Source organism: Pinus tabuliformis, chromosome 3_2 (assembly GCF_031772625.1).
Source record: "Pinus tabuliformis cultivar Carrire ecotype Pingquan chromosome 3_2, CPIR1, whole genome shotgun sequence".
Lineage (NCBI taxonomy): Eukaryota > Viridiplantae > Streptophyta > Pinopsida > Pinales > Pinaceae > Pinus > Pinus tabuliformis.
Window position 1 is genome coordinate 455,492,951 of NC_142302.1, and position 72,089 is coordinate 455,565,039.

Genomic DNA, 72,089 nt, shown 5'->3' on the forward strand with positions numbered 1-72,089 from the left:
AAATACTTTCCATAACAAGACCAACGTGACTAGAACACAACTCAGTCACACTGGTCGGTGCGGGGAATAGTGCTAATGTCTGCACATTGGTGTGGGGGAGGCAAAGGCCATTAACGCCGGTCTTGTAAACTGGGAAAAAAAGAAGTTTCAAGGGAAATGGTGCAAAATGGAATTTATCTACTCATGAAGAGGGACACAATGGGAGTTTCTTCATGAAGGAAAAGCATGTGGGGTTCACTATAGAGGTCCTCCAGGATCAAGGAATGGGAATTACATGGACAGTGACAAAATGCTATGTAACAGATGCCCCCTAAATCGTGAAGGTCGATCTAGAGTGAGGGATGAAATGCTTTATAAATCAGTGCAGGGAACTGGCCTATCGTCGAAAAACTTGTGAGAAAGTACAGATACATATACATAAATTGAGATCTCTATCAAATGATACATGAATCATGGCATGGATGTAGCCATCCAGAGAATGATCATGTAGATGGATCTAGGTATGGGTGTAGCCATCTGTCAAAGAGGATCATAATGAAACGAAGGTATGGATGTAGCCATCCAGTAATGAGAAGGATCACATATGATAACTCATGGTCTGGTCATAGCCATCCATCTGAAAGAGACATGCATAGCATCATAACCATGTCACACCACTTCACAACCTAGACTTGTGTGATCTGAGTCCAGGGTGTTGCGCTCCAACACGACTCGAACAAAGTATATATCCTAGCATGCGAATAGATGTGTTGACATTGAACACGCTAGAAAGTCACTTGATTACCAGTCAATGATGTAAATTGTTAACAAGAACGAGAGAAACCACCAATAATGAAAATGTTCCTCAAGGGTTAACAAGTGGTGAAGTAAAATTATAAGTGCAGACATGAACGAATTCCTCTAGACCGATAATGGGTATAGCCACAACAGATACATTCTATGGAAGATTTCCTTAGGTTATAATCAATCAAGAGGTCCTACCTCTTGGTCACTTAACCTTCTTGATGGTGTCCTCACTTTCTCGTCCCAGCAATCTCTCGCTTCCTTCTTCAATCTCCTCAAACAAGTAAAAAACAACAACACACAAACATAATAATAGACAAATTGCAATTCAACCTACTTAACGAGTCAAGAAGAATTAAGACACGAATATGTAATATTATAAAACAAGTAGGAAACCAACTGATAGTTGCATATATTAATATCAAATAGAGGTTACAACCATTTGCCTTGACGTTGCAGTCCTCCTCTGACAAGACCGGGTTCCCACACACTTCTGTTAGCATTCCATGATGGCTTCAAGCAACAATAGTTTAAAGGCTCTTCCCTTTAGGCTTCACTCCAAACTAAACACACTTCTCCCTCACAAAACTAAATAGCTACAACTAGTAATAGCTTGCTTTTCTAATCCAAAATAGTATAATCACACTCAGCCAAAACTCTAACTGTGACTGCAACTTTCACACTAATTTGTGCTTGGGAAGAAGGGAGGTTTATATAGGAAATATGGATGGGAGATGGATCCTCTTCTCATGGGAGAAGGACTTATCCCTTGAGGTAGTTCCATCATTATAGGGGAAAGGAGCCCAAACTGTCATCCTCAACCCCATCTGCCCTAACCATTTACCAGACTTCTGTTATGGATCTTCTAGAGCTGGAAGCTTTAGCTCTAATTTAAAAAACTTTCCATAACAGGACCGGCATGACTGGAACACAGCTTAGTCACACCGGTCGGTGTGGGGAATAGTTCTAATCTCTATACATTGATGTGGGGGAGACAAAGGCCATTAGTGTCGGTCTTGTAAAATGGGCAAAACAGAAGTTTCAGGGGAAATGGAAAGGGAATTTATCTACTCATGAAGAGGGACACAATGGGAGTTTCTTCATGAAGGAAAAGCATGCGGGGTTCACTATAGAGGTCCTCAAGGATCAAGGAGCAGGGAGTATAGAGACAGTGACAAAATGCGGTGTAACAAATGACCCCTAAAGCATGAAGGCTGAGCTAGAGTGAGGGATGAAATGCTTTATAAATCAGTGCGGGGAACCGGTCTATCATCGGAAAACCTGCAAGCAAGTATAGATACATATACATAAAATGAGATCTTTGTCAAATGATACATGAATCATGGCATGGATGCAGCCATCCAGAGAATGATCATGTAGATGGATCCAAGTATGGGCGCAACCATCCATCAAAGAGGATCATAACGAGACTAAGGTATGGTCACAGCCATCCAATAATGAGAAGGATCACATATGATAACTCATGGTTTGGTCATAGCCAACCATCTGATAGAGACATGCATATCATCATAACCATGTCACATCACTTCGCAACCTGGACTTATGTGATCTAAGTCCAGGGTCTTGCGCTCCAACACGACCCGATCAATGTATAGATCCTAGCATGTGAATAGATGTGTTGACGTTGAACACACTAGAAAGTCGCTTGATTACCAGTCAATGATGTAAATTGTTAACAAGCGCGAGAGAAACCACCAATAATGGCAATGGTCCTCAAGGTACTATCAGCACAATTCACGAAATGTGAATACAAGAACTGAAGTCGAACACCCGTGAAATCATTTGATCAAAAGCCAATGATGTGAACTTGTCATCGAGTGTAAAGAACTTTCCATTGGGGCATGCAAGCTCTAAGGTACTCGAAGGGATTCTCTTGGTCAATTTCCTGGATAATGAGTTGAAGTCGATGGAAAGCGACCATGTCAAAGGGGGATCATCAACACGAGATGAGAGGATGAAAAATGACTTTGGATGATACAAAGAATTAGAGGTAAGTGTGACTACAGAAGGACAACTCTTGAACATATCGGTGACACAACTAGAAGTTTGGCAGCTTTTGGACCCATAGGATCAGTGGTCATGATGACATCGCAGAGATCAAATGGAAGGAAAAAATGAAATGCCCAAAACCGCAAAGGTTAATGATACAAAGGAGGATGTCCCAACCCGACACAAAGCAAAGAGTGTCATTTTCAAGAGTGAGCTGCCGACACGACTGATAGATTTCCAAATTTTCCCCCACCATTTTTGGCAAGTACCTTATTATTTTCTAATTGCAAGATTGAAGGGGATAGCATATGCTTGCACTGTAAGTTCTCCTTCAGACGAATCAGATCTAGTAAGTTTAACGAGCCCTAGGAAGGCAAAGCTCATGTTCGTCATGGTGACGAATCTGATGTTGTTTAATATTTTAACGAGTCCGACAAAGGTGTAACTGTTGGAAATAATACTGAGAGGGGGGGTGAATCAGTATTATCACATTAATAAAACTTTTTCATTTCCATAATCAGATTCATATATGCTACTTCCACAACTTCTTATGATTAAGTTAATTGATCTTCAATGAGTGCATTAGAACATTATCAACCATATTATCAGATAACAGATGCAGTAATAGAGAATAGATCATCACACATAAGGCACACACATGAACACCATGATATAAGGTGGAAACCCAATGCGGGAGAAAAACCACCTGCTCAGGTCATCTCAATCTTCTTCTTAATAAGAAAATACTTTTACAATATTTGTACTGGTGCAGTCTTATACCAGTACGGGAGCTACAACCCCCTTTGCTCTTGTACTAGCCGATCCATTTACTAGTACGCAGGCTGCTACCTGCTACAATGCTCCAAATATATCCCTTAGCTTTTGTACTAGCTTAGATACTAGTACATAGGCGTTGACCTACAATCTTCTCTCCTCCAGGTACCACGTTTCATCAATTTTCAGACTGGATACACTGAAGCACAACACATAATCTGAAAGGCCACTTTTCATCCAATTTTCATACTGGACCCAACAACAACATTGAAGCTCATAATCAAACAACCTTCTGAATCACCCAATCACCAGATCCATACATATACAATGATATTATGAGAGTTATCAACCAGATCTAGTACATAAAGATAAGTCATTAATCATGTTGTTATCTGAACTCAATACCAGTAACCAAACATCAGTTATGCACCCAAAACCCTGCAGAATAGTCAAAGGCAGTTAAAACAAATTTTAAGTAGGGATCGCAACTTCACTGGTATAGATCTGCGGATATCTGTACTACCTACGCACCTGCGCCTTCTGTGGTGCCGCGACCACCGCACCTACGCCTTCTGTGGCGCCTCCGCACTGCGCCTTCTGTGGCGTCTCTGCACTGCGCCTTCTGTGGCGCCTCCACACTACGCCTTCTGTGGCACCTCTGCACTACGCCTTCTGTGGCACCTCTGTGGTGTCTCCGCACTGCGCCTTCTGTGGCGCCTCTGCACTACGCCTTTTGTGGCGCCTCCGCACTGCGCCTTCTGTGGCGCCTCTGCACTGCGCCTTCTGTGGCGCCTCCGCACTGTGCCTTCTATGGCGCCTCCGCACTGCGCCTTCTGTGGCGTCTCCGCACTGCGCCTTCTGTGGCACCTCCGCACTGCGCCTTCTGTGGCGCCTCCGCACTGCGCCTTCTGTGGCGCCTCTGTGGCGTCTCCGCACTGCGCCTTCTGTGGCGCCTCCGCACTGCGCCTTCTATGGCGCCTCCGCACTTCCGTAGCTGCAGCGCTCGAGAGATCACCCTTCACAGATTCTCTTTCAACTTCACTTTCATAGATCAAACTTTCAAAAAAATAACCCAATATTTCAGATCTTAAGATATTCAATTTCAAGGATGATTTAGCCAAGTGATCTCATTTGCTTTATATAGGCAAGCTTCTTCCTAAAATCATGGATCAATACCATAGATAACCAATACAAGGGGCCCAAAAACATGGGGCTCAATAATACCAAGGACTAACCACCATGGACCAAAGGTAACTTCTCCAACATATACGCGCTTTTCCTCATAGGTTCAAATACCAAGGACTAACTACCATGGACCAAAGGTAAGTTCTCCAACATATACGCGCTTTTCCTCATAGGTTCAAATACCAAGGACTAACTACCATGGACCAAAGGTAAGTTCTCCAACATATACGCGCTTTTCCTTACATGAAAGTGTGTGAACTTTTTCTCTTCATGAAATAAACTTTTCTCTGCATAAAAGTGCGTGAACTTTTCTCTACATGAAATAAACTTTTCTCTGCATAAAAGTGCGTGAACTTTTCTCTACATGAAATAAACTTTTCTCTGCATATAAATGCGTGAACTTTTCTCTACACTATAATTTATTATCTGAGATGAGTGGGTTGCCATCAAGTACAACATATGTATCATAAAGCCATACCAGAATCATAATGCCAACAATCTCCCCCTTTGGACTTGATGGCAACCTCAAAATCTTCAGCTCATTCTCCCCCTTTGACATCAAGGGCAAAGGGTTATGCTCCCCCTAAGAGCATGCTCCCCCTGAATATGAACCAGATCTGTAAAGAAGAAACATAATCCACCAAACACCATAAATGACCATGAAAGAGATAGATTGCAGCAATAATCAGACCAGCATCCAAGATCTCCTTCTGTACGTCCTCCATAATGCCAACAATGCATTATAAGCTCCCCCTGAGTACCTGTTGAAATCTCTGAATGAGCTCCCCCTTTGTATATGTCATGGTGCACCAATCTGATCATGCTCTTTCTGAGAACAAGCTGAAATGTCTGCTCTGCTATATAGTGTTGTTCATGCTCAGGCTCCCCCTGACTGTAAGAAAGGTCTGCAAAAGGATGTTCTACATCACAAATGACCTTCCAAAAAGATTCAATACATACATCCATCACCCAACCAAGTGGGGATATATCAGAAAAATGAAAACCAAATACATTACATCTTCATCCCAGGCATAGTGGGGAAACCAACATAGGTCGTTACATGACCTGAAGAGATGACACTATTACATCATGAGTCTTGATATGACATCACCTAAATAAGATGAACATCAGCAACAACACTTTATGATCTGCTCCATAGTATCTGTCAACAGCAACTTGTATTAGTGCATGAATCATCAAGGTATGTCCGCATCAACAGAATTTCACATTCTATGTGAGAAACATCATAGCCATCCAGATCTACATGAATCAAGTATCATCAATTGGGAATATCTGCATTAATCAACATATGTATGAAACAATCCTATCATCATATAGATAAGAGCTCATTATCATCATGTCTCCAACAATGCAACTTTGAATAATCATCCCTGTATCCAGCCAACAATCCTCATCCATTTGTGCCAAGAATGAAAGGAATCATAACTGTAATATATGATCTTTATGCATATGACGACAGCAGCATATGAGTGACTCAACATCAAGAAGATTTGAATTCAAGCTAAGTGCTTCCCATGCAAGCATCATTAGAGAATCAACCATAAATTTGATCCAAGAACCATGTGAACAACTCATAACCATAGCAAGATGAATCATTTATCCATATAAGTATCATCACCAAGGACTATTAACCATAATGCCAATAATGCATTAAGTCCATATGCTCCCTCTAAACCTGTGCCATTTGTCTGATCATGCATATCAATAAGAAGTATCAAGACATCATCAATATCAAGTTAGAACCAAAACACTTCTAACCATCATATCCACACATCATTATTATTAACTAGAGCAAAACTGATCCTTCTCTTGAATCTGTCCCTACTGCCTTTCTTCAAACAATCATATACGCGATTGTGCAGTAACTAACTCGCGTATATATGCAGCTTTCCTTTATGGAGTTTGCATATGGGATTCAGGACACTGAAGTTTTGTACTTTCAGCTCCCTCTGATTCTGGTACGTCTGTACGTTGTGCAGTGCCGCCTTTTTCTGACTGTACTTCCTTTTTCCTCCATATCTTCAAGCGTGATGATGACATTTTCTCCTTTTGATATGGTGCCCACACTTTGTTCCTGCATTCCTTAGCTATATGTCCAAGCTTGTTACATGCGTAACATCTTACATGTTTCATATTCCTCCTGTAACAATCAGCAGCTTTGTGACCAAACATATTGCAAGCAAAGCAATATCCATAAAAGTACCTTGAATGTGATGATCTTTCTGCATAATGGTCTTGAACCCTTCTTCTTCTACATCTAGCTGCAACATGTCCAAGATTATGACATACATAACATTCAACATTATTCATAGGAGGAGTAAAGGATTTTCTTTGAGGAATCTCTTTTCTTGGTTGATGATGAGATTGATCTTTCATTTCTTCGTTGATCACTTTAGATTTCTCTTTAGAGTTCCTTGCCTCACCTTGTGAACTAGATTCACCTTCAACAGATTCATGGAAACCAAGACCAGTCTTTATAGCAGGAGACCTTTGACTACTAAGAATATCATCCAAGACTTTAGAACTATCTTGAAATCGTAAAAGCTTATCCTTTTCTTCTAGTTTACCTTTCAAGATATTTACCTCAACCTGAAGCTGTTCTTCCTTTTCAAGAGATTGCTTTTTAAAATCTTCTTCAGCTTTCCTTCCTTCTTCCATTTGTTCCCTTAGTTTGAGAATCTCCTTTTCTTGTTCTTCATTCAGATCCTGCTGCATTTGACGAACTCGGAACGCACATTCTAGTTGAGATTTTAAGTTGGTGACTTCGTTTTCTTGTTTTGCAATAGCTTGGAGTAGATCTGTATTCTGCTTCTTTGATTCTTCAAGATCTCCTTTTAGTGAGAGGATTGTAGCTTCAAGATTTTCATAGTAGCTGGATCTATCTTTGAGTTTCTTGATGGTTGTGCTTCTTTCGTTGACTTCTTTTCTTAATGATGTCACTTCATGCTGCAATTTTTGACATTGGTCTTCCTTGTCCTTGAGTAGCTTTCTTACCTTGTTTCCTTCTTCTAGTTGGGCCTTTAGTTTGGTAGCTTCTTCTTTGAAATCACATTCCCTTTTTTTCAATAGATCTTGTTGATCTCTAATTTTGTCTGTCAGCCTTTTAAATTCTGCCTCTATTTGATATCTTTCTTGTTCACCCATAAGAGCAAATTCAGTAGTTTCGCTATCACTTTCATCTCTTCCAAAAGGAAAGATAGCTGGAACATCAGAGGATAATATATTCATACCTGATAATGATTCTGAATCTGAAGAGCTTCTTATACCTAATCCCCAATCGATTCTCCCACTGTCATAGTTCTTCTGAGATGACTTCTTTTTCTTAGGTGCTTTCTTCTTAAGCTTCTTTCCCATTGTTCCACGGATCTCCTTCAAGCGATCAAGCTTCTATCAAAGGACCTGCTCTGATACCAATTGATGGAAATAATACTGAGAGGGGGGGGTGAATCAGTATTATCACATTAATAAAACTTTTTCATTTCCATAATCAGATTCATATATGCTACTTCCACAACTTCTTATGATTAAGTTAATTGATCTTCAATGAGTGCATTAGAACATTATCAACCATATTATCAGATAACAGATGCATTAATAGAGAATAGATCATCACACATAAGGCACACACATGAACACCATGATATAAGGTGGAAACCCAATGCGGGAGAAAAACCACCTGCTGCAAGTCATCTCAATCTTCTTCTTAATAAGAAAATCCTTTTACAATATTTGTACTGGTGCAGTCTTATACCAGTACGGGAGCTACAACCCCCTTTGCTCTTGTACTATCCGATCCATTTACTAGTACACAGGCTGCTACCTGCTACAATGCTCCAAAGATCTCCCTTAGCTTTTGTACTAGCTTAGATACTAGTACATAGGCGCTGGCCTACAATCTTCTCTCCTCTAGGTACCACGTTTCATCAATTTTCAGACTGGATACACTGAAGCACAACACATAATCTGAAAGGCCACTTTTCATCCAATTTTCATACTGGACCCAACAACAACATTGAAGCTCATAATCAAACAACCTTCTGAATCACCCAATCACCAGATCCATACATATACAATGATATTATGAGAGTTATCAACCAGATCTAGTACATAAAGATAAGTCATTAATCATGCTGTTATCTGAACTCAATACCAGTAACCAAACATTAGTTATGCACCCAAAACCCTGCAGAATAGTCAAAGGCAGTTAAAAAAAAATTTAAGCAGGGATCGCAACTTCACTGGTATAGATCTGCGGATATCTGTACTACCTCCGCACCTGCGCCTTCTGTGGCGCCTCCGCACTGCGCCTTCTGTGGCGCCTCTGTGGCGTCTCCGCACTGTGCCTTCTGTGGTGCCTCCACACTGCGCCTTCTGTGGCACCTCCGCACTGCGCCTTCTGTGGCGTCTCCGCACTGCGCCTTCTGTGGCGCCTCTGCACTGCGCCTTCTGTGGCGCCTCCACACTGCGCCTTCTGTGGCGCCTCTGCACTGCGCCTTCTATGGCGCCTCCTCACTGCGCCTTCTATGGCACCTCCGCACTGCGCCTTCTGTGGCGCCTCTGTGGCGTCTCCGCACTACGCCTTCTGTGGCACCTCCGCACTGCGCCTTCTGTGGCGCCTCTGCACTGCGCCTTCTGTGGCGCCTCTGTGGCGTCTCCGCACTGCGCCTTCTATGGCGCCTCTGCACTACGCCTTCTGTGGCGCCTCGCACTTCCGCAGCTGCAGCGCTCGAGAGATCACCCTTCACAGATTCGCTTTCAACTTCACTTTCATAGATCAAATTTTCAAAACAATAACCCAATATTTCAGATCTTAAGATATTCAATTTCAAGGATGATTTAGCCAAGTGATCTCATTTGCTTTATATAGGCAAGCTTCTTCCTAAAATCATGGATCAATACCATAGATAACCAATACAAGGGGCCCAAAAACATGGGGCTCAATAATACCAAGGACTAACCACCATGGACCAAAGGTAAGTTCTCCAACATATACGCGCTTTTCCTCATAGGTTCAAATACCAAGGACTAACTACCATGGACCAAAGGTAAGTTCTCCAACATATACGCGCTTTTCCTCATAGGTTCAAATACCAAGGACTAACTACCATGGACCAAAGGTAAGTTCTCCAACATATACGCGCTTTTCCTTGCATGAAAGTGTGTGAACTTTTTCTCTTCATGAAATAAACTTTTCTCTACATAAAAGTGCGTGAACTTTTCTCTACATGAAATAAACTTTTCTCTGCATAAAAGTGCGTGAACTTTTCTCTACATGAAATAAACGTTTCTCTGCATATAAGTGCGTGAACTTTTCTCTACACTATAATTTATTATCTGAGATGAGTGGGTTGCCATCAAGTACAACATATGTATCATAAAGCCATACCAAAATCATAATGCCAACAGTAACTCAATATCTTTTCATGTTTAGAGAGTTTGAGAAAGATACGTAAACTCTCAAGCTTGAAAAGGTAGAAAACAATACTTGAGAGAACTGCTTGACCATTTCAGTCAAGGAGTACCTTTTTCGTAAATAGTGCCTCCCATCCTGAAAAAGGGGTAAACTTATACTGGACGCATGACATTTTTCATCTGTTAATTATTTCAAAATGACAATGGCTCGTTTATATTTTTGTTTTTAAAGGGTCAGAAAAGATATTAGAAGCGGACCCCCCCCCCATTTTATTCTCTTTTACAAGTCAAAGGGGAAAGTACTCGGAAATCTTTTCATTTTTTTTATGAGTCAGAAAAGAGATAAAAGGTGACTCATCCTGGAGGAACGAGTGGTATAAAGGGTAGCAACTGGTTCGAGTAATGGTAGAACTATGCAAAACATGTAATGGTCAAGAGGCTGGCTAACAAAACCACTCATCATTGCGGTCCCTCATGAAATGAAAAACAACCAAGTGAAAGCATATGATTGGCCAAAGAGATGGTGGCGATGGAATAAAACAACCAAGTATCATCTAGCATAAATTATCTGATTAAAACGGCAATCACGATATGTAAACTGGGCATGGGTTCATTTTTACACAAGCTTGAACCATGGAGAACTCTGCTTGGATGTTTCATGTTTACACAAGCTTGAAACGAAAAATTATGCTTGCTATAAGTTTGCATGCCTCTGGCATAATGACTCAATTGAGGTACATGCCCCCCAAGCTTCATTTTAATCAACTAGGTGGATGGAATGAAGGTTCACTTTTGAGATATTGGAAAGCCTCAACTAGGATTTTACGATATATTAATCAAAGACTCGATTTGGAAAATGGAATTACTTCATTTTTTAACAAGGTTGACACAGTAAAAGAACTATCCTCGAGAACATTGTTTAATTTTTTAACGAGCTTGACACAAAACAAAGAACTATGCTCATGAATCCTTGTTTCATTTTGTAAAGAGGTTGACACAAGACCAAGAAATATTCTCATAATATGTTTCATTTTTTAACGAGGTGGATATAGGAACAAACTATCCTCGCACGTTGTTTCATTTTTTAATGAGGTTGACACAGAAAAAGAACTATCCTTGTAACTCTTGTTTCAATAACCATATGAGAACATGGCTCCCAAGAGGTCTTCACTAGATGGAAGAACCATGCTCCGGGAGGAATACATGTCATTTGGCACCAAAGATAGATCGGGTTCCAATGCCCCCAGTACATAATCTACTATACCATTTGTGTCATCATTAGCAGATGTGGAGATGGAATGGGTAGCCACATAGTTGACCTATGGAGGGTAAGTTACTGCTTGTAAAAAAGAGTCGAGAGGGGATGATGGTTGCAAAGGAGGCACCTGGTGACCAATGAACCACAATTTATCAATGGTCACTATTCTCCCTTCATACGGAAAACAAGCCACATGGAAAAACAAAGAAACAAGAGCTTCCCTGACATAAACATAATCACGTCTAAGGAGAGGATTGAAATCTAAGGGACCTTGGACTACCATCAAGTATATATAGACAATCTTTCCTCCCAAAGTAATAGGGAACTTCGGAAGGATCCCTAAGGGTTGACTGGTTCCTCCATTGAAAGCTAACAGATTCTAGGTGACAGGCACAAGCTGTGGGGAACCCAAAGCTTTCCAAGTAGTAGAAGACATGATGCTAACATATGCACCTTCATCTAATATAGTGCCAGGTACTACCATATTATAGGCTTGTACTATGATCTGGAAAGGCACATAAGATGGGAGGCAGAAAGCAGTCAAGTGACTCCAATTGAAAGAAACAACAGAACTACTTGGTAGGGGCATCATATGATTTCCCCCATGCTTTACAAGAATAGGAGAAGGACTCTCTTGAACAACTGGGATGGGAGGGTCACTAATTCATGAGAATCTAAGGAGATGAGAATAACATGAGCAGTATGATCACCACTCTCTTCCAAAACAGAGTGAGCAACTGGTGGTGAAACGAATTCGACACTCTTTTCGACCAATGGTTGGTCAAGAACAGACACAAGCAAGTCTCGCTTAGGAAGAGAAGGATGGACAAGAGATGAATCCAAGTCAATCTCTTTACCAACCAGGAGAGGGTTACAAGAAAGCCTCTGATAACCAATAGGAAGTTGGGGTTGAGGAGCTGCAAGGTTTTCCAAAACTTTGGAAGCTTTATCCATAAGAGGGAAAAGGTGAAGAAGATGCTCTCCTTCACATAACCTATAGGGGAATCTAATATTTCCCTTCTTCTTACCAGCATTAGCTAAAGGCGTAGCATCGACATGATCTCTAGAGGTCAACAAGGATGGTCGGTTCAGGTTTTGAGACCATACCTCTAAGACTGGGAGTTCTAGGATAGTCTCGAAGGAGATGGTCACCCTTACACAACTTGTAAGGGAATTTTTCCTTCCACGAAGGATCAGAAGGTTTGTCTACAGGAGGTGCATTTGGAGTGGCGGCCACATGGTTGACCTCTCGCTTATCTGACTTCTTCTTCTTCTTCTTAGCCTCATAGTTTTCACCAAGCGAAGTAGAAGAGGAGGGTGAAGAAATAGGGGAAGAAGGGGAGAGGTCAACCTTATAATCAACATGATGTGATTCAAATGAAGGAGATGGCAGGGTAGGAGTTGGGACACTCGGGACCACCGAGGTCAAACATAACCAGATAGGTAAACCAATGGTTAACCCAGGGAGGGACAACGTCGCCATATAAGGAGCACCAACATTTCCAAAATAAGAAAAAGGACCAGGATTCCCATCCAAGGGGAATCCTTGACTGGTAGACTCTGGAAATGTTGCCATTGGAATCGACCCTAAAGAATCACTAAGGAAGATAAATTTAACGAGGAATATTTCGTGCGTAGTTAATTTTAAGACACTGAAACAAAACTTTTCCTTTTCATATTTTAAGATTCGAGAAAAGGACAAAAGTTGACTCTAGTTGCTTTTGGAATTAACGAGCTCAAAAGGACAAGCGCTCGATGATCTTTCAAATTTAAGGAGTCAAAAAGACCAAAATGACCACACAGGATAATCTAGGCAAAAAGGATTACCAGGCAACTATGAATTGAGAATATCTCCCGATGAACTGAGAAGTACGGGCAGGCAATCTCCCCGAATTATGTGTTCGGTGTATCACGTTTGCAAGGCGGCCGACTCAGCTTCCTATAGATAAAGGATTGCAGCCTAGAGGGGTCTCCCGTTATATACTCGATAGTACCGGGAGCACAAATCCATACTAGTGTTGTCTAGTGTTGAAGCTAACAACAGCTGCAAGGTTTAAAGACACTGGAACACGTCTCTAGCCTAGATCTCTAAATGTCAGTGTTAAGTTTCAATGCTTCCTTAGGTTAATTCGATAAATATTAACAATTGATCTCGAATTAGGTTTCAATTACAAGGCCCTACCATTGTCATCTAAAAATTCCTACCTGCAGCTATATGAGAAAAGAGATCTTGGTCTTCAATGAAAGTTATCACTAATTGAGAGATAGAGAACACAAAATTAATGCAACAATCGAAGAATTAAATCTTTCACTAATAAATCTCCTAAATGCACTTAATCTTCCTATAACAACATAAGAAGTTTCATTTCATTTCCAATGCTTATGATGATGTAAATATAACTTCTCAATAATGCTACTAATGCAATATTTTCGCTTAAGTAAACTAGATAGATGTTCTCCTTTTCATAAAATGCAAAATGAATCTTTCACATAAAGCACTTTAAATGAAAATTTTCACAATTCTGAACAAACAAGCATCAATAAAATCCAAAGCATTATAAATGAAACTAAAAGCAACTTCTTCCCTAAATTGAACAAACCAAACACATAAATGCTTCAATTGACAAACTGAGAAATGTAATCTATGCTTCGAAAGAGAAAAGAGACACTCGAAATAAGAGAACAAATGAGACTCTTTTACTCATTCAATTGAAAACAAAGCATTCTAGTCACTTCTAGGAGGAAGAAGAGAGTCTGAGGGTCAAGACATGCTAGCACTGGAATGGGAGAAATTTTAATTTTTTCTTACCCCGGAGACCATAGCGACTTTTGGGCCAAAAGTAGCACCGATCGGCACGACTGACCAGTACTACAACTAGCACTGATGGCTAATCAGTGTGACTTTTTAGGAAAAAATAGTGTCGATCGAGGGATTCAAAGAAAAAATAAAAAAGAACTTCACACAGGGCCAAACTTAACACATCAGAGGGTGGGCTAAACCAAGCAAGCACACAAAGCAAGCTAAATGAAGCTTTCTAGTTAGGGAGAAGATGGTCCAAAAGGCTTACGGGGTCAAAATCACAAGAGAAGAACACACTGACCAAGATTAGGTCAAGCCCTAATCTTCACTTACAGGCATCAGCATGACTGCCTAACTAACAACGAGTGCCATAGGTTGGTCGGTGTGAATGTTCCTCAACAACTCACGTTGGTCAGTGTGACTGTCATCAGATTAAGCACGTTGATCGAGGTAGCTAAGGAAAAAAAAAATTGAAACAAGGACCAGATCTGCTACTATGAATTTTAGACTCAGACCAATAAGTAGGAGAAAAGAAACAAAACCAAAGGGAAAACGTGGAACTAGAAAAGTTCTCATGAAATCATGAAATCCAAGACAAACAAAAGGATTGGGATCTCCCCAGCGGAGTCGCCAATTTGTGGTGAAGTAAAATTATAAGTGCGAACACGAACGAATTCCTCTAGCCTGATAATGGGTCTAGCCACAACAAATACATTCTATGGAAGATTTACTTAGGTTATAATCAATCAAGAGGACCTACTTCTTGGTCGTTTATCCGACTTGATGGTGTCCTCGCTTGCTCGTCCCAGTAATCTCTCGCTTCCTTCTTCAAGATCCTGAAACGAGTAAACAACAACAACACACAAACATAATAATAGACAAATTGCAATTCAACCTACTTAATGAGTCAATAAGCTTTAAGACACAAATATGTAATATTACAAAACATGTAGGAAATCAATTGATAGTTGCATATATTAATATCAAAGAGAGAATATAACCATTCGTCTTGATGTTGCAGTCTTCTACTGACAAGACCGGGTTCCCACACACTTCTGCTAGCACTCCATGATGGCTTCAAACAACAACAGTTTAAAGGCTCTTCCCTTTAGGCTTCACTCCAAACCAAACACACTTCTCCCTCACACAACTAGATAGCTACAACTAGTAATAGCTTTCTTATCTAATCCAAAATAGTATACTCACACTCATCCAAAACTCTAACTGTGACTGCAACTTTCACACTAGTTTATGCTTGGGAAGAAGGGAGGTTTATATAGGAAATATGGATGGTAGATGGATCCTCTTCTCATGGGAGAAGGACTTATCCCTTGAGGTAGTTCCATCATTATAGGGGAAAGGAGACCAAACTGTCATCCTTGACCCCATCTGGCCAAACCATTTACCAAACTTCTGTTACGGAGCTTCTGGAGCTGGAAGCTTCAGCTCTAATTTAAAAAACTTTCCATAACAAGACCAACGTGACTGGAACACAGCTCAACCGCACCAGTCGACATGGGGAATAATGTTTATCTCTACACATCGACACAGGGGAGACAAAGGCCATTAGCGTCAAACTAGGCAAAACAGAAGTTTCCAGGGAAATGGTGCAAAACGGAATTTATCTGCTCATGAAGAGGGACACAATGGGAGTTTCTTCATGAAGGAAAAGCATGATGGGTTCACTATAGAGGTCCTCCAAGATCAAGGAATAGGGAGTATAGGGACAGTGACAAAATTTTGTGCAACAAACTACTGCAAATCCCGAGACATTAAGGAGGAAATATTTAAGATTGTGTAGAAAGAGGATGAGAACATGGAGGACTTTGTGGAATGCTTCAAATATAGTCTACAAATATCGAGCCATAGTGATATGGATAAGGATATCTTAAAGATAATATTTCTCTGAGCACTAAGGGAGGAATCTTTGGAACTCTTGAATGTGGTATGAAAGGGAGATATCTCGAAGGAATAATTAGACACCATCAATGATTTGTGCATCAAATTTTCACATGGAGCTACAAGGCATAAGCAAGGAGTACGAACTCTCAAGACATCTAGCAGTGGGGTTAGAAAAGTAGAAATTGGAAACTTGTTGGATAATTTAAGGACTGATATTCTAAGCACATTGTCCTCACATCTAGATTTTCTTTAGGAAAAACAGAAATAGATGGAAGTTGAGAAGGAAATGGCTATTTTATACCCTTAATGAAGGAAGAAGAACCCACTAAAGGAATGTCCACTCAACACTATTGAAACTTGTGCGATATGTGAGCAGAGTCATTTTACTAGCACGTGTCCATCTCTTCCTAGGCTGAAGTCAGTTTTCCAAGGAGAAAATGAAGAGGTGGATCAATTGTACTTCATGGGATCAAAGAATCCATGGTAACCACGGCCACAAAATATGAATCAAGGTATGCCTCAAGACCCTTCTCAGTATTTTAATAACTTGAATTTTGGGCCTTAGTATGTATGTTTTTCACCTTCATGGCCCCAATAATATCAGTATCCAATGCCCTAGAAATCATGGTCCCCCCAACCTAGTCCAACCCCTTCATGATCCCAAAGTTGGTGTGGACCTCCTTTTCCTTTAGGATGTTTCTCCTAGCCTATGCCGCAATAGCAGTTACAACTTCCCTCTAATGCCTCCACCAGTAATCCTCCTCTCCATCCACAACTGCCTATTCAATCCAACCCGAACCCGAATAATAGGGGGGCTCAATAGGTTGAGACACTCAACCTTCCTACACACAGTTTTGCCACCACGGAATCTAATGAACTAAATATTTAGTCTGGTCAGGTGGTAAATACTCAGACTTCACTGATAATTATTGAACATACTGACGATGATGCCTCAAAACCAGAACTTAGGAATTCTGTTAGAACAACTAGGGGTGATTCACCGCAAGTTCCCATGGGACAACAACCCCATTCTTAAATAATTATTACTCGAGGATGTCAAACTGGTCCAACATATCCTGAGAGACTATCCTTGAGCAAAAAAATTCCTCATCCTGAATTTAACTTTTTTGGGGAATCACAAAACTTATTTGTCAAAATCCCTTTACTTCAAGCTATGAAGGATGTACCGATTTATGCCAAAACAATTAAAGAATTTTTTTCTAAGAAACCTGGAAGAAAACCAAAGGATCCACTCACTATCCATGTCATGGGGAAATTATCAGATATAATGTTGGGAAAACCTACACCTATTAAATATGGGGATATAGGGTACCTGATTCTTACAGTACATATTAATGGATTTGATATCTCAAATGTTTTGGTAGACCTAGGAGTTGCAATTAACGTTATAACCTCTGCAACTGTACCTATCTTGGGCCTGATTGATCTTAAACCAACTCCTACAGTCTTAGAACTTGCAGGCCAGTCCACTGTACAACTGTTAGGGAAGTTAGAAGATGTGACTATCTCTGTAGATTCATGGCAGTACCCTGTCGATCTTCTGGTGTTGCATACCCAATCTCCAGCCCAGGGACATCCTTTGATTTTAGGAATACTTTGGCTTTCGACCACAGATGCTTATATTGGGTGTCAATCAGGAAATATGTTAATATCCAACAGGGAAATCACAAAGAACCTTATCCTTTATCCCATTGCAGAACCGGGTTCATCAGTTAAACTAGGGTTTACCTTAATGCAAAAATATCCACCTACAGAGGAGCCTAAACTTGAAAAAGGAAGACATTAGATCAATTCTTACCATCAATGAAGCCCTCTATTTCAAATATGAAATGGAAGATGATGTTATTAGTACATTTATCAGTAGTCCCAACTCTGTTTCTGATTCAACCCGTCAATTATTAGAATATGTTATGAGTTGCACCACTCATGAAACCATTGAACTAGAAACCAAATTTGAAAACATTCCTGTTATTGTGCCCCATAATAGTATTCTTGTAGAAATCAATCCAGGGAAAACGTTGAATGTTAATCCTAACCTTTTGCCTTCCCAGTCTGAACAGTTGTTGAATTTCCTTCGGGATCATAAGGAAAATTTTGCCTAGTAATATACAAATATGAAAGGAATCCCTGCTGATCTATGTACCCATCACATATACATAAAATAAGAATTTTGACCTCTTAGGCAACTATAGATAAGGATGAATCCTGCTTTAAAGAACATTTTCAAAGAAGAACTACAAAAGCTACTAGATGTGGGGTTTATTTATCCAATCTCAGACAATCAATGGGTATTCACACTATTCATTGTTTTGAAGAAAAATGGCAAGTGGTAGATCTTTGTTGATTACAAGGAATTGAATAAGGAAACTCAAAAATACCACTTTCCCTTACCCTTTATTGACCAAGTCCTCAATACATTAGTCGGGAAGAAGTTCTTCTCCTTTTTGGATGGATTTAGTGGATATAACTAGATCCAGATAGCTCCTAAGGATCAGGATAAAACTACTTTTACTTGCCGTTGTGGAACCTTCACATACCAATTCCTTCTATTTGGCCTCTATAATGTGCCCGCTACCTTTCAACGGGCAATATTGGGAATTATTTCTGATCTAGTTAATGACAGTGTTGAAATCTACATGGATGACTTCACCCCATATGGGTGTTCTTTCGAAGAACGTCTGGAAAACTTAGAGAAATTACTTAAACGATGCAAAGGGACACATGTTTCTCTTAGTACAAGAAAATGTCATACGGGTTGATCCTACCAAGGTACAAGTAATCTTAAATTTTCCTACACCAAAGACACCAATGGTGGTACATAGCTTTATTAGTTATGTTGGCTATTATAGACATTTTATAGAAACTGTTTTCTAAGATAGCATTTCCAATTTTCCAATTATTACGTAAAGATGTAGAATTTGTTTGGACAGATGTATGTGAAGCAAATTTCTTGGAAATCAAAGAAATAGTTTGTAAAGCTTTGATATTACGCATTCTTGACTAGAAGCTCCCATTTCATATATCCGCATATGCCTCCCATATGGCAGTAGGCACAGTCTTGGGACAACAAGAGGACAAGAAACCATATGCGATTTAATATGTCAGCAAGAACCTAACTCATGCTGAACTGAACTATACAGTAACTGAAAAAGAGGTTTTGGCTATTATCCATGCTACTAATAAATTTCATCATTATATTATAGGGTATCCCACTTTCATGCACACTGATCATCCAACCATCAGGTATTTGATGAATAAACCGATAACTCTTTGTCAAATTACAATATGGTTATTATTGATACAAGAATTTGATATTACCATTGTAGATAAACCAGGAAAAGATAATGTAGTAGAAGATTTCCTGTCTAGGTTGAATACTAATGATGAACATACACCTATAGAGGATAATTTTCTAAATGAACATATTTTTGAAATTTCTACTCACAATCCATGGTATGCAGATATTGCTAACTATCTTGCTACAGGAAAAGTACCTCATTATTTGACATACAGAGAGCAACGAAAAATCATCCATCATAGTTCTCGTTACTCATGGATAGAGGGATACCTCTTCTATACAGGTGTTACACTAAAAAATGTCACCATGGCTATTTACAGTTAGTATGGCTCTATCAACAGTCATGCTATCCTCCTGGGCAAGTCTTATGCCTCTGCTCTCCATGTCAAACTCCAAAAAGAGAGAAAGTCTTTGTAAATGTGTTTATCTCTGGGTACGCAGATTCTCTCGGCCTTAACTGCGTGTACACACCTAATGTTCACAAAAACTGCGTACTTGTATGCTCTGTATGTAAAGGGGTAGGTGCGTACCCCTGTAAAGGTCAAAAGGCGCGAGTTTCATCTTTAAAAAGTTACTTGTGGTCATTTCTAGAGCATTCTAGAAGGTTGTGCGACGTGTATTGAGCGCCTCCAGATGGTTCATGTACCCCTATGAAAGAGGAACTTATCCCATCAAGAGAGGAGCTATCCCATCCAAAGAGGGGATTATCCCATTGATGGTGGACCTGATTAACTTCCTCTTGAGCACTATAAATACAGGCATTGGGCCAGAAGGAGGGGAGGTTGAAAGCTAAACATTTTTAAGGGTAGATGCTACTGGAATTAGGACTCCCATTTAGAAGCTTGTGAGGAGAGATTGCCATCTTTGCTTGTTCTATTTGGAAGTGGGTGATTTTTGTCAAAGTAAAGGAGAACTCTTGATGGACCCTGGGAGGGACTTGCACAACACCAAGGCTCAGGTTGTAATTGTTCCTTTTGTTTCCTATTAATGCAAATGAGTCCATTCTTCTCAATAACTTGTTATTTATGAGTTGTTTCATGTACTCCTTGGTCTATGTGTTAAATATGTTTTATTTTATGAGATTATCAAGTGCTATTTAATCATTTGATTGTTAGTGAATGCAGGTTTCGAAGTGAAGGAGGAGCTCATCCGGATCAGCGAGGCTGGACTGCTACAACGGCGTTGGACTACAGGTAGGGTCTAAACACTTGATTTCTCGTATAGTAAATGCATGTTTAGAGAAGGATTGCTCTTGTTTGTCTTGTTTGTCACTAGAGAGTCTTAGGCTCCTAGGGAGGTTGGTTGTGTCCGCACTATCGACTCTTTCCGCCTCACAAAATGGCGACTCTGCTGGGGACACAACCAACCTCCCTAGGAGCCTAAGACTCTCTAGTGACAAACAAGACAAACAAGAGCAATCCTTCTCTAAACATGCATTTACTATACGAGAAATCAAGTGTTTAGACCCTACCTGTAGTCCAACGCCGTTGTAGCAGTCCAGCCTCGCTGATCCGGATGAGCTCCTCCTTCACTTCGAAACCTGCATTCACTAACAATCAAACAATTAAATAGCACTTGATAATCTCATAAAATAAAACATATTTAACACATAGACCAAGGAGTACATGAAACAACTCATAAATAACAAGTTATTGAGAAGAATGGACTCATTTGCATTAATAGGAAACAAAAGGAACAATTACAACCTGAGCCTTGGTGTTGTGCAAGTCCCTCCCAGGGTCCATCAAGAGTTCTCCTTTACTTTGACAAAGCTCACCCACTTCCAAATAGAACAAGCAAAGATGGCAATCTCTCCTCACAAGCTTCTAAATGGGAGTCCTAATTCCAGCAGCATCTACGCTTAGAAATGTTTAGCTTTCAACCTCCCCTCCTTCTGGCCCAATGCCTGTATTTATAGTGCTCAAGAGGAAGTTAATCAGGTCCACCATCAATGGGATAATCCCCTCTTTGGATGGGATAGCTCCTCTCTTGATGGGATAAGTTCCTCTTTCATAGGGGTACATGAACCATCTGGAGGCGCTCAATACACGTCGAACAACCTTCTAGAATGCTCTAGAAATGACCACAAGTAACTTTTTAAAGATGAAACTCGCGCCTTTTGACCTTTACAGGGGTACGCACCTACCCCTTTACATACAAAGCGTACAAGTACGCAGTTTTTGTGAACATTAGGTGCGTACACGCAGTTAAGGCCGAGAGAATCTGTGTACCCAGAGATAAACACATTTACAAAGACTTTCTCTCTTTTTGGAGTTTGACATGGAGAGAAGAGGCATAAGACTTGCCCAGGAGGATAGCATGACTGTTGATAGAGCCATACTAACTGTAAGTAGCCATGGTGACATTTTTTAGTGTAACAGATTTCCCCCTAAAGTGCGAAGCCTGTAGTAGATTAGGGTTTTGTATTATCTAGGAAGGGTGAAGCGCTTTATCATTTCAAGGATTATCTCGTGGAGAGCCTGGTCAGAACCTGCAATTTTCAACACAAAATACATGTATAAGATTATATCATCGATGAGGTAGGCATTCCCATACTCAGATCAAAACTTTAACTAACAGACTAACTACTCTGATACAGGAATGATCTTGTAGTACATCATAATCATAGACTTTTGTAGACACGGTATGGACGCAGCCATCTGTTTATGATTAGTCTACTAGATAATGAATACAAAACTCCTCGCAGCCTGGATGGTGGAAACTAGATCCAGGGTCTTCATTTCTACTTCCCGAATTGGTACGATTCTAGCCATGCGAATAAATGAGTTGATGTCGAACATGGTAGAAACCACTTGATTACCAGTCGATGATGTAAACTGTTAACAAGTGTGAGAGAGACCACCAGTGATTTCAATGGTTTTCAAAGTACCCAGTACAATCCATGAAATGTGAATGAATGAGTTGATGTCGAACATGTCACGGAATCCTTTGATCGAAAGTCAATGATGTAAACTGTCGTCAAAGGCGAGAAACCTACCATTGATGCATGCAGACTTCAAGGTACTGTCGATTTCTAAGTCATCTTTCTAGAAAATGTGCTGATGTCGATAGAAAGCGACTCGTTGTAGGCAAGCCCACAACATGAAATCATTGTTCAACTTGAAGAAATGTTGCTGTAAGGACTGACTCAGGGATGGTCAAATGGATGACAAGTATTTTGCAGATGAAAGTTTATTTGCAGAGACCTCTTGAACACATAACGACACAACAGATGGTTTGGTTACGATTGACCCAAAGTTAATACCTGGAAACGGTTGAAGACTTTCAAAGTGGTTTGATCAACTTTTAAGGCAAAGGATTTCCCAACCCAGGTGAACGGAAAGTGTCGTGTTCAAGAGCGGTGATAAGGTTCTTCTGTAACAAAGGATAACAAATAGGTTCATTCTTCTCTCTTTTCCCCCACCATTTCTGGCAAGTACCTCTTTATTTTTAACAAGCTTGAGGAGGATAACATATGCTTGATTATAAGCTCATCCTTCGGATGAGTCCAACCTAGTTTTGATTCGAACCCTAGGAAGGAGTGGTTCGTTCCTGTTTGTAATTGAACAGGTCCTTTACTGTGAAATTTTAACGAGCCCAGTATAGGAGAAACTCGGCGTTTTTCAATTTTAGAGAGTCTGAAAAACTTAAGAAGGCTCCAGGTTGAACTTTTTCTTAAATTTGTGTCCCCCAAGCCCGAAAAAGTATAAAATAATACCTAGGAGAACCGCTTGATCTTGCGACCAAGGAGTACTTTCATGATTAGTGCCACTGACCTAAAAAGTAAAAAGCGATTAAGGACACGTTGTTTTATTTCCTTATCGAGTTTGAAACTACAAAAACCCGGCAATCTTTTCCTGTTTTTACGGTCAGAAAAGAGCTATAAGGGGACTGTCTTTTAATTCCGTTTTAACGAGTGTAAAAGAAACGCTCGGCAATCTTTTCATGTTTTAGGAGTCAGAAAAGGGCTTAAAAGAAAACTCTAAGGTTTCACTTTTTCGTAAGTTTTAACGAGTCCGAAAAAATGATAAAAATGTACTCATGTGGCCGACTTTCAATTTAATTTACGAGCAGGAAAAGACGGAAAGAACTCGGAATTTTCATTTGTTTTACGAGAATGAAAGATAGCAAAATAATCTCGGGATTTTCATGAGTTTAACGAGTCTTGAAAATAACCAAAATTGACTCGAGATAGGTTTCATTTTTACAAAAGCTTGAAACAGATAAAAACTATGCTTCAAAGTAGTTTCATTTTTACACAAGCTTGAAACAGAGAGAAAATTGTGCTTGATGCCCCCTAAGCGTAACTGCTAGAGCGCATACCCCCCAGCTTCATTTCATTCAACCAGTTGGATGAAATGAAGGTTCATGAACGAGATCATTTGAAAGACTTGACCTAAAACTGTAAGAAAATTATGCAAAAAACTGAAATAACTAACCTAAATATACAACTTAACATTTATGAGATCTAGTCAATCTCTTGACTCAAGTAGAGGAGGATTCGTTTCATTTTTTAACGAGCTTGACACGGGAAAAGAACTATGCTCGGATTCGGTTTCATGTTTACGCAAGCTTGAAACGAAAAACTATGCTTGTTATAAGTTCACATGCCCCCAGAATAATGATGCAAAACGAGGTACATGCCCCCCAAGCTTCATTGCATTCAATGAGGTGGATGGAATGAAGCTTTACTTTCAAGATCTTGGAAAGACTTGTGGGAGTTGTTTCATTTTTTTAGTGAGGTTGACACAGGAAAAGAACTATCCTCAAAACACTTGTTTCATTTTTTAAACGAGCTTGACACAAGATAAGGAACTATGCTCATAACTACTCTCTACGATCTACCTAACAAAAAACTCTACTCTAAAAACCTTGATTCATTTTTTAATGAGCTTGACACAAGACAAGGAACTATGCTCTAAAATCCTTGATTCATTTTTTAACGAGCTTGACACAAGACAAGGAACTATGCTCTAAAATCCTTGATTCATTTTTTAATGAGCTTGACACAAGACAAGGAACTATGCTCATAACTATTCTCTACAATCTACCTACTTAACCTAAAATCTACCTGATTCATTTTTTAATGAGGTTGACTCAGTAAAAGAACTATCCTCATTCAAACTGATTCATTTTTTAACGAGGTTGACACAGTAAAAGAGCTATCCTCATTCAAACTGATTCATTTTTTAACGAGGTTGACACAGTAAAAGGAACTTTCCTCAGTTAACTGATTCATTTTTTAACGAGGTTGACACAGGAAAAGAACTATCCTCGCGACATTGATCATGGCTTCCAACTGGAAGAAAGACATGTCAATGGACACACCTTGATCATGGCTTCCAAGAGGTCTTCATCAGAAGGAAGAATACTTCTCGGAAAGGAACACATGTCAAGGGACTCAAAAGGGATAAGAACATCGTGTTCAAGTAATCCCATAGAGTTTTCCATGTCAATTACCGCATCTAAATCAAAGGAAGATGAGCAAACAGTGAGAGGCTCACTTACATCGGTAACTGAAAACATGGGACCAGTTGCCACATAATTAACCAGTGGCAGGGTAGATACCACTTGAGAATCAGGAACATTTAGGGCTGTCATATTATTGGTAGTTGAAACAAGACTAGGGAACGAAAGTTGTTCTACAGTCACAATACTGCCATTATGAGGGAAAGACATCACGCGAAAGAGTGTCGATACGACAGCTTTCATTGCATAAGCATAGTCTCGCCCAAGGAGTAAATTGAAATCCAAGGGACCTCGAACTACCATAAGATCAATACAGATAGTTTTACCTTCCAAGGTAATAGAAAACTTAGGAAGGATCCCTAAAGGTTCACTAATGGTTCTGTTAAAAGCTTTCAGATTCTGCGTAATAGGCGCAAGCTGAGCGGAACCCAAAGCTTTCCAAACAGTTGAGGATAAAATACTAACAGAAGCACCTTCATCTACCTGAGTACGATGTATGTCCCTACCACCAGCCTTGACAATGATTTGGAAAGGGATGGAGGAAGGAAGACGAGGTTCTGTCAGTCTATTCCAATCAAAGGAAAAGACCTCAGTGCTTGGAGGGGGTTCTGTAGAAACAGGTGAAATGCCCCCCGGCATAGAAGAATCTGATGTAACAAGAAGAACCTGAGCGGTATGAAGTTCATTCTCCAAAGGGAAAATGGGATCGACCGAATGTGAAATTGAATCGACCACTTGATAAACTAATGGATCATCAACCTGAGTGACATGAGTTTCACTCTCCAATGGAAGAGTGTGATCGACTGTACTTGAATTTAGATCAATCACTCCGTCAGTTGACGGTAGGTTGGGAGAAAGTTTACGGTAACCAGGTGGAAATTCTTTCTGTGGAACAGTAAGGTTTTCCAACAATGTTGAGGCTTCATCCATGTGAGGGCAAATGTGAGTTTGATGACTCCCTTTGCATAAATTACAAGGAAACCTAACTTTACCCTTTTTCCCAGGAACCTGACTATCACTGGTTGATGGATCAACGGAAAGTTGATGAGATTTTTCTGACCATACTTCCAAGACCTTTGGAATACCAGGACAATTGACAAGGAAGTGGTCACCCTTACAAAGCCTGCAAGGGTATTTGGGTTTACGATGCATGTCGTAGTTTTCCTCAACACAACTAACACTTACAGCCACGGTTGGTTGGTTGACTTCTTTCTTATCTTGCTTCTTCTTCTTCTTCTTCTTCTTCCCTTTCTTCTTCTTCTTAGCCTCCTGGTTACTAGCATCAAGGCTTTTACCAGGCGAAGAGGAAGAAAAGGAGGAAGAAAAATTAGGCGAAGAAGGTAAAGGGTCAACAGAAGGTTGGTGATGTTGAGATGGTGAACTGTGTTGAGGTGAAGCATCCGGTTGAGGTGGAACAATTGGAGTATTTTGGGCCAACGAAGTTGAAAATAACCATATCGGTAAACCTATTGTAAATCCAGGTAATGACAAAGTAGCCATATAAGGAGGACCAACATTTCCAAAGTAAGGAAAAGTACTAGGATTCTCATTAGGAGGGGTTCCTAGGTTGATAAATTCCGGAACATTTGCCATTATATTCAACTTCAGTGAATTTTATTAACAATTTAAAACTAAAATTAACAATTCACACCTAATAATTAAAATTCACAATTCACACCTATGGTCTCTAAAAGTAAAAACAAACAAATTAACACGTGCTATCAAATCTAGGAGTCAAACCACACACAAACAGTAGCCTTCCGGACCGAAAACACTAGTTGGTGATGAAATCCAACATCGCCGAATTCAGTACAGAAGTGGTGGGCGGAACAGTTACCCCGGTAACCTGCTTAATGAATAGACTGGACCAAGTTCCTCCACTTTAACCATCTCAAGTGAAGTGAACCCCCCAGAAAATCCAAGTGAGTCTAGCCGACGTCTGCTCTAGGTACAGTGGGATCTTCCCTCCACCGTCACCTTGGGTAGAACCCTAAAGATAATGGTCACTAAGGTTACCAACAGCAACAAATGCACCTGGGAGAACAGTCTACACTCTGACAGCACGCAAGGGCAAAGTATCAAGCTCAATCCCCTCGCCGGCTCCTTGACAATAATCCAAGGTTTACCGACAAGTGACCCCTGGCTCCTCGACAATGGTTAATCCGAGGTTTACCGTTTGTAATACGTGCTTGTCTGGCGTCGTTCCCAACGAGGGAGGATTGATCCCCTCACTGGTTCGGACACGAGCTCGTGCTTCTCCTTTAAGAGGAGCTTTCCCAGAGTACAAATGAAACAATTGGATTTATCCTACCACAAGATGAGCTACTTGTTTGGTTTTGCTGTCTTGGAGAGTTAATTACTCTACTACTCCAAGACACTAGCCTGATCTATATTGGTGTTTCAGAGCCCTAGAAATGTAAAAATTACTAGATGAATTTTAATTAAGGGTTGTGTTATTAAGGCTGTTATTACTCAAAGAGGTAAATGGATATGAAACCAATGGTGTTATGACCCGACTCAACTGAATGCAATCGAATATGATAATGTAATCTTTTCAATTCGATGAATCCTAATTAAAGTAAGGAGACAGTTTCCATTCACTTCTGACAATGCAAAAAATTGATCACTAAGAGAAAATATAAAAAATTCTCTAATGCACTAATTTTATCAAGAAAAACTAATGCAAATCAATTCCAAACCATTTTTTTTATTTTTATTTTTGTGTAAATTCAAATCAAAGAAAGCTGATCTAAATCTACGATTGATTTTTCAGAATGTAAACTATGCAATTGTAATCTAAGCACAATTCACTTGAAAAGTATGCACATGTAATCTATGCACATTTTTCATTCATATTCTGAAAATGAGAATTCTAATTATGAAAATGTGATCTATGCAAGAGAATTCTCAAACACAAGATGATTCTAATGTAATCTAAGAACCAATCAAGTGCAGTTCGAGAAAATTGGGTGAGAGTTCCAAAGATCAAAAAATAAAAACACTCAAAGGTGATTAACACTCATACACAATTTAGCCCCCCCCCCGGCGAATGAGGGGGAAATTTTTTTGCAAAAACAAAAGCAAAAAGATGCAAAATTGTGAAAAGACTGAGAGAAACCTCCAAGTAATGACCAAAGGAAAACAAATCAAGAATTTCTCAAAAAGAGACTCAAGACACCCAATTGATGAAAGCTTAGAGCAGGAATGCCAATGAAATAAGCTTAGGTGAAGATTTATGGCAGGTAACCAGTGGATCTGGGCAGTAAAAACTAAGAAAAAGAAAAATCTAAGAGGAAAAATGTAAAAAATGGAAATTTCTTAATTTTTAGCAGGGTACGCAGGCAACCTATTAAGACAGGTGCGGGCCCACTCTGTGCACACAGTAACAGTGCGTACAGGTACGCACTGTGCAATACTCAGAGGGTGCGTACTACTGGAAAAATCAAGAAAAACTAAATTCAATCTAACCCTAAGCTAACCCACCCAAATACAAAGTCACAGAGCCAAAAACCAGAAAATAAATGACTTTTCTCAGATCAAAGTTGCATACAAAGGAAAAAACTTTCACATCAATGGATTCCCCAGCGGAGTCGCCATTTTGTCAGGCGGAAAGAGTCGATAGTGTGGACACAACCAACCTCCCTAGGAGCCTAAGACTCTCTAGTGACAAACAAGACAAACAAGAGCAATCCTTCTCTAAACATGCATTTACTATACGAGAAATCAAGTGTTTAGACCCTACCTGTAGTCCAACGCCGTTGTAGCAGTCCAGCCTCGCTGATCCGGATGAGCTCCTCCTTCACTTCGAAACCTGCATTTACTAACAATCAAACGATTAAATAGCACTTGATAATCTCATAAAATAAAACATATTTAACACATAGACCAAGGAGTACATGAAACAACTCATAAATAACAAGTTATTGAGAAGAATGGACTCATTTGCATTAATAGGAAACAAAAGGAACAATTACAACCTAAGCCTTGGTGTTGTGCAAGTCCCTCCCAGGGTCCATCAAGAGTTCTCCTTTACTTTGACAAAGCTCACCCACTTCCAAATAGAACAAGCAAAGATGGCAATCTCTCCTCACAAGCTTCTAAATGGGAGTCCTAATTCCAGCAGCATCTACCCTTAGAAATGTTTAGCTTTCAACCTCCCCTCCTTCTGGCCCAATGCCTGTATTTATAGTGCTCAAGAGGAAGTTAATCAGGTCCACCATCAATGGGATAATCCCCTCTTTGGATGGGATAGCTCCTCTCTTGATGGGATAAGTTCCTCTTTCATAGGGGTACATGAACCATCTGGAGGCGCTCAATACACGTCGAACAACCTTCTAGAATGCTCTAGAAATGGCCACAAGTAACTTTTTAAAGATGAAACTCGCGCCTTTTGACCTTTACAGGGGTACACACCTACCCCTTTACATACAGAGCGTACAAGTATGCAGTTTTTGTGAACATTAGGTGCGTACACGCAGTTAAGGCCGAGAGAATCTGCGTACCCAGAGATAAACACATTTACAAAGACTTTCTCTCTTTTTGGAGTTTGACATGGAGAGCAGAGGCATAAGACTTGCCCAGGAGGATAGCATGACTGTTGATAGAGCCATACTAACTGTAAATAGCCATGGTGACATTTTTTAGTGTAACAACAGGGCCTGATCAGAAAATTTGGCATTGTGTAGGTGAGGATGACATCTATGAAGTTTTGAAAGCTACCCACGCTGGACCTTGTGGGGGGGGGGAGAGGAATTTTGCAGACAATCGGATAGGCCATAAGGTGTTATAGATAGGGTACTATAGGCCCTCTATTTTTTGTGATGAAAGGAAATATGTTTGAGGATGTGATAGTTTCCAATGGATGGGTCAGCCTGGTTATTCGGATGAAATGCCATTATAGCCTCAACTAGTCCTTGAGCCCTTTGAGAAATGGGTTATTGATTTAGTTAGGTAGTTCAATCATCCTTCACATCAGAAAGTTCACATTCTGAACTTCACAAACTATGTGACAAAGTGGGTAGAATCTAAAGTTGTCGCAAAAGCCATAGAACAGGTTTTCTCAGACTTTTTATTCGAAGAAATTTTTGCTCAATAGAAAGCTCTTAGAGAGATAGTTTCAGATGGAGGGTCGCAGTTCACATCACATCTAATAGAAGTGCTCATGAAGAAGTATGGAATCAAACATAGGGTGACATCTCCATATCATCCTCAGGTGAATGGTCAAGTCGAGAGCACAAATAAGGTATTGAGGAATATCCTCACAAAGACTGTAGTGAACTATCCTCGAAATTGGGCTGAAAAACTTCCTGAAGCACTTTGGGCGTATAGAATGACATGGCGAAATACAACATGATTTTCACTATATGAGCTTGTCTATGGGAAATCTTCTTTTTTTCCAGTAGAATTCAAAATTAAGATGCCCAGGACAACTCTTGAACTAGGTTTGGATATTTTAGCATCCCATAAACACTGACTGGAACAACTAAATGAGTTAGATGAAATTCGTTTGATAGTTATACAAAATATTGCTGCAATCCAGTAGCAGCAAACCAAGTGGCACAACAAATTCATGAAGAAAAAGGTGTTTCAAAGAGGAGATTAGGTGTTTCTCTATGACTCTTGGTTCAAGGACTTTAAGGGGAAGCTCTGCTCTAGATGGATGGGACCATGTTGACATAGTGTTTGATAATGGGACTGTTAAACTTGTAACAATCAATGAGGCACATACTCCCTTGCTTGAAAATGGACATTGCCTCGAATTGTATCACCATCCATCCTCTAGGGACTCCTTTATTAAGCATTTCTCTGATAACTATGGTTTTGAAATCGTTTGTGCAAAAAACTCTTCCTCTGCACCTCTTATCTACACAAAAAAAAAATTATAATAATAAAAAAAAATATTATTATTATAATATCTATATATTTTGGTTACTACTCTATCAATACTTCTTTTCTTCCAGGTGTTGTTACCCCATTGGTGCTGACACTTCGTTAATGTTGTTACTTCAGTGGTGTTGTTACTCCATTGGTGTTGTTACTCCATTGATGATGATACTTCATGGATGTTGTTGCTTCACTGGTGTTGTTACTTCGTCAGTGTTGTTACTCCACTGATGTTACTCTGTCGGTGTTGTTACTTCACCGATGCTGCTACTCTGTCAATATTATTATTCTACCGATGTTGTTACTCCATCGATGTTGTTACTCCTTCGGTGTTGTTACTCCACCAATGATGTTACTTCACCGATGTTGTTACTCCTTCGATGTTATTACTCCTTCGGTGCTATTACTCCGCTAATGTTGTTACTCCACCCATGATGATACTTCACCAAGGTAAGTCGCCAAATACGTCCCTGATCGACTTTGTGGATTTGATTGGTATTTCACTTATGACATGACTAAACATTGCCAAGGACGATCATCCCTTAGTTGGGGGGAGGTATCACACTTAATGTTAAAGATATCTTATTTAATAGAAATAATGTCAAACCATCATTGCTATTAAACCTCGCTCCAACTCGTACATCCCACGATCATTACCATCATGATCTATATCAATTCGTGATCCCCACCATACCCTTCACACTTATCCATGCACATTGGAACTTGAATCATGTATGACAACATTAATTTGAAATCTTTTCCAATGTGTTGGATTAATTACTAATCATCATTGATATATCATTGATTTTTCCATAACCTTTTATTGTATTTCCCTATCACCATATTCCCTGTTACCACAATCCCTATCACCACAACTTTATCAACTAACACCCCCTCAATGATTTTCCTGCTACTTCAAGTGTTGTTATAGAGCAACTGGCGGAATGGGTGGTCAACCTATTAGGCATGAGCCGAAAGATATAGTGCAGGTCTGGCATCAACCGGAAGTATGGCGGGTTTTTCAGTATGCCGGATGACACGCCTAATTTCAGAGGTTACAGGGGTTCGACGAAGGTTTTATAGTCAAGTTTGCATTGAATTTGGAAGGGAATTATTCCATATTCCATGGGTTGGACATTCCTGTAACATAAGAGATTATCTCGACTATTAGTGAATTGTCACAGGGAGGGCATAAATGGTTTTCCTGGAGAACAACCTTGCCATAATTTCCTAAATTTTTCTTGCAGGCATGAGAAACCGTGATTCAGAGGGGGAGAGGATATGATTGAAAATATTTTCCACATCCATAGGTCGAGATTGCATACTTCATCATGTGATACATTACCTGTGAAGGTCATCTTTCCACTCTATTTAAATATCATTTTAAGCTTCTTGCATATCTTTGGTTCTGTCAAGTGCATTCTCTAGATATGCCATTTCTCCTTTGGAACAACATTCAGTTAATGGCATGGTCCGTGTGCCGATTGTGCCAACCATTGGCGGTCCTCACAAACCATGGGCTTTTCAAGCTGCTAGTGGTGCATGCTCTGCTAGAGACCCCCATGAATTGGCCACAATTCAGTCAATTAGCAGAAGAAGAGCTTGCGCCTATGACACCAGTAAGGGTCGAGGAAGGATTATTGGTAGAGGAAGAAGTCGCAGTCAACGTTGTTACACAAGAACTAGTGTCAACCGTCTGACAATTGGGGGAATTGGGGGAACAGGTGACGGAAGAAGCTGTTAGGCCCCTATACTACTAGTGTAACCCCTTATTGTTATTAGTACAACCCCCTTATTATATTGATGTACCCATGCAGTCCCCATATTGTTACTATTGTGCCCCATAGAAGCCCATTATTGTTATTATTATACCCTCACATTATTATTGTTATGTCGGCTCTGATTATATTAGGACCCCTTAGGCTCCTATATATAGAAAGGAGGTCTTTTCATTTGTATCATCCAAGAATTGTTCATTTCTGTAATGTAAAGGAGGTTTCCCCCTCGAAGAGGCTGAATTCTAAGGCGTTGATCTATCTTTTCTATCTTTTTGTGAGCTGGTTTCATAACATTTGGTATCAGAGCTTTGGATTCTAGGGTTTAGTTGCTCCAAATAGGTCATTGTGGCATTTTCGCTATAAATTTTTTCTGCGACATTTCAGAAGTGAAAAAAAAAACCCATTTGAGATGAAATCACACTGAACCTTGGGTCCTAATTTTAGAGCTTTTCGCGCTATATTTGCGGAGATATGATCTGAGGAAGTTGGTCTTTTTGTAGACTCCTAAATTACATTCCAAACAGGTGACCTGGGGAAAATCGTCATAACATTCTCTCTGAGCATCGGATTGAAGTTTCATCAGAAGTTATAGAAAGAGGACTGACTACAGTTTCTTGCATATATTTTTCAGAGCCAAAGGTCAAAACAGGTACACGCGGCATGTCGTACAAGTTCACTCTACTGAACTAGTCTATAATCAGGTCACTGTGGTAGATTTGGCATAACTCTTCCTTGGAGAATCCAATTTGGATCAGACTAGTGGCATAGGAAAGACGACATAGAGGGCTACTGCAGATCACAATTTCAGAACTAGATGATCTAAAATTACATAGATACATTAGAGGCAATATCAAGCTCCTACAAAGTGAAAAAAGGTGTGTAGATTTTTTTTAATTTTTGCTTAAGCTTGGTTTGAAAAAATATTTTGAAGGAATTCAAAGGGCATAGTAGAGCATTATTATCAGTAACTGATGCCCTGAGGAAAGAAAATGCAAACACCTAGTAAGCAACCTGAAAGCTCTAGCATGACTCATCAAGAAGAGGAAGAAATGCTACATGATATATCAAAATTACAAGACCAAGTGCAACAAATGTCACTCTCACAAAAGCTAACAGAAGCTAAGATAAATGGCTTGTAATCTAAGATAAAGGGCATGGAATCTAAGATGGATGATTTGAAGATAGATTTGAAGACAGATTTGAAGAGAGACATGACAGATTTGAAGACAGACATGGCAGATTTGAAGACAGATTTGACAAATTTTCTACAAGAAATACTTACTAATGGTGAAAGGGTAGTAAAGGAAACTCATGATGCAAACAAAAGAAATGTTAATCATGATTTCATAGACTCTAATGTGGGATCAAAGACCCACCATATTCAAAAAATCAATATGAGGAAGTTTGATGGCAAGGATCCTGCGACATGGATATTATAGATGGAGCAATTTTTCGATCTCAATAATGTGCAAAACACACAAAAGGTACGTATTGCAACTTTATATTTGGAACCAAATCAGTTTGTATGGTATCAATGGCTTTGCTCTCATAAACAAATTATCACTTGGGCAATTTCTACAGAACAATTGACAACACATTATGAGGATAAAAAAAGCAACACTTTTTTTAGCCAATTGATAAGTCTCAAACAAAAGGGTTCAATAATGGAGCACATTGAGGAGTTCCAAAAATTGAACATAAGGGTAAAAGATATTCCAGAGGAGCATAGGATTGATGTGTTCATAGGGACTTTAAAGGATAATATCCAACATGATGTTTGCCTTTGGGAACCTGATTCATTAGAGAAGGCTTTCAGGTTAGCAAGAAAACTGGAAAGCAAAGTTATGGCAACCAGGAAGCATACCACTCACAACTATAAAGATGGAAGTGTTGTTGCCCCTAGTCTTCCACAATCTATAAGGTTGACACCACAACAATTGGAAGAAAAAATAGCAAAATGGCTTTGTTACATTTGTGATAGAAAATAAGCTAAAGGTCATAAGTGTCCTAAGAAGAAATTATTCTACATAGATTGTGAAGCGGAAGAAGAAAAGGAGCAAGAAAGGTCAAAAGAAGAGGATATACTCCAGGAACAAATCCTAGATAAAGAAGAAATGAATCCAACCATATCTTGTAATGAATTGGTAGGAATTACCACTCCTCAAACCATCAAGATAGAAGGACAAATCAAGAAGAAAAAGGTAATAGTGCTGATTGATTCAGGAAGTACCCACAATTTTATTCATTTTAAGGTAGCAAAAGAATTGAATTGCTTCCTATATCCAGCACCAGAGTGTCAAGTGATGGTTGCAAATGGAGAAACAATAAATTTCTCTAGAAAGTGCCATAATATCAAGCTATCCATGGGAGAATATGTATTGACTAGCCCAATGCTTTCCATTCCAATGGGAGGTGTTGATGTTGTACCAGGAGTCCAATGGCTACAATCCTTGGGTACAATAGCTTTTAATTTTCAAGAACGTTTCATGAAATTTTCTGTAGAAGGAAAGGAAGTTGAATTAAGGGGTATTGCAGGGAAACCGGGAAAGATAATCAACTCTAACGGTATGACAAAGCTTCTAAAAAAGGAACAAAGAGGTGTAATTGCACAATTATGTTTTCCAGATGTTTCCACATCGAAATCATCTATTTCTCCAGACCTCCAAAAATTCTTGGACAATCATTCCAAGGTATTTGAGACTCCCAAAGGTCTCCCACCTATTCATTATCATGATCATGCTACTCATCTGATTCCAGGAAGTGTTCCTCCAAACATCAGGCCGTACAGATATCCCTATGCCCAAAAGAGTGAAATTGAATGTATGGTTGCAGAAATTTTAGAGGCTGATATAATTCAACCTAGTCAAAGTTATTTCTCTGCTCTAGTAGTATTGGTGCAGAAGAAGGATGGATCATGGAGCATGTGTCCGGATTATAGGGAGCTCAACAAGCTCACTATTAAAGATAAGTTTCCAATTCCTGTCATTGATGAATTACTAGATGAATTGCATGGATCAATTTACTTCACCAAGTTGGATCTTCGTTCAAGATATCATCAAATCAGAATGAAGACTGAAGACATTCCAAAAACATCATTTAGAACTCATGAGGGTCATTATGAATTTTTGGTCATGCCTTTTGGCCTTACCAATGCACCTTCTACATTTCAAGGTTTGATGAATTCCATTTTCAAACCCTTAGAAAATTTGTGTTAGTATTTTTTGATGATATACTAATCTATAGCAAGTCTTGGAAGGATCATGTTGAACATGTTGACAGGGTGCTACAACTATTGGAGGAGAAACAATTATATGCAAAAAGATCCAAATGTTTCTTTGGAGTACAAGAGGTGGAATATTTGGGTCATATTGTATCTCATGAAGGAATTAAGGTAGACCCTAGCAAAATTAAAGCCATTAAGGAATGGAAAATCCCCACATCCATAAAGCATCTGCGAGGATTTCTCAGGTTGACAGGGTATTATCACAATTTTGTTAAGAATTATGGGAGAATAGCAGCACCTCTAACAACATTATTGAAGAAAGATGCATTTTCATGGACTCCAGAAGCAACAAAGGCCTTCGAACATCCTAAAGAGGCAATGTGCCAAGCACCGGTCTTAGCTACATCGGACTTCACAAAAACCTTTATTGTGGAATGTGATGCTTCAGGAAATGGAATTGGTGTTATTTTAATGCAAGATGAAAGACCCATTTCTTTTGAAAATCGTCCAATCAAGGGAAAGTTTTTACACAAAGCTATTTATGAGAAGGAAATGTTGGCAATACTACATGCTCTTAAGAAATGGCAACCCTACCTAATGGGAAGACACTTCAAGGTAAAAATGGATCATGATAGCCTTAAGTACTTTTTAGAACAAATATTATCCTCTGAAGAGCAACAAAAGTGGGTCATAAAGATGTTGGGTTATGACTTTGAAAACATCTACAAAAAAGGGAAGAAAAATGTGGTGGCAGATGCACTCTCAAGAAAGGATGAGGATGTGGAAGCATTGTTCTGTGTTATTTCTATTATCCAACCAAATTGGATAAACGAAGCAAGGGATGAATGGAAGAAGGACGAAGAAGCATGGCCACTCATTCAAAAGTTGCAGAAGATCCCAATTCAAACAATATTGCTAGAACTTGAAGAGGAAGGAAAATTCATATTGGAACCTGGAGTAGTCACAGAAACAAGAACCCGATAGCTACTAAATCGATCAATTTCAGAGTATATCATCAAGTGGAAGAACTTACCTATTGAAGATTCCAGATGGGAGGACAAGAATTTTATACAGAAGCATAAAGAACTACTCAAGCGTTGAGGACAACACCTTTTGAAGGAGAGGGACATGTTAGGCCCCTATACTACTAGTGTAACCCCTTATTGTTATTAGTACAACCCCCTTATTATATTGATGTACCCATGTAGTCCCCATATTGTTACTATTGTGCCCCATAGAAGCCCACTATTGTTATTATTATGCCCTCACATTATTATTGTTATGTCGGCTCTAATTATATTAGGACCCCTTAGACTCCTATATATATAAAGGAGGTATTTTCATTTGTATCATCCAAGAATTGTTCAATTTAGTAATGTAAAGGAGGTTGCCCCCTCGAAGAGGCTGAATTCTAAGGTTTTGATCTATCTTTTCTATCTTTTTGTGAGCTAGTTTCATAACAGAAGCAGAGGAAGAATCTCTGGCAGATGAAGGAGTTGTAGTTGATGCTATTACACAAGAACCGTCATTAGTTTCTGAACAATTGGGCGAATTTGGAGGACACACTATGGAAGAACCAGAGGAAGAAAGGGAGGAAGAAAGGACAAAACATCCATCTGATACAAGGGATAAAGATGAAATTGGAGAAACTAAGGTAGAAGGTGTTGGGAGAATGGAAATTGAGGAGGTCACCCCTCGTTCTCCACACCCCATTTCCTTGCGAAAAGGGGAAAGGAAATTCTGCTCTCCTACTCGCACAGTGAGAGAAAGGATCTCTCCTCTAGTATTAAAGTTTGTAAGAGTAATTACAAGAGAAAGCATCATTTTTAGCACTGTAACACAAGAAAAAGTGTCAACCGCTAAGCTAATGGGGGAAGAATCTATCCATGACATTGATACACAAGATCTAGTGTCAACCTATAAGCTAATGGAAGAAGAAACTACCCTCGAAGATGTTACACAAGAACCAGTGTAAACTGGTGAACAATTTGAAGAAATTATTGTCGACACTATTACACAAGTACCAGTGTCGATCTGTAAGCACATTAAAGAAATCATTGTTGACATTGTTACACAAGAACAAATTTCGACTGGTGAAAAAATTGAAGAAATTGTTGTTTACACTATTTAGTTGTCACCTCCTAAGCAGTTGGAAAGAGACATGGTTGTTGGTACTCGCCCCCAAGAACCAGAACAAATTCTTGAGCAAGTGGAAGGAGAAAACAGGGCAACACAATGACTACGAGAAGAAAACATTGAGGATACTATTCCTTAGGAACATGTAGTGCCTCAGATCCATTTGGAGGAAATGTGGAGGTACCGAGACCTACAGAACCTCAAGTTATTGAACAAATAGAAGAGATAAGGGTAAAAGAAGAACTGATTAACGAGTTCGTTGACATCAATCCGCCAAACCCAACACCGCCTGCGAGATCGATGGAGGAGATCATTATTAAACAATAATTCATTGAACAATGTGCAAAAAGGAGAGCCCCCATCAAGGACAGGTATTAGTCATTGTTCAAAGAAAACATGCAATTAAAAATGGAAATTATTAAGTTGAGGAGGAAAGTATTATGCTTGCGGAGATTAGCGAGAAATAAAAAAAGGAACGTCGGTCAATCTATCACGACTCCTAGAGACGAAACAACCTCGGCAATAGTACAGACAAAAGATAGGCCGACAACCTTGGAAACCACACAAACTGAGTCATTCCTACATTTGTTTGAGTCTCTAGAGTTTCTGCTGACCACAGAGATTCAAAAATGGAAAACCACTTTGTCTCATCTTCAATGGGGATCTATCTCTTTAGAAGCTCACCAGGAAGAGGTGAAAGGAATTCGGGAAAAAGTAGTAAGAGTGGTGGCTGATCATGTCACCCAGATAGAGAAATCTAAGCAGAAACAAGAAAAACAATAGAAAAAGATTGAAGAATTAGAAGGGAAAGTGCAGTTACTAAAGGCTGACAAGGATGAAATTTTCACCCTAACGCAACAGGTAATGGTGTGTTGACCTCCTACTAATAGCTATGCTTTGTTCCTTAATGAGAAATATATTTTTTTATGTCTAGAAAGCACCCACCAGAAAATTAGCCTTGACATAGAAGATTCTATGCAGTTCCTGTGGATCCTGAGGGCTCACAATACTCGGAACCAACACTTGATGTGAAAACTTTAAATTCATAATTATATCTTGGAGAATGATCAGTCATTCAATCCAATGCCATATGTGGGAGATGTTCGGCTAAGGGAATTCACTTTCTTCATGATTAATCAGGTTAAATGGAAGAAAGCCTTCGAAATGTTAGAAGAGAATCAAGAAAATTGTCCAATTATGATCAGAATGGAACATTGTTAGTCTGTGGATATTTATAATAGGCATCACGCATTTCTGCAGCTAGAAGGACAAAACGATCAGATGTTAACAAGACAGAAATGGTGTGTTGACATGTGAACAAGGCATATCCTTATTTGTGTGGAGGAAGCCCGAGATTCCTATCATAAATGATGGATGTTGTCATCATCAGTAGTGAGGGTACATGAACGTTTGGGGCCTCTAACCCCTCTCGAGCTTTGGAGCAAATTTCGTGATATATTGCATGCATCCGACACTATGGGACCCAGTGGATAGGTTTGAGATTTTAGTTTCCAATTATTTTGCTACTCTCTGAGCATTACACACTAGGTGATGTGATAGCAGAAGACTGGTGGAAGGACATCCTTTGTACCGATGGTTTCAAACTTCCCGAGACAAAAATGGCCATGATATATGACCTTGCACAACTTCATGCCAACCACAGTGGCTCCAACCCAGACCTGTGCAGAAAACGAGTTGCATGAGGACATGCAGAAAAGCTAGTTGGGGGGAGATGTTGGTTGCTAAATTTGCCTACTTTTTACCTTCCTTTTTACCCCTTTCCTTCACCTATTTCATGTCCTTGCAAGGTTAATTTGTATCTCAAGCACAAAGGTATATCTATTTGTCATGTCTTTGTGAATTATTAATCGATGAAGCGTAGCCTTAGGGGAGTGTTTCTTATGTGATTTGCTAACTCATGTTTCTTTGCATATTTAAAAGGATAATGATCAGCAGACTACTATTCAACATATGGTTATCGATGAGTTGGCATCGCTATCTTAGGATGTTGGTTGTAACGATTATTCCTCCCAAGAGAGTCTGTTGGACTAATACATTTTCTATCCTCTTATTCTATTTATGTCTCAATGATCATTGTATATTTTTAGGTAGATAGTTGTCGTAATCTCTGGAAATAGTTGATACTATCTTTGTAAAATCGAATGTATAAGTAAGGTTACGAGGTTGGGAAAGCTTATGACCGCTAAAAGAGAGATACAAGATCTCTAAGCATGTAACAACGGACTTTTGTACTTTTATTTTTTATTAATGCAATCTTGATCTTCTGAGTATTTATTAGTCTTTGATCTCTTACCACAATCTTGATCAGGGAGTTGGGCCCACTCTCTTGACCAGGTGTTGTTGAATTAGTGGTATGCGTATATTTATCTTCTGTTATGTTTATTTCTTTATTGTTGTAATGGTTTATTAAGTTGTGTTTTTTTGAATCTTAACTTGGTGTTACTATTATTGCTTGTCGTTACACATTGTTATGTTGTTGATTGAATGCTCAATGTTGGGTACGGAAACTGTGGCTTGCATAGACCTTGCACGGTAGCCTTGAAATAACCAGACAAACCCCAGGTTGACAATTAACGTGGGAAAAGGGTGAATTCTATAAATCATATCTAAACACCAACACTCGACACCACCTCCCATACACTATTCTTCATGATGGATTTATATTCTTCCACCATGGAATCAACCCAAACTAGTTAGAAAATGCTTCCTCAAATGAAGAAGGATCTATCTCAATGAGCTATGTCATGACAGCCATGTAACCAGTGCCCCTATCAGGTGACCTCCTCTATCTGTATTGTGATGTAGGGGATCCCACAATCTCCCTAGCATCCTACACTAATCTATGAGCTTTCTTGGTTCTCTTTCTCTCCTCTAGAATATTATGGTTGAGTGGGTGCCTCCACTCAACCTCATGTCTTCTCCTTTGTGTGTGGCTGCTCCACTACTTCCTGAAGCTCATCTTGAGGCTCCTCCTTTGGAGCTAGAAGCTCTTGCTCTAGTGGGATACTCAACTCTCATTCCAGAGAGAATCTCATAGCCTTCTCCTCATCAAAATTGACATCTCCCCTCACAACTATCATCCTCAGTGAAGGTAAATACACCTGGTAATTGTGTGGAGTTTCATTGTATCCTACAAAAACTCCCAACCCTGTTGTAGGATCAATTTTCTTCCTCAAATCCTTGGAGACATGACAATAAACTGAAGCTCCTAAAATCCCAAAATGAGGCACATCAAGATTTTGCCCAAAGAAATGTTCCTTCAGTGTGATCATACCAAGTATTCTATGAGCACTCTGGTTCTGCAAGTAGACTCTGGTGTTGTATGCTTCTACCCATAGATGTAATGGCAGCCCCAGATCATGAAACATTGTCCTTGTTTCTCCCACAATTGTTTTCTTCTTCCTTTCAGCTACTTGATTATGTTGTGGGTTATGGGGTGTTATTAGTTATCTTTGAATACCTTCTTTGGCATAAAAATCCTTGAAGGCATGTGAAAAAAAGTTCACCTCTATTGTCGCTCCTAAGAGCTTTCACCTTCTTCCCGGTCTCCTTCTCAACCAATTCTTTGAATTCAACAAATTTTGAGAAAACTTCATCCTTCTTCCACATGAAGAATATCCAACATTCTCTAGATAAATCGTCAATAAAAATAACATAGTACTTATGTTTGGATGTGCAAGTTGTTGAAAAGGGTCCACAAACATCAGAGTGGACTCGCTCCAATATTGCATATGCTCTACTATCTCAGTCATGGAAAGTGGATTTGACATATTTCCCTAATGTATAATCATTGCAGACATCATGTTGGTCATGTGAGCCTTTAGGGATACCAGTGGTAATTTGTTGCATGATTTTTAAGACGGCATGGTGTAGATTACCCAATCGCTTATGCCTGAATTCTCCAACATCTCGTCTCTACACCTTTTCATCCTTATTACTCGATGTAGTGCAATCTCCCACCTCAAGTTTGTATAAGTTATCATTCAAACTCCAATCTTCTTAACTTTTCTGGTAGCTATGTGTCTCAAAAGGGATTTCCCTTTACCGAAAATAACATCATAGCCTCTATCCTCCAATATTGTTATAGATATCAGGTTCTTCTTCAGGCCATGTACATACATAACATCTTTGAGGCAAAGAGTAGAGGATTTCTCCCTCTCAAAGGTGATAGTACCAATTCATGCACCATTGTACCTCCCATCATCCCCCATTTTGATATGCATATAGAAATCCTTCTCCTCCAAGCTATTGAAAAACTCCTTGCACCCTATCATATGGAACGAGCACCAGAATCAAGGTATCACACACCCCCCATAACATTTTTTCCCATGCATGCTACCAGGGTGAAGTCCAATTCGAATTGTGAAGCCAGTGCTTCACCTATTTTTCCTCCTGAAGGCTTCTTGTTATACTTCTTGTGTAGACATTTTGTTGCATATTGCCCATATTCGTGGCAGTGGAAGCATTTTATCTTGCTCAAGTCTTTCTTCTTGCCATTATTTTGGCTAGAGTCGGGTTTTCTTTGGGTATTCTTTCCTTTTCCCTTCGTCCCCTTTCTAACCAAGGAAAAATTCTTTTCAACCTCTCCTTTGGATGAATTTCGATCTATGTTATTTCTCTTGAACTCTTCTTGAACCAAATCAAACCACAACCTTTCCCAATTCGATAATTTTTCCCTTCTAGTCACAAAGTCCTAGTAGTTGTTCCAGGATTTTGGAAGGCCTAGAAGAGTTAGGGTCACCAAGTCATATTCTGCAACATTCACCCCAACCCCTCCAAACTCATTTCAAACTTTTGTAAAGCTGGAGAGATACTACATAATAGTGTCATTTTCTGCATCCTTATGTTTCGAAGTTTGCCTTTCGGGGTCACTTTTCTATGGTCACTATTATTTTTTAATAGCTTAGTTAGTGTCTTCCACATAGAAAATGGTGTCTCTTTTCCATGGAGATTTGAGACAACATGGTCTCTCACACATTCAAGAAGAATTCTCCTAGCCTTTGCAACATCCTTCTTCCATTGGGCTAATTGTTGTGAATCCGATTACTCAGGTTTTGCAATATTAGTTTCAATATATTCTAACACACCATTATCATTAAGCATTGTTTCCATTTGATCCTTAAAGGCTATGAAATTTGAGCTATCCTCCATAGCATACTCCAATCTTAGTACGTTGAAAGATAGCCTCCTGAATCTAAAGAAAATTGTTGCACTTGCTCTGCCTGCACTCATTTTAGTGGGAAAAAATTGAAATCCCTGAGAGACAAGTTCAAAATACTGGTTCTAATGTGATTTCAGGGCTCTGATACCATGTCAAAATTTGATAGAAATTGCAGTTTCTCAAGATTTCAACTTGAAAACAAGAGGCACAATTCTACTCTATTGATCTGCAGAATGGAAATCACAATTTAGAACAACATGCATAGACATGCAATATTAAAAACCACAAATACATAATGATTTCTAGGGGAACCCAAATGGAAAACCCCTCAAGCATGTTTGCATTAATCAGTTGAATATATAAACTATTACAATTTATTTCTCTAGCTCTGAGCACAACCTACAAAAGAATAATTGTTCTCTCTTCTCAATAAGAAACTCTAACCAACACTTAGCCAATTATTTTCTCACTAAGCCTCTTATTTCCTTGTGTAATTCCCTAAGAAATTAGTCCCTAAAAATAGGAATTTCCTCCTATTTTCTTGCATAATTCCCAAGGATTGATCTCATAACCTCATGCAACAACCGTACACTCAACTAGTATACAAATCATGTTACACTTCCTTGCCATCTCCACTTTAGCTAAGGAATTCAAATATGATGCATGCATTAGCTATTTTGGGTTGATTGATAAGTTAATTGATAGATCTCTGAGTTAGACTGTTGTCCCATTGCACAACTAACCTTCAAATGAATCCAATAATTGTTAGAGGTCAGTTAACTGAATACAACTGAAACTAATTGAACTAGATTGCTAAAATTTAGCAATTATACATGCATAACTGAACTCCACGCCCTCTAACTTGAATTTATTGAGCTAACTAAGTGACAAGAGCCATGTCACACTAGTTAACTACCTCCAAGTTGTCCCGCTGATGTGGAAATTTGATTTACTCAATTTGACTAAGGCTAAAGTCAAATTGAGCCTTTCTTGCTACATTTTTTTAACAGAAACCAAACCAAGGCTTCCATAGGCCAAACCACCTCAACCCTCAACCACATTGATTCCACCTCCACAGTTGGACATCACTAACACCAACCATATCGGTCTCTACCCAAGTTATTGAGGGCTCCAAAAACTAGTAACTCAACCCACAACCTTCCATGGATCCAGAGCATTTGTCTAACCCAACTCCATGGACTAGTAACTCAACCCACCAAGGGCTCTAGATCATTTTTTCCAACCCACCTCCATAAGGAATTATGAGCACCAATCATAAAACAATCAAGTGGAAAAACCCACAACACCATGGTTATCCAAGAAATGGCAAGGCAATGATAAAACCTCTCTCAATCCAAGCAATCCTCTATGCCAATGACAACACAACCAACAAATCACATGCATATACCATGAATCCATAAATCAACAAGGAAAACACACATGCAACTTGTTACCTGCAAATCAATCCAATTGTAGTTGTTGATCCACTTGTTCCCTTGTGATTTCCAGCTTTCCTTTGCCTTCTTTCTCCAAATCCAATGTATTCCAAAGTGCTCAAAAAATGCTCGAAGAATACTCTAAGTATGCAATAGTATGAGAGAATGAAAGAATGAATGAGAGAGCCAAAGACTTAACTGACAAAGTATCCACTAAAAAAAGCCATGAACTAATCATCAGAGGCCTTTTTATCATTAAGGCCTCTCTTTTATTCATTTTTCTTCTTTTTTCCTTCAATTTCCTTCTCATGCAAAATTTGGGTCTCTTCACCTTCCTTTTCTCCTATTTTCATTTATTTCATAAATAAATTCCAATTAATGCCACTTTACCTTTGCCAATGTCTTTTCCAATTTCCATAGCCATTAATAAACCAAAAGTAACACCCACTAGGGTGTTTTCCCCACCATTCATCCTAGAATACATGTCCCATGACCTTGGTCTTATATTTTTTTACATATAAAATAAACCATGGGCTATTACAAACCCCTCCCCCTTGGGGGAACACTATCCTTAGTGTTCTATGACACCTATGATCAGTAAACTACTAAAAACAAAACATACTTCTTATGGAGCTTTATAACCCAACTCATTGTATTATTTACAATGACCACTGCTGAAAACATGACAATCATATCATTTACTGGAGCTTTATAATATAGCTCATTACAATATTTACAATAACAACCACATATATACTCATGCACATTTGCTTCCACCAAAAAAAATCATACTATCTATGGAGCTTTATAAACACAACTCGATACAATATTTACAATAATATACACATACACATATATGCACATTTGCTCTAACCAAAAAATAAAAGGATACAATGCCCACATCAGTCAACAATGGAATCCAAAGGCTCACACCTCCACCCTCAAAAGTAGTACCAAGATTCACCTCCTTCCTAGTAAGTCCAAAATCCATTGCCAAAGTCAAACCTGCTTCCAATTTTGAAGGCTACAATCCTTGCGCTATTTTTTCTCTGAGTGAATAGTTATCGGCTCATTGTTCTAGGGCACACTCCCAATGTTCATATGATTCCATCTAGAAATGCTAATTACCAAAACACATTCATTCCCTGACCTTCCCTTATCTACTACACAGCACCTCAGGCAATTTGCTCACCCCCTTCCATGCAGTCACACACCTTCCAAGTTTCATTGCAACCCCATTCTCTACTACACGGTTCCTCGAACGATCCATCCCTTGGCATGGTTTCCTCACATCGAAATGTCCAAAAACCAATCCATATCCTTGCCTCAAAACCATCATACTGGTCATATCATGCTCATGGAAATCAATGGACACTCTTGGGTATCAGTGTCCCACGATGGCCCTGCTCCTGAGGTGCTTCACCATCATATTGTTGCATGTTCCAATTCCTTTCACTATTGTTGCTAACATTCTTGGAGTCAGTTTCAACCATTCAAGCCAGTCATTTCCCATGATTTATTGTACCAAGCACATAATTGTCATTAGATTCAAAAGGAAATGAAATAAATTCAAATCATACCTCATTGGCAGCTTGTCAATAAGTTACACCTGCAATTTTGTTTACTTCCTGTCACAACAAGTCAAACTAGCTATTTGATCAAATCATGATGTATAAACACATCACATCCAATTAGCTCAAAATGAAATCATCATAAATCAGAATCATAGATCACATGCATGATTAAAACTTAAATGAAATCTTGTTACTTATCTTTCAATCGGTCCTTTTCTTCTACCTTTGTTCTTAGTCCTTTCCATACACACACTAAATCAATTGCCACACCTAACAAGAACCCAGTTCCTTCTCTTCCCTTCAATCACGTACTCATACATACATTGAACATCACATGCATACACCCACACAAGGAGTACCACACAATACATACAGATACACCTAGTGTATAACACAACACATACACCTACACTCGATGTACAACACAATGAATACACGTCATGATACAACTACTACACAATACACGTAACACAATGCCACATATACACAACACAACCTGTACAACATGTACACAACACCACATGTAGAACATGTACACAATACCATATGTATACAACACCACCTGCATAACATGTACACATCACCATATGTACACAACACCACATATACAACATGTACACAGTACCATATGTACACAACACCACCTGCATAACATGTATACATCACCATATGTACACAACACCACATATACAACATGTACACAGTTCCATATGTACACAACACCACCTTCATAATGTGTACACAACACCACCTGCACAATGTGTACACAACACCACATGTACACAATACCACCTGCACAACGTGTACACAACACCACATGCACACATCACCACATGTACATAGCACCACATACACACAACACCACCTGAAAAATGTGTACACAACACCACATGTACACATCACCAACTACACAACATGTACACAACACCACCTGCACAACATGTACACAACACCACATGTACATAGCACCACCTACACAACATGTGCATTACACCACATGTACACAGCACCAGTTGCACAACATGTACATAGCACCATATGTACACAACACCACATATGCAACATGTACACAACACCATATGTACATGACACTGCATATGAAACATGTACACAACACCAGTATTGCACATGTGGAGACCACACTATCTCTACCAATAAACCTTGCTTGTGTCTTCTCACTATCCATGCTTATCCCAGCATGCTGCAGATCACACTGTTTTCACTCCGTTGATGTATCCCTCAAAATTACTTGCCATGGCATAAACATAGGCATAATATAAGAAAATAATATCAATTCATATTCACATGATGCTAACCTCATAGATTTGTCAAGGTTACTCTTCCCACTTGATTCCTCATAAACCGGGAACCTCTTCATGCCATTTACCTACATAGGCAATCATTCCTCCACAAACATGATCCCTGATGATCTTGTCAAACAAAAACATACATATATACATATAAACATTAGCATAAATTAATCATGATCCCTAAAGAACCTGTCATATAACGACATATGTACATACATACATATATATAATCATTAGCATATTCATAATTGCAACACAATTACCAGTTTTCATAAGATCAAGGTTAAGAGAACTCCCTTTATCTGTGCACAACATGCACAACATTGAGAACAACATTTCCCAACATAGCCAAGGCATCTGATTCCTCAAATCCATTTACTTTACCTTTCTTATTACCTTTCTCATGGTTGTCCTGCCACCATCCATTTACCACAATGGACGCAATCAATCCAACTGGCTGTCATATTCTTGGCTTTAGCTACCCTTATACATGCATCAGGTTTCATTTGGGTATTTACATTACCTGTTGGGTTTCATTCAACTCTTCCCGAGCTCGATTAACTTTCCTCTTCTCCAAACCAATTCCCAAGACCCTCAAAACATAAAAGGAAATAACAAGAAGCAAACAAGAATAAAACCATGAAAAACCAGTAACAATACAACACCAAAGACAAAGTGGAATGGGCATGCACCAGACATAAACAAATATACATATCAAGCACAAACAAATCACAAAAGACTGAAAGTACAAAAATTTCAACATACACCATGACTCAATCCCCATGGGTTCCCAATGCTTCCAAGGGAAAGATCAACCCAAGCCTTCTTCAAGACTTCATGGTAGTCTCTTTTGCCATGCAATCCCCTGCATCATATTGTCATTGTATAAATAAATATACAATATACCATTTACCTTACCTTGTTGTACCCAATACGCTGACCTGTAACTAAACACACACATATATCATCTCTCAAGGGACTCCAATTCATTATCAAATCCAGACATAACTGGAAACCAATTGTTATACCATTCAAATACATGTTCATGAATATAGCACATATCCACATAATGTTAGACAAATCAAGGTTAAGAAGACTTCATGTATTCATGCAAATCACTCATTCATTTGGAACTATGGTTTCCAAACATAACCAAAGGAATTTTCACCTAATTCCTTTCTTTTACCTTTTTCCTTGCTGATGAGCCCCAAATTTTGGTAACAATTTGGGCTCATTTGGCCTACTTACCTTACTCAACCCTTCATTTTTTATCACTTATGCATCATTTCTTAGTATATTCGTGTTATTTGTAGGAAGAAGGGCAGTCATTATGCCTATGTGGCTAATACATGATGATTTCAGGTTTTTTGACATTAAATGGAGCAAAGACCACGCAAATGAAGACAAGGAGGCAGCCAAGGTGGCATTGCGGGTTTATAGGGAGGTTTTCCACAGCCTTGAATGACCTCCCTCGTGATCTCCACCCCAACTCCGAGCTCCAACAGCTATCACCACCGAGCTAGAAGGCAGCCAACGGATTCTATAGGAACAGCAGTTTACTTTCAGTTGGACAGCCAAGCTCCACTAATTGAGGAGGCCAGCTTGGCCCTCATCATGTATAAATATTAAGGCTGTAGCCTTCAATGAGACTCTTGAACTTTTGTTATAGATTTTGGATTACAAGCTGTAGCTCTGTTTTTGCTCTTTGTAAAGCCAATTTTGGCATGATGTTAGACTCATGATTATGATCTTTTAATAAAGGCAGGCAGATTTGGATTCGATTCTGAGTTCTTAGGGGAGCTATAGCTCTCAGGTTAGGGCCCAACCTGAGAGCAATAGACCTCCTTTCCTTTGTATTGTTACTTGTCTTTCTTTTATCATTGCATTTCTTTCCTTTACATTCACTTGAAAAATACAGTTTGTTGAGTTGACTGTTTCAGTTTGGTTATCTAGGTTAGTTTCATGAATGCAGTTGTTTTAGTAGTTCAGAATTAGCTTAGGGAGATTGAAGTTACGTTGAGTCCAAAAAGGTTGAATGCATTCTCACTTTCACCTCTGTTTGGGGACCGGAAGTGTAGACTGTGCCAACTGCCAAAAACATTGTTTTAACATATGCATGCAAGTATTGATGTAATGTTTTCAATTGAAGAATTGTCCATGCGATTTGATCTTGAGTAATGACTCTTTGGTTCAGCATCATGCACGAATTCCTTTCAACTTACATTGCTGTTCTTTGATTCCTAATAAAACAGTTAGAATAGGTTGGTGAACTTTCGTTTACATGCAAGATAAGGGTGATTTGTTTCATTTACACTGCGCAGCACCACTTCATCATGTTCTTATCCTTCTGAACCATGTCTAAGCCACCTGGTCATCCTCTGTTCAGCTCATTTGCCTTCCAACTCTTCTACTGTCCACATTGCTCAATCTTTTTGACCTTCCACTACTCCACCCTTCTATCGACCAACCAGCTCTATCCACTCTCTCTCTCCATCTCATCTCTCTATCCATAGGTCATCTCAAGCTCCTCTTTCATCTTACCCATCCATCCATACAGCTCCTTCACTCCTCCATCACCCAAAACTCAGACTGTAGGACATCCTGTAGAAGTTAGCAGACTTCCTGTAGAAATCCCGAGTTTCCTGTAGGATCCCCTGCAGACATCTTGTAGAAGCCTGCAAACACGGTTGCCAAGCACTTGAACGTTGTGGACTTCTGTGGACTGATGTGAGGGATCCCCTGGAACCTCTCAGAGACCTCCTGACCGTTCCCAAGCCTTCCTCCCTGTCGAACTACCCCTGCACAATCAAGACCCAGTAAGAAGCACAATCATAATAACTCCACCCACTTGAGCAAAAATACAAAAACGTGTTATGTTCAATGGAAGTAGTTTAATTTCATGCATCTCATCTCACTAGAAGTAATGGCATCATTTCTAGAAGTTTGCACTCCCACCATTGCATCATAGAGATTAAACTAGTCAGATTAGGGTTTACTAGGGTTTCCATGTTTGGTTGGCTTTCAGTTCATTCTTGCAAATTAGGTTAATTTCCTTTGAGATAGCCTTCGTTCATCATTTAGAAAGCTTCTTCTGAGAACATATAGAAGTTGGCTTGAGCCCTAGCGGACTTGTGCCAGCTGACCAAGTGACAGCTGCGACAAGAGCTAGTACTTGTGCATACAGCACCGTCGCTTCCAAGTTTGTTACGAACTATCGGGTTGATAAAATTAGAGAAGGAAGCTCCAGGAGTTGTAGCATTATTGCTACAATACTGGAGCCCACCATCTTTTTGGCGCCGTTGCCGGGGACGCGTCAGAGTATTGGTGATTGTCGCTTTTCTTCTATTTTCCACTACAATCTTCTTCTAAGTAGTTTATTTCGTTTCCATTATGCAATTTCGTTTATGCAAAAGTAGATTAGCATTTCCCGCTTTCATAGATTAACATTTCAATTCCGCAATTTCAATTCCGCAAGCGTAGATTAGCATTTCAATTCCACAATTTCAATTCTGCAAGAGTAGATTAGCATTTCAATTCTGCAAGCGTAGACTAGCATTTCATTCCTGCAATTTCATTTGAGCAAAATAGATTAGTCCTTTCCTTCTTTCATTTCAATTCCGCATTTTCATTTTAGCAAGATAGTTAGTTGCAGTTCAATCTATTTCAGTTTTGCAGGTAGAAGTAGAAAAAAGAAAAAACCAACCAAAAAGATTTCATTTCATGCCTTGTAGGAGTAGAGATAAGTTAGAAAAATGATTGCACAACACCCCCCTTTGCTTCACACAGCCAATCTTCTCTCTTCTTCGATGGCTGTGACTAAGAAGAACCCCTGGGTGGACATCAAGACATATTTGAAGAACCTCTAGGGGAGAAGAAGAAGAAAACATTCCTCTGGAGCAAATGGCTACAAGTAGAAATGTTGGGAGCAATACCTTGTCAAAGAATGAGTTTGCAACTCAAATCAAAGATTTCAAGAGTGATATGAGGCAGTTTCTTACCATGCAACTGGATACCTTATAGATCCAAAGGAAGCAAGAGGGAGCCAAGAGCGCTTTGGTCATTTTTTGTCCTAGGTGCACTAGAAAGCATCCTAGGAACGAATGTCCATTGTACTCCATAGAAGTGTGTTTTGTCTGTGAAGAATACCATCCTACAGATCAGTGCCCTTCCTTACCCAGATTCAAAGCTGCATATCAGAGAACCAAAGGAGCCACTGAATCACTCTATTACATGAACCAAAGTTGGCCGCATGGACCTAGATCTTACCAGCAGGAACTGCAAGGGACACCCGAGACCTATAATGACCCCTACCAAGCCACTTTCATGCCTTCTTGGGGTCCCCCTGCTCATCCTTCCTGGTTCACACCTCCTCCTTGTTCCTTCACAGATCCATATTACGCCCAACCAGCTGCTCATTCATTTCACTCTTATGCTCAGCCACAGCCTCAGTGGAATGCACCTTATCAGGATTGGAGGCCCCAGTACAACTTTCATCCCGCTCATTTTCCTCCACCACCTGCTCATCCACAACCATCGCCTCCTCCTCCACCAAGGCAACCCCAAATGCCTACCCAACCACAATGCCATCCATCTCCATCTCAATTTCACACCTCCACTCAGCTACCCGTACCACCATTTCCAAAACCATACCATGTAGCAGCTCAACCCAATTGCAAAGCTGAGGCACAACATGTCCAAACCACTGCTCTTGAGCTCAATGATCTTCACCATGGATCAAGAAGCGTATTGAAACAAAGAGACTATATTGAAAGCATTGAACGACCACATCAGGCAAAAGAAGATTCAAAAGAGGAGATCAAAGAACCATGGGCTGCACTTGATGAAGAGAATAGATCAGAATCAAAGATCGAGAGAGTTTCCTCATGGTTACCATCAAATTCTCCATGTATTCAAGAGAAAGATCAGCAAAAGGAGGAAGATGAGAAAGTCATGATAGAAAGTGACATGAAGAATGATCCAGATCAGCAAAAAGAGGAAGATGAGAAGGTCATGATAGAAGGTGACATGAAGAATGGTCCAAATCAGCAAGATGACCAAGGATATCAAAGCTATATTGAGATATGGTTTCAGAAGGTCACTAAGTCGCAGCAGTACTCTCTTCCTCAGCTATGTTTGATCCCTTCAAAGTCAGATCATTTGGTCTCTAAAGTCCAGATAGTTGTCCAAGCATGCACTTTGAGCCTTCACATCATTTCTTCTCTAATCTCGATGTGCACATGGCTCCATTGGAAGTATTCTTATACTTGAGAATGAGTTTGTTTTTCAAGTAGGGTAGGGTAGAAAAAAAAAAAGAAAAAAAAAAAGAGAAAAAATGAAAAAGAAAAAAAATGAAAAAAGAGGAAAATAGAAATCTAAGGTGAAAACCTCCTCGGAGGCGCCTTAGATTGGCTCATTGATTGAAAACCTCCATGAGGCGATCAATGGGTTGGAAAAAAAAAAAGAGAAAAGAGAATAAGATCTTTGGGTGAAAACCTCCCTTGGAGGCGCCCAAGGCAGGCAATTAGGGTGAAAACCTCCATGAGGCGCCCTAGTTGTTTTTCAAAAAAAAAAAAGAAAAAAACAATAAGCAAAAAGATAGGGACAACAAGTTCATAATGTGAAAATGCATGCAAGTTGTAGGTGTTCTATGAAGGTGAGGAGGACTCTTAATGCAAAGCCAAAGATCCTTATCATGCTGCCAGGAGACCTCACCAGCACCTCCTCCAAGAATACTCATTTCCTCCAAGGTATGTGCACAATTTCATCATGGCTTGAGTCTTATACAGGAAGATGCAGACTTTCTACAGGAAGATGCAGACTTTCTACAGGAAGGTGCAGAATTTTCTACAGGAAACGCAACTTTTCTACAGGAAGTTCTGTATTTCTACAGGAAACTTCCTGTAGAAGTTCGGGACGGGCCAGAATTCATTTTATGAGGAGATCTAACGACCAAGGATCGGTTTGGACGCATGCAAGCTACTGTTGTCACCCTTATACATTGCTGTCACCTCCTTCTACCATCCCTGTCGACATGCAATGAAGTTACCTGCACCATAAAAGCATATCAGTGAGTTATCAAGAGAAAATAAATTTTTGAAATAAAAAAAATGCTGAGATGTCATACCATATCCATCCCAGCCATCCATGAGCTCTGTGAGCGTGATCGTGGGGCCATTGCCGTCGTCGTGCAGCATGCACCCGAGGAGGAAGAAACTGTTACAGGACATCCTGCAGGAGTCCCGTAACAGTTAAGCCCGCTAGAGTGCATACCATATACAATGGAAACGCGGGCGCATGCAGCTGAAGCATCAAATCCATCGTCAGCGACCTGGGAATACGAACCTCCAGGCCTGTGCAAATCCACCAGCAGCAAATAAATCCACTCATCGTCGTCCAAGAGCCTGAACAATCGTGTTGCGGCTGCACAGGTAAGTGCCTCGACCCTTTCTTCCGACGAATTGCATGAATTTTACTTTGAAAATGTTTGCAAAGTGTGAAATGGATGGGTTGAGCGGTTGTATGGTCAATCGATTGGCCACGTCGACCAGTCAGCTGGTTGAGCTGGATGTGTGAATGGTGGCCGTGAAAAAAAAACGGGCAGTGGACACGTGAGAACCGTCCACTCGGGGAGAAACGAGTTCTAACAAGAATGGCGGCGGCGGATCTGCGGGAATGATGCGGCAGTAAGTAAACTTGCAGAAGAATGATGGTGTGACGTCGCCCAACGGTCCGGCAGGGACAGCTCACCCCCGCGCCACGGATCCTGCCGATTCAAATCTAATCGGCTAGATTATCAACCCCATGCATTTATCATTCACCGTTTGAGACTCAAGTGATCATCCGGATCCCTCTGCAGTTCGATACTCCGAGTCTTTGGCCATCAGAACGCCTGTGAAGCAACACCAAGAGCGCAGACCCACTGCAGTATCCCCTGGAAATCGCGCGCTGCTCCTCCAGGAAAGTTGTTTCTACAGGAAGTCGGGTTCCTCACGTCAAAAAGTGGCAGATTAAAAAGGTAAGCCTGAACTCTCCATGCAATTGGTTTTTGAAGGTGGCAGAATCGTCGTCTACAGTCTGGTCGAAGAAAATTGTTGCAATTGTTGTCTGTCGTGCATGAACTGTCGTCCTACAGGATGTCAGTGTAATTAGCTGTGTTAAAGGTTTGCAGGGGGTAAGCTTCGTGAATTATGTGCATGACAGAGGCGTAATCCTACGCCCTGTCCCAGTAGAACGAATTTCTTCCCCATTTGCCACCTCCAGCTAACACAGCAGTTTTTCACCATGCCGGGTGGGTTCATCAGAAGGGAGCCCACTGATTCAGTGAAGCTAAGAGAAAATCCTGAGGTGGTGGAGCTCTTCACATGAGCACAATGGATATCCTTCTGTGACAAATTGCAGGGCTATGACGACGAAGTGGCAGAAGAGTTTTTGCAAGCTCTGAGGCTGAAATCTAAAACGTTGGCCACCGTTACCTTCAGGGGTCTGAGCCTCAAACTCACCCCACAATTCATCAGCCGAGTTACGGAGCTCCCAATGGGATTACCATGGGATAAAGAAGAAAGGAAATTGAGCCAACAAGCTAAGAAAGAATTCTTTCCACCAGAGGAGGAATTCTCAGAAGACAAAAATGGGGTTCGTAGAACCAGTCTACTGCCACCATGGAATGAAGTGAACCTGCAAATTATGAAGTACATAACCTACGAAGGCCGTTTTAGCATTGTATATGGGTATCATTTTCGGTTACTCACTGAATTACGGCACCAGATGGAGCTACCTGTAGAAAACAAACTCAGTATCCCTTACTTTCTACTACAGTCTCTGATTGAGTGTGCAACCAAGCTGAAAGAAGGCATACCAGACCAGGTAGCCCACCATGGACTGATCAAACTCGTCGTGGAGGATGCGCTCCACACATACAAGGTTCCTCTCTCATGGGAAGCCTTCAGGAATTTGACAAAGGATGGGGATATAAAGATGCTAACCGAAGAGCTCGGTTCTTCTAGCAGTGAGGAGAAAGAGTCAGTGGCCGCAGTAAAAAAAGAAAAAGGCCAAAAGACCCCAACCACAGAGCAGAAGAAAAAGAAAGAGAAGAAATAAGAGAAAAAGGATGACAAGGAGAAAGATGACACACCCATCTTGATAGCAAGAGAGAAAAGGTTGCAAGGTAGAGTGGACAAGGCTGAGAAGGTCCACATCAGCAAGAGTGCCTCGACAGTGACCGCAACTAAGTCAAAAAGCAAAACCCATGCAGCAAAGCAAACCAAGGCGGCGACACCTGTTTCTACAGGAAAGCCGAAAACGGATTCTACAGGAAAGCCGAAACCGGCTTCTACAGGAAGCCCGAAAATTATTGAAAAAGGGTCTTCTACAAGAAGCCCGAAAATTATTGAAAAGGGTCTTCTACAGGAAGCCCGAAATTGACTAGAACAGGGTCTTCTACAAGAAGCCCTGAAAAAGTGAAACCCAAGGAGAAGAAAGCTGACATTCGTGAAAGGGAGGCAGCAGCTGTGCTGGCCAGCCTCAGCACACCTCCTAAGCCAAAGGAGAAGAGAAAGAGGGAGACCCCTCTATACTCTAAAGCTCGAAGAAGTGTGAGAATAAAGACGGGCAAGCCACAGCCTACATCCAGCAGCCAAATCACTACAGGGGATGCCCCTACTTCACCCAAGGAAAGGTCCCCCTCGAGGATATCAGTCACCTATGAGAGGGGAAGCCCGAAGAAAACTACTTGGAAAGGAAGGTTAGACCGATCGGCTTCAAAAGCCCAGCTCAAGGTCAAGGAAACAGAGAAGAGGGAAGGAGCGGCACCCTCATCACCACCAAGGGCAGAACAGGCAGAGCCACCAAGAGGAGGAAAGAAAGAGCGTATTCCGGAGCCTAGTTCTCAGCCAAGGACAAGGAGCTGGAGAAAAATTGCTCAAGGATGAGCAAATATTTTAGCTGGGGGGTGATGATGAGCCCCAAATTTTGGTAACAATTTGGGCTCATTTGGCCTACTTACCTTGCTCAACCCTTCATTTTTTATCACTTATGCATCATTTCTTAGTATATTCGTGTTATTTGTAGGAAGAAGGGCAGTCATTATGCCTATGTGGCTAATACATGATGATTTCAAGTTTTTTGACATTAAATGGAGCAAAGACCACGCAAATGAAGACAAGGAGGCAGCCAAGGTGGCATTGCGGGTTTATAGGGAGGTTGTCCACAGCCTTGAATGACCTCCCTCGTGATCTCCACCCCAACTCCGAGCTCCAACAGCTACCACCACCGAGCTAGAAGGCAGCCAACAGATTCTACAGGAACAACAGTTTACTTTTAGTTGGACAGCCAAGCTCCACTAATTGAGGAGGCCAGCTTGGCCCTCATCATGTATAAATATTAAGGCTGTAGCCTTCGATGAGACTCTTGAACTTTTGTTATAGATTTTGGATTACGAGCTGTAGCTCTGTTTTTGCTCTTTGTAAAGCCAATTTTGGCATGATGTTAGACTCATGATTATGATCTTTTAATAAAGGCAGGCAGATTTGGATTCGATTCTGAGTTCTTAGGGGATCTATAGCTCTCAAGTTAGGGCCCAACATGAGAGCAATAGACCTCCTTTCCTTTGTATTGTTACTTGTCTTTCTTTTATCATTGCATTTCTTTCCTTTACATTCACTTGAAAAATACAGTTTGCTGAGTTGATTGTTTCGGTTTGGTTATGTAGGTTAGTTTCATGAATGCAGTTGTTTCAGTAGTTCAGAATTAGCTTAGGGAGATTGAAGTTACGTTGATTCCAAAAAGGTTGAATGCATGCTCACTTTCACCTCTGTTTGGGGACCGGAAGTGTAGACCGTGCCAACTGCCAAAAACACTGTTTTAACATATGCATGCAAGTATTGATGTAATGTTTTCAATTGAAGAATTGTCCATGCGATTTGATCTTGAGTAATGACTCTTTGGTTCAGCATCATGCACGAATTCCTTTCAACTTACATTGTTGTTCTTTGATTCCTAATAAAACAGTTAGAATAGGTTGGTGAACTTTCGTTTACATGCAAGATAAGGGTGATTTGTTTCATTTACACTGTGCAGCACCACTTCATCGTGTTCTTATCCTTCTGAACCGTGCCTAAGCCACCTGCTCATCCTTTGTTCAGCTCATTTGCCTTCCAACCCTTCTACTCTCCGCGTTGCTCAATCTTTTTTACCTTCCACTACTCCACCCTTCTATCGACCAACCAGCTCTATCCACTCTCTCTCTCCATCTCATCTCTCTGTCCATAGGTCATCTCAAGCTCCTCTTTCATCTTACCCATCCATCCATACAGCTCCTTCACTCCTCCATCACCCAAAACTCAGACTGTAGGACATCCTGTAGAAGTTAGCAGACTTCCTGTAGAAATCCCGAGTTTCCTGTAGGATCCCCTGCAGACATCCTGTAGAAGCCTGCAAACACGGTTGCCAAGCACCTAAACGTTGTGGACTTCTGTGGACTGATGTGAGGGATCCCCTGGAACCTCTCAGAGCCCTCCTGACCGTTCCCAAGCCTTCCTCCCTGTCGAACTACCCCTGCACAGTCAAGACCCAGTAAGAAGCACAATCATAATAACTCCACCCACTTGAGCAAAAATACAAAAACGTGTTCTCTTCAATGGAAGTAGTTTAATTTCATGCATCTCATCTCACTAGAAGTAATGGCATCATTTCTAGAAGTTTTCACTCCCACCATTGCATCATAGAGATTAAACTAGTCAGATTAGGGTTTACTAGGGTTTCCATGTTTGGTTGGCTTTCAGTTCATTCTTGCAAAGTAGGTTAATTTCCTTTGAGATAGCCTTCGTTCATCATTTAGAAATCTTCTTCTGAGAACATATAGAAGTTGGCTTGAGCCCTAGCAGACTTGTGCCAGCTGACCAAGTGACAGCTGCGACAAGAGCTAGTACTTGTGCATACAGCACCGTCGCTTCCAAGTTTGTTACGAACTACCGGGTTGATAAAATTAGAGAAGGAAGCTCCAGGAGTTGTAGCATTATTGCTACAATATTGGAGCCCACCATCTTTTTGGCGCCGTTGTCGGGGACGCGTCAGAGTATTGGTGATTGCTGCTTTTCTTCTATTTTCCACTACAATCTTCTTCTAAGTAGTTTATTTCGTTTCCATTATGCAATTTCGTTTATGCAAAAGTAGATTAGCATTTCCCGCTTTCATAGATTAACATTTCAATTCCGTAATTTCAATTCCGCAAGCGTAGATTAGCATTTCAATTCCGCAATTTCAATTCTGCAAGCGTAGATTAGCATTTCAATTCTGCAAGCGTAGACTAGCATTTCATTCCTGCAATTTCATTTGAGCAAAATAGATTAGTCCTTTCCTGCTTTCATTTCAATTCCGCATTTTCATTTTAGCAAGATAGTTAGTTGCAGTTCAATCTATTTCAGTTTTGCAGGTAGAAGTAGAAAAAAGAAAAAATCAACCAAAAAGATTTCATTTCATGCCTTGTAGGAGTAGAGATAAGTTAGAAAAATGATTGCACAACACCCCCCTTTGCTTCACACAGCCAATCTTCTCTCTTCTTCGATGGCTGTGACTAAGAAGAACCCCTGGGTGGACATCAAGACATATTTGAAGAACCTCTAGGGGAGAAGAAGAAGAAAACATTCCTCTGGAGCAAATGGCTACAAGTAGAAATGTTGGGAGCAATACCTTGTCCAAGAATGAGTTTGCAACTCAAATCGAAGATTTCAAGAGTGATATGAGGCAGTTTCTTGCCATGCAACTGGATACCTTACAGATCCAAAGGAAGCAAGAGGGAGCCAAGAGCGCTTTGGTCATTTTTTGTCCTAGGTGCACTAGAAAGCATCCTAGGAACGAATGTCCATTGTACTCCATAGAAGTGTGTTTTGTCTGTGAAGAATACCATCCTACATATCAGTGCCCTTCCTTACCCAGATTCAAAGTTGCATATCAGTGAGCCAAAGGAGCCACTGAATCACTCTATTACATGAACCAAAGTTGGCCGCATGGACCTAGATCTTACCAGCAGGAACTGCAAGGGACACCCGAGACCTATTATGACCCCTACCAAGCCACTTTCATGCCTTCTTGGGGTCCCCCTGCTCATCCTTCCTGGTTCACACCTCCTCCTTGTTCCTTCACAGATCCATATTACGCCCAACCAGCTGCTCATTCATTTCACTCTTATGCTCAGCCACAGCCTCAGTGGAATGCACCTTATCAGGAGTGGAGGCCCCAGTACAACTTTCATCCCGCTCATTTTCCTCCACCACCTCTTCATCCACAACCATCGCCTCCTCCTCCACCAAGGCAACCCCAAATGCCTACCCAACCACAATGCCATCCATCTCCATCTCAATTTCACACCTCCACTCAGCTACCCGTACCACCATTTCCAAAACCATACCATGGAGCAGCTCAACCCAATTGCAAAGCTGAGGCACAACATATCCAAACCACTGCTCTTGAGCTCAATGATCTTCACCATGGATCAGGAAGCGTATTGCAACAAAGAGACTATATTGAAAGCATTGAACGACCACATCAGGCAAAAGAAGATTCAAAAGAGGAGATCAAAGAACCATGGGCTGCACTTGATGAAGAGAATAGATCAGAATCAAAGATCGAGAGAGTTTCCTCATGGTTACCATCAAATTCTCCATGTATTCAAGAGAAAGATCAGCAAAAGGAGGAAGATGAGAAAGTCATGATAGAAAGTGACATGAAGAATGATCCAGATCAGCAAAAAGAGGAAGATGAGAAGGTCATGATAGAAGGTGACATGAAGAATGGTCCAAATCAGCAAGATGACCAAGGATATCAAAGCTATATTGAGATATGGTTTCAGAAGGTCACTAAGTCACAGCAGTACTCTCTTCCTCAGCTATGGTTGATCCCTTCAAAGTCAGATCATTTGGTCTCTAAAGTCCAGATAGTTGTCCAAGCATGCACTTCGAGCCTTCACATCATTTCTTCTCTAATCTCGATGTGCACATGGCTCCATTGGAAGTATTCTTATACTTGAGAATGAGTTTGTTTTTCAAGTAGGGTAGGGTAGAAAAAAAAAAAGAAAAAAAAAAGAAAAAGAAAAAAATGAAAAAAGAGGAAAATAGAAATCTAAGGTGAAAACCTCCTCGGAGGCGCCTTAGATTGGCTCAATGATTGAAAACCTCCATGAGGCGGTCAATGGGTTGGAAAAAAAAAAGAGAAAAGAGAATAAGATCTTTGGGTGAAAACCTCCCTTGGAGGCGCCCAAGGCAGGCAATTAGGGTGAACACCTCCATGAGGCGCCCTAGATGTTTTTAAAAAAATAAAAAAAAAAAACAATAAGCAAAAAGATAGGGACAGCAAGTTCATAATGTGAAAATGCATGCAAGTTGCAGGTGTTCTATGAAGGTGAGGAGGACTCTTAATGCAAAGCCAAAGATCCTTATCATGCTGCCAGGAGACCTCACCAGCACCTCCTCCAAGAACACTCATTTCCTCCAAGGTATGTGCACAATTTCATCATGGCTTGAGTCTTCTACAGGAAGATGCAGACTTTCTACAGGAAGATGCAGACTTTCTACAGGAAGGTGCAGACTTTTCTACAGGAAATGCAACTTTTCTACAGGAAGTTCTGTATTTCTACAGGAAACTTCCTGTAGAAGTTCGGGACGGGCCAGAATTCATTTTATGAGGAGATCTAACGACCGAGGATCAGTTTGGACGCATGCAAGCTACTGTTGTCACCCTTATACATTGCTGTCACCTCCTTCTACCATCCCTGTCGACATGCAATGAAGTTACCTGCACCATCAAAGCAGATCAGTGAGTTATCAAGAGAAAAGAAATTTTTGAAATAAAAAAAACGCTGAGATGTCATACCATATCCATCCCAGCCATCCATGAGCTCTGTGAGCATGATCGTGGGGCCATTGTCGTCTTCGTGTAGCATGCACCCAAGGAGGAAGAAACTGTTACAGGACATCCTGCAGGAGTCCCGTAACAGTTAAGCCCGCTAGAGTGCATACCATATACAATGGAAACATGGGCGCATGCAGCTGAAGCATCAAATCCATCGTCAGCGACCTGGGAATACGAACCTCCGAGCCTGTGCAAATCCACCAGCAGCAAATAAATCCACTCATCATCGTCCAAGAGCCTGAACAATCGTGTTGCGGCCGCACAGGTAAGTGCCTCGACCCTTTCTTCCGACGAATTGCATGAATTTTACTTTGAAAATGTTTGCAAAGTGTGAAATGGATGGGTTGAGCGATTGTATGGTCAATCGATTGGCCACGTCGACCAGTCAGCTGGTCGAGCTGGATGTGTGAATGGTGGCCGTGAAAAAAAAACGGGCAGTGGACACGTGAGAACCGTCCACTCGGGGAGAAACGAGTTCTAATGAGAATGGCGGCGGCGGATCTGCGGGAATGATGCGGCAGTAAGTAAACTTGCAGAAGAATGATGGTGTGACGTCGCCCAACGATCCGGCAGGGACAGCTCACCCCCGCGCCACGGATCCTGCCGATTCAAATCTAATCGGCTAGATTATTAACCCCATGCATTTATCATTCACCGTTTGTGACTCGAGTGATCATCCGGATCCCTCTGCAGTTCGATACTCCGAGTCTTTGGCCATCAGAACTCCTATGAAGCAACACCAAGAGCGCAGACCCACTGCAGTATCCCCCGGAAATCGCGCGCTGCTCCTCCAGGAAAGTTGTTTCTACAGGAAGTCGGGTTCCTCACGTCAAAAGGTGGCAGATTAAAAAGGTAAGCCTAAACTCTCCATGCAATTGGTTTTTGAAGGTGGCAGAATCGTCGTCTACAGTCTGGTCGAAGAAAATTGTTGCAATTGTTGTCTGTCGTGCATGAACTGTTGTCCTACAGGATGTCAATGTAATTAGCTGTGTTAAAGGTTTGCAGGGGGTAAGCTTCGTGAATTATGTGCATGACAGAGGCGTAATCCTACACTCTGTCCCAGTAGACCGAATTTCTTCCCCATTTGCCACCTCTAGCTAACACAGCAGTTTTTCACCATGCCGAGTGGGTTCATCAGAAGGGAGCCCACTGATTCAGCGAAGCTAAGAGAAAATCCTGAGGTGGTGGAGCTCTTCACACGAGCACAATGGATATCCTTCTGTGACAAATTGCAGGGCTATGACGACGAAGTGGCAGAAGAGTTTTTGCAAGATCTGAGGCCGAAATCTAAAACGTTGGCCATCGTTACCTTCGGGGGTCTGAGCCTCAAACTCACCCCACAATTCATCAGCCGAGTTACGGAGCTCCCAATGGGATTACCATGGGATAAAGAAGAAAGGAAATTGAGCTAACAAGCTAAGAAAGAATTATTTCCACCAGAGGAGGAATTCTCAGAAGACAAAAATGGGGTTCGTAGAACCAGTCTACTGCCACAATGGAATGAAGTGAGCCTGCAAATTATGAAGTACATCACCTGCGAAGGCCATTTTAGCATTGTATATGGATATCATTTTCGGTTACTCACTGAATTACGGCACCAGATGGAGCTACCTGTAGAAAACAAACTCAGTCTCCCTTACTTTCTACTACAGTCTCTGATTGAGTGTGCAACCAAGCTGAAAGAAGGCATACCAGACCAGGTAGCCCACCATGGATTGATCAAACTCGTCGTGGAGGATGCGCTCCACACATACAAGGTTCCTCTCTCATGGGAAGCCTTCAGGAATTTGACAAAGGATGGGGATATAAAGATGCTAACCGAAGAGCTCGGTTCTTCTAGCAGTGAGGAGAAAGAGTCAGTGGCCGCAGTAAAGAAAGAAAAAGGCCAAAAGACCCCAACCACAGAGCAGAAGAAAAAGCAAGAGAAGAAACAAGAGAAAAAGGATTACAAGGAGAAAGATGACACACCCATCTTGACAGGAAGAGAGAAAAGGTTGCAAGGCTGAGTGGACAAGGCTGAGAAGGTCCACATCAGCAAGAGTGCCTCGACAGCGACCGCAACTAAGTCAAAAAGCAAAACCCATGCAGCAAAGCAAACCAAGGCGGCGACACCTGTTTCTACAAGAAAGCCAAAACCGGATTCTACAGGAAAGCCGAAACCGGCTTCTACAGGAAGCCCGAAAATTATTGAAAAAGGGTCTTCTACAGGAAGCCCGAAAATTATTGAAAAATGGTATTCTACAGGAAGCCCGAAATTGACTAGAACAGGGTCTTCTACAGGAAGCCCTGAAAAAGTGAAACCCAAGGAGAAGAAAGCTGACATTCGTGAAAGGGAGGCAGCAGTTGTGCTGGCCGGCCTCAGCACACCTCCTAAGCCAAAGGAGAAGAGAAAGAGGGAGACCCCTCTATACTCTAAAGCTCGAAGAAGTGTGAGAATAAAGACGGGCAAGCCACAGCCTACATCCAGCAGCCAAATCACTACAGGGGATGCCCCTACTTCGCCCAAGGAAAGGTCCCCCTCGAGGATATCAGTCACCTATGAGAGGGGAAGCCCGAAGAAAACTACTTGGAAAGGAATGTTAGACCAATCGGCTTCAAAAGCCTGGCTCAAGGTCAAGGAAATAGAGAAGAGGGAAGGAGCGGCACCCTCATCACCACCAAGGGCAGAACAGGCAGAGCCACCAAGAGGAGGAAAGAAAGAGCGTATTCTGGAGCCTAGTTCTCGGCCAAGGACAAGGAGCTGGAGCAAAATTGCTCAAGGATGAGCAAATATTTTAGCTGGGGGGTGATGATGAGCCCCAAATTTTGGTAACAATTTGGGCTCATTTGGCCTACTTACCTTGCTCAACCCTTCATTTTTTATCACTTATGCATAATTTCTTAGTATATTCGTGTTATTTGTAGGAAGAAGGGCAGTCATTATGCCTATGTGGCTAATACATGATGATTTCAGGCTTTTTGACATTAAATGGAGCAAAGACCACGCAAATGAAGACAAGGAGGCAGCCAAGGTGGCATTGCGGGTTTATAGGGAGGTTTTCCACAGCCTTGAATGACCTCCCTCGTGATCTCCACCCCAACTCCGAGCTCCAACAGCTACCACCACCGAGCTAGAAGGCAGCCAACGGATTCTACAGGAACAGCAGTTTACTTTCAATTGGACAGCCAAGCTCCACTAATTGAGGAGGCCAGCTTGGCCCTCATCATGTATAAATATTAAGGCTGTAGCCTTCGATGAGACTCTTGAACTTTTGTTATAGATTTTGGATTACGAGATGTAGCTCTGTTTTTGCTCTTTGTAAAGCCAATTTTGGCATGATGTTAGACTCATGATTATGATCTTTTAATAAAGGCAGGCAGATTTGGATTCGATTCTGAGTTCTTAGGGGAGCTATAGCTCTCAGGTTAGGACCCAACCTGAGAGCAATAGACCTCCTTTCCTTTGTATTGTTACTTGTCTTTCTTTTATCATTGCATTTATTTCCTTTACATTCACTTGAAAAATACAGTTTGCTGAGTTGACTGTTTCGGTTTGGTTATGTAGGTTAGTTTCATGAATGCAGTTGTTTCAGTAGTTCAAAATTAGCTTAGGGAGATTGAAGTTACGTTGAGTCTAAAAAGGTTGAATGCATGCTCACTTTCACCTCTGTTTGGGGACCGGAAGTGTAGACCGTGCCAACTGCCAAAAACATTGTTTTAACATATGCATGCAAGTATTGATGTAATGTTTTCAATTGAAGAATTGTCCATGCGATTTGATCTTGAGTAATGACTCTTTGGTTCAGCATCATGCACGAATTCCTTTCAACTTACATTGTTGTTCTTTGATTCCTAATAAAACAGTTAGAATAGGTTGGTGAACTTTCGTTTACATGCAAGATAAGGGTGATTTGTTTCATTTACACTGTGCAGCACCACTTCATCGTGTTCTTATCCTTCTGAACCGTGCCTAAGCCACCTGCTCATCCTCTGTTCAACTCATTTGCCTTCCAACCCTTCTACTGTCCTCGTTGCTCAATCTTTTTGACCTTCCACTACTCCACCCTTCTATCGACCAACCAGCTCTATCCACTCTCTCTCTCCATCTCATCTCTCTGTCCATAGGTCATCTCAAGCTCCTCTTTCATCTTACCCATCCATCCATACAGCTCCTTCACTCCTCCATCACCCAAAACTCAGACTGTAGGACATCCTGTAGAAGTTAGCAGACTTCCTGTAGAAATCCCGAGTTTCCTGTAGGATCCCCTGCAGACATCCTGTAGAAGCCTGCAAACACGGTTGCCAAGCACCTGAACGTTGTGGACTTCTGTGGACTGATGTGAGGGATCCCCTGGAACCTCTCAGAGCCCTCCTGACCGTTCCCAAGCCTTCCTCCCTGTCGAACTACCCCTGCACAGTCAAGACCCAGTAAGAAGCACAATCATAATAACTCCACCCACTTGAGCAAAAATACAAAAACGTGTTCTCTTCAATGGAAGTAGTTTAATTTCATGCATCTCATCTCACTAGAAGTAATGGCATCATTTCTAGAAGTTTTCACTCCCACCATTGCATCATAGAGATTAAACTAGTCAGATTAGGGTTTACTAGGGTTTCCATGTTTGGTTGGCTTTCAGTTCATTCTTGCAAAGTAGGTTAATTTCCTTTGAGATAGCCTTCGTTCATCATTTAGAAATCTTCTTCTGAGAACATATAGAAGTTCGCTTGAGCCCTAGCAGACTTGTGCCAGCTGACCAAGTGACAGCTGCGACAAGAGCTAGTACTTGTGCATACAGCACCGTCGCTTCCAAGTTTGTTACGAACTACCGGGTTGATAAAATTAGAGAAGGAAGCTCCAAGAGTTGTAGCATTATTGCTACAATACTGGAGCCCACCACTTGCTTCAATTGAGTCTTATTATGTATTATCACATCACCCAACTATTAGTTATATAAACAAAACAATTATTATCTGGTCATGCTAATACTAAGCATGTTTCCCTGCAACTATTCACATATGTCAGTTACATGTTTCAAAGATCAAGACATCGTATCTATTAATTTGAAATTAGTTTTTACCAAGACTAACAACCATGTCATAATCAACTCACAATCATTAATAATAATACTACAACTAGCACCCACTTGCACTCAAGCACATATCAATTGTCTCAACACATATTGTGTTAGTACAACCATCTTAAAACAAGATCATTCCTTCATGAAATCTTATAGACACATACTCATATCATGCAATTAATCAAACATTCAAACAACCTGTAAACATACCATGTTAGATAAACCAAATAGATGACATAATCAACTAATATATCGATGTATCTCAGGGGAGGCTATCACATATGAACAATTCAGCCTAGATTAGTACAACATAATATCACAAATATATCGACTCATACCTAGATATCATAACCCTAACCGGCTGCATAGGCAAATCTAGAATAGCACAATACAGATAACATCAAGATCTTAAATGAAATTACCATAGTCATCATGTGTATGACCATAATGCATATAACAACAAGTTAACTACCAAGCATGACTAACCAGCGCATGTACATATGACCATATTGAACAACTAGCATCTATCATGCATGTCACAACAACAACAATATAATGATGAGCATGTACATAACCATAATGTATATAACAACCATTAACTAACATATTTGCATGCCCATCATACAAACCTGTATAACAATCTTCTTTTACTGTTAGGCCCCTATACTACTAGTGTAACCCCTTATTGTTATTAGTACAACCCACTTATTATATTGATGTACCCATGTAGTGCCCATATTGTTACCATTGTGCCCCATAGAAGCCCACTATTGTTATTATTGTGCCCTTACATTATTATTGTTATGTCGGCTCTGATTATGTTATGACCCCTTAGACTCCTATATATAGAAAGGAGGTCTTTTCATTTGTATCATCCAAGAATTGTTCATTTATGTAATGTAAAAGAGGTTTCCCCCTTGAAGAGGCTGAATTATAAGGCGTTGATCTATCTTTTCTATCTTTTCTTGAGCTGATTTCATAACATTTGGTATCAAAGCTTTAGATTCTAGGGTTTCGCTGCTCCAAACAGGTCATCGTGGAATTTTCGCTATAACTTTTTTTTTTCTGTGACGTTTCAGAAGTTAAAAAAAAAAACCATTTGAGAAGACATCGCGTTGAATCTCAAGTCCAAATTTTAGATATTTTCACGCTATATTTGTGGAGATATGATCTGAGGAAGTTGGTCTCATTGCAGACTCCTAAATTACATTCAAAACAGGTGACCTGGGGAAAATCGTCATAACTTTCTCTCTCAGAATCGGATTGAAATTTCATAGGAAGGTACCAAAAGAGGACGGACTGTAGTTTCTTGTAGATAGTTTTCAGAGCCAAAGGTTGAAATAGTGACACGTGGAACTTCATACAAGTTTGCTCTTCTGGAAAGGTCTATAATCAGGTCATATTGGGAGATTGTGCATAACTCTTTCTTGGAGAATCCAATTTGGATCAGACTGGTAGCATTAGAAAGAGGACACAGAGGGCTACTACAGGTCACAATTTTAGAACTTAACGATCTGAAAGTACAGAGTTACAGTCATTTCAAGATCGAGCTCCTAAAATCAAGAAAAAGCAAGATGAGGAATTTTGATGGCAAGGATCCGGTAAATTGGATACTTCAGATGGAGCAATATTTTGATCTACATGGTGTACCACTGTTGCAAAAGGTATGTATTGCATCTTCATATTTAGAACCGGATCAATTTTTATGGTATGAAGGGCTTTGTTCTCGTAAACAACTTGTTACGTGGTCAATTTTCACAGAGGAAATGATAGCACATTATGAGGATACAAAGAGCAACACCTTCTTTAGAGCAACACCACAACAATTGGAAAGAGTAAAAGGGATTTGTGACATAGTGGAAAGAAAAATTATGGAAACTAGGAAGCATACCCCTCACAACTATAAAGATGGAAGTGTTGTTTCTCCTAGCCTTCCACAACCTACAAGGGTTACACCACAACAATTGGAAGAAAAAATAGAAAAAGGGCTTTGTTACAATTGTGATAGCAAATGCACTAAAGTTCATAAGTGTTCTGAGAAGAAATTATTTTACATAGAATATGAAGAGGAAGAAAAGGATCAAGAAACATCAAAAGAAGAAGATATATGACCCCACCCCAGAGAAAGAAGAAATGAATCAGACCATATCTTGTAAAGCATTAGCAAGAATTACCACTCCTCAAACTCTCAAGATAGAAGGACATATCAAGAAGAAAAAGGTGCAAGAAGTGAAAGATCACATCAAGAAAGAAGAAATGAATCCAACCATATCTTGTAATTCATTGGTCGAAATTATCACTCCTCAAACTATCAAGATAGAAGGACATATCAAGAAGAAAAATGTTCAAGAAGTGAAAGATCACATCGAGCATCAAGAAATGAATCCGACCATATCTTGTAAAGGATTGGAAGAAATTACCACTCCTAAAACTCTAGAGATAGAAGGACATATCAAGAAGAAAAAGGTTCAAGCAGTGAAAGATCACATCGAGCATCAACAAGAAGTTCTCCAAATTTTAAAGGATAACGCCACTTTGGTGCAAAATCAAACGAAACAACAGGTAGATCAACATCGTAGTGAAAAATGTTTTGATGTAGGGGATTGGGTATTTTTACTACTACATCTCAAGCAAGCTATTTATGAGAAGGAAATGTTGGCAATACTACATGCACTTAAAAAATGGCGACCTTACCGAATGGGAAGACTCTTCAAGGATGAGGATGTGGAAGAATTTTTTTGTGCTATTTCTATTATCCAACCAGATTGGATAAACGAAGCAAGGGATGAATGGAATAAGGACGAAGAAGTATGGCCACTTATTCAAAAGTTGCAAAAGATCCCAATTCAAAAAATATTTTCAGAAATTGAAGAGGAAGGAAAAATCATATTGGAACCTAGAGCAGTCACAGAAATAAGAACCCAACAGCTATGAAATCGTTCAATTTCAGAGTATCTCATCAAGTGGAAGAACTTACCCGCTAAAGATTCCACATGGGAGGACAAGAATTTTATACAGAAGCATAAAGAACTACTCAAGCATTGAGGACAACGATTTTTGAAGGAGAGGGGCATGTTAGGCCCCTATACTACTAGTGTAACCCCTTATTGTTATTAGTACAACCCACTTATTATATTGATGTACCCATGTAGTGCCCATATTGTTACTATTGTGCCCCATAGAAGCCCACTATTGTTATTATTGTGCCCTTACATTATTATTGTTATGTCGGCTCTGATTATGTTATGACCCCTTAGACTCCTATATATAGAAAGGAGGTCTTTTCATTTGTATCATCCAAGAATTGTTCATTTATGTAATGTAAAGGAGGTTGCCCCGTCGAAGAGGCTAAATTATAAGGTTTTGATCTATCTTTTCTATCTTTTCTTGAGCTGGTTTCATAACATTTACCCTGAGTTCCAATGTTGCAACCTTTCTCTAATAATCTACATCTCCTACACCATCTTAGCCACCATATCAACATCATAACATACCGACAACATAATGATGACAAAAACTACATAATGATCACCCCAATTTATGTCTAACCTACTATGCATGCATGACAAAGACATAGACAATCAGACATGTATACACATAAACCACATCTACCCCGAGGTCCAATGTTGCAACATAGATATGATGCCACCCTATAACCACCCCCTCCCACATTTACCACATCTCACTAGGCTGCCAGGGTAAACATGAGACAAAGAGTTACTATGACATGACCCGACCTCCAAGCTCGAGTTATGGAAATGGGGCCTACAAACTAACCACTAACAAACAAGTCACAACATCCCTCAGGACTACAATACACTTAGGGGCCAAATAACCACCCTAGGTGACCAAACCCTAAGATGAGGCTCATTTTCATTGACCTAGGATCCCAACTGCATGCATGACAAGGTCTAGGTGCAGTTGAAGGCCTCCAATCGCATGCACAACACTACCTGAGTGTGGTTGTAGCCCAAAATTTCCAGTTCAAAGGGTGTGGTTGTTTCCGGGAAAACTAGTGTCTTTTCGATCTTCTAGTCCCACTATGATTAGTAGCTATCTTAGAAACAACCAATCAAAGCAATTTGTGATTTCCTTTATGTATGATAGATAAGAGAGAAGCAAAGGGGACCAACCTGGATCTTCCGCTTGACTCCTTGCTTGATTTCTCTCTCCTTTGATAGAGCTTGCAACTCCTCTCCTACTTGTCCCACTTTAGAGAATACCTGTAGAGACAAAGTAACAAAACACCATCAAAGCATCTCGATCTATAATATCATAAACAATGCAGAATCAAAAATACATTGAACATACAATTGCATTCACAAATACACGATTGTATGGAGGAAAACTCCAAGAACTTTATTAAAATAGAAGGGAGAATTACAACCCAGCAATTTGTTTTAGCATCATCCTCCCAGCATCAAAGCCCTCTTCACCTCATGAAAAGAAAGATCACCCAACAATACAATGTCTCTTCTCAAAGATAAACCAACAACACTTCCTTACAAATTACCAAATTCCAGCCCCAGATCTCTCAGATGAGGGATCCATTTATAGATGTCTACAAGGGTGTGAGTCAGCTCTGGGTGTTTGATTAGTGTAATTCTACTCATAGTTCTTGGTTCCACTTGGAGATTTCATTGATCTCTTACTCATCCCTGGGTGAACTCAGAGAGGCAAGTGTCATAGGAGAAGTTTCTAGAAGATTCCACGAGCATCCACTTAGCAAACTGTCTCGGCCATTTGTCCATTCTCGCTCATCGCACCCTACAGAAGGCCTCTTCAATATGCATCGCAACTGGCTAGTGTAGGAGCCAGTATGCATCGCACCTTAATAGTGGAGCAGTCAGTATGGTCCAGTTTTGGCCAGTTCCGAGTGGTTTTTCAAGTGGAACTTCTGGGAAATGATGTAATCAGTTGACCATGATCCTTTAAGGTATGAAACAACACTTTTAGGGGTTAAAGAGCCCTTGGTTTATCGACATATATGATTGGGGTTGAAGTGCCCAAATATGTCTATAACAATGGTCCCAAGATTTGGGCCACAATTCTAGGTCAGCCTCTAGACCTATGCCCAAAACTGCTTAAGACTTTCCAGAATCATAATTAACATGACAACAAAGCTAAACTTTCAAAATTGGAGGCAAAACTTGACCTAGACTTCCTAGAACACACTAGACATTTCGTCAAATACATGGCACGCATGTAAGCTTCAGGTCATGAATGCATATCTGATCATAATGAGAATCACCAAGAAGGCTTTATTCCCTCTCCACATAGTTGCAACAACACTAGTTAGTTCATGCATTCATAACCCATTCATATATTCATCAAAACATATCAAGAGCCATAGGACTAGCATATGACCAACAAATAACCAACATAGAAACCATGGAAATTAATCCATAATATCGCCAATATAATCACTACAAATATACATGAGTCAAAGTAGAAAATAAATCTTATTATAATATGAAAATTCCAACCAATTCAAGCACTTCCACGTATCACCTAACCATATATTGGGTTGAACCAAATCCATCCTTCAACCAATCACCCCTGTGCCATATTCCAAGCATGAATGTGGGATCTCATGGAATAAACCAAAACAAAACCAAACCAGGATTCCAGAGGCCAAACTAACTCAACCCTCAACCACAATGATTCCACCTCCA